The 70,980-nt window shown below is 40.5% G+C and overlaps 4 protein-coding genes and 1 non-coding gene across 5 annotated transcripts; all 5 read right to left on the reverse strand.

Annotated features, from left to right (window-relative positions):
- Positions 1–6,361: 6,361 nt before the first annotated feature.
- LOC122217110 (growth-regulated alpha protein-like) lies at positions 6,362–8,500 on the reverse strand. Its single transcript, XM_042934003.1, has 4 exons — positions 8,329–8,500; positions 8,082–8,205; positions 7,891–7,974; positions 6,362–7,056 (listed from the first exon to the last, which is right to left on the reverse strand). The coding sequence occupies exons 1-4, from the start codon at positions 8,414–8,416 to the stop codon at positions 7,047–7,049; spliced, it is 306 nt and encodes a 101-aa protein (XP_042789937.1). The 5' UTR covers positions 8,417–8,500; the 3' UTR covers positions 6,362–7,046.
- Positions 8,501–25,251: 16,751 nt separating this feature from the next.
- On the reverse strand, positions 25,252–26,292 carry LOC122217111 (platelet factor 4-like). The gene is made up of 3 exons (XM_042934004.1): positions 26,026–26,292; positions 25,598–25,721; positions 25,252–25,478 (listed from the first exon to the last, which is right to left on the reverse strand). Exons 1-3 carry the CDS (start codon positions 26,126–26,128, stop codon positions 25,391–25,393), a joined length of 315 nt encoding a protein of 104 aa, XP_042789938.1. The 5' UTR covers positions 26,129–26,292; the 3' UTR covers positions 25,252–25,390.
- Positions 26,293–30,800: 4,508 nt separating this feature from the next.
- LOC122217112 (platelet basic protein-like) lies at positions 30,801–32,635 on the reverse strand. The gene is made up of 3 exons (XM_042934005.1): positions 32,379–32,635; positions 31,902–32,037; positions 30,801–31,749 (listed from the first exon to the last, which is right to left on the reverse strand). The coding sequence occupies exons 1-3, from the start codon at positions 32,569–32,571 to the stop codon at positions 31,647–31,649; spliced, it is 432 nt and encodes a 143-aa protein (XP_042789939.1). The 5' UTR covers positions 32,572–32,635; the 3' UTR covers positions 30,801–31,646.
- Positions 32,636–41,563: 8,928 nt separating this feature from the next.
- On the reverse strand, positions 41,564–43,826 carry CXCL6 (C-X-C motif chemokine ligand 6). Its single transcript, XM_042936200.1, has 4 exons — positions 43,536–43,826; positions 43,240–43,372; positions 43,037–43,120; positions 41,564–42,665 (listed from the first exon to the last, which is right to left on the reverse strand). The coding sequence occupies exons 1-4, from the start codon at positions 43,741–43,743 to the stop codon at positions 42,647–42,649; spliced, it is 444 nt and encodes a 147-aa protein (XP_042792134.1). The 5' UTR covers positions 43,744–43,826; the 3' UTR covers positions 41,564–42,646.
- A 22,958-nt stretch (positions 43,827–66,784) lies between these two features.
- Positions 66,785–66,892, reverse strand: LOC122218774. The gene has a single exon (XR_006202105.1). It is a non-coding gene; the product is annotated as a U6 spliceosomal RNA (small nuclear RNA).
- Between the last annotated feature and the right edge of the window lie 4,088 nt (positions 66,893–70,980).

Here is a 70,980-nt window from a genome sequence, read left to right on the forward strand (position 1 = left end):
GTGAAATACATAAAGGGGATTAAGAGTACGCTTACTGTGATGAGCACTAAGGATTGTATGGAATTGTTGAATCACTATATTGTATACCTGAAACTAATATAACGTTCTATGTAATTTACACTTGAATAAATAAATAGGAAAAAAAATGTTTCCACTTCTGCAATCTTGAAATGCTGCTGCCACCATAAGAACAGGGCAGAGCTCCTCTGCTGGAGACATGAAGCCCAGCCAACAGCCAGCACCAAGCACCATACTAGTGAGCAAGGCAGACCCGCTCAAGCCACAGATGACTGTAGCCACATGAGTGACCCAGGAGAGACCATCAGAAGAACCACCCAGCTGAGCCCAGTCCAGCTGTGGCATCACTTAGCCCAATCTGATGACCTACAGGCTCATGAGCCAAGATAAAACGGTTGGTGCTTTCAGCCACTACATTTTGGGGAGGTGATAGATAACTGAGAGAGTAACTCAGCAGATCACCCAATGTAGCTGACCCCATTTTTTACCTCAAATTGGCCATAATAATCATCATATTTCCTTTAGAATACCCTACAAAAACTTGTGGTGTGAATGGGCTCTTAGTTATTAATTAGTGCCCTGATACTGATTCTACAAATTTTAGAAAGCCAACCCTAGAACCACAACTAAATAAATTTAATAATAATCTAGTTAATGAAATAGTCCTATACTAAATATCAGAAAGCTGAGTCCTAACTCATTTTGAAATAGGACTGTTCTGTGACATTTGGTAATTCCTTGGGGGTCTCTGAGCCTCCACAGTCCCATCTATAAAATGAGAGAACTGATTTTTTTGTGTGATCTCCAAGGTTTTGAACTAAACTCTTATCTGCCTGCTAAAAGACCAGTTCCTGGTTTTAATTTGTGACTTGTTTATTCCTCTTCAAACTATGTGTTTTTTTTTTTTTTCAGGGAACCCCTGAGAGCTAAGGAAATACTTCTGACTACTTCTCACTTAAAAGAGAAAATATTTATCATTTTAATTTTGAGGACAAAATGTCAGTAGGTGTACTATCCTTTTCACAGGAGAAGATAAGGTGCTGGATGTGGGGTTGGTAGATTCTACCCCCCCCCCCCCCGCCCACACACACACACACATCCATTTCAAGGCCTTATGGACCAAACTTCTAGGTTTTTACTTTTTCCCTGCCCACTTCACATTTTCCTTCCTCCTGATTCTCTGGTATTATACTCCTTACTAAAATAATTGTACATGAGTCAACACTGGGATCTAACTTCTGGGGAATCCAAGTGACCAAGTTTCGCTGAAAGCAGATTCTGATACAATCCCTTGAGTGCAGTAGTTTACCTTTGAAAGAACCATACAAAGAGCAAGTGAGGGAATGAGGGAGTGTAGGGTAGGGAAGAGAAAAATACCGATACAGTCTATGTAATAAATGAGCTGTCACTGTTAAGTAAGTAGAGACTAATCTTGCTAGGGAGCCGCTGAGGAATTTTGTAAAATGTTCCTCAGAATTGTGCCACCAAGACTTTCCAGCCATATAAAAGGGAACAGTCCTAACTTCCTGCCATGAACAACTAGAAAACTCAACAGAACACATTGAACAACTGCTTTTAGACACTAGAAAATAAGCAACAGAAGACTAGGCTCCCTGAGAAAAGGAAATAAAGAAGGTCAGGTTCATGATCACCCTGGCTTTTTTGCTGGAGCAATTCTGGACCATGGTTTGGCAGGGGGTGGGGGTGGGGGGATCCCAAGCAGAGCACAGTGGTTTTGCTGACTTGAGGAGACACAGATTTGAATTAAGGGAAACTGAGGTGACTACAAGTTATGGAGTAGGGTTGCAGGAAGGAGAGCTGCATGCATGAAAACAGAGCTCTGGAAATCTATACTGAGGTTCCATTGGGTCTCTCTGATCAATGCTAAGTCACACATGCATATGATGAAACTCCACTGGGTCAAGCAGAGAGGGGCCAGAGATCTATAAGCTGAGCAATTCTTAGACTGCATGGGGTGGGGAGATATTTGAGTTCAGACTTGTTAGAGTGGAGGGAGCTTGTGAGCATTCAGGGCATTTGGCAGAGGCACAGGAAGGGCATGACTTAGCAGTACAGTTAAACAAGCCTTGGGGCAAAGAACTCTCTGTAGACCACCCTAATGAAGCTTAAAAACAAGCCTCAAAAATATCAAGCTGGTTCTCTAGTAACTTAACTGCCCGTCATAGCAGAGGCCAAGATCGGAAAGTAAGAAAACAAAATCTTAACACTTAACAACATAGGATTCAAAATTTCCCTCATCCAATCAAAAATTACTAAACATGCCAGGAAGAAAAGCATGATCCATAATGGGAGGGGGGTGGTGGAGATCAGTCAATAGAAATAAAAATGACACAATGATAGAATTAGTAGACAAGGTTTTGGGGCACCTGGGTGGCTCAGTCAGTTAAGCTTCCAACTCTTGGCTTCAGCTCAGGTCATGATCTCACAGTTCATGAGTTTGAGTCCCATATCAGGCTCTGCACTGACAGTATGGAGCCTGCTTGGGATTCTCTCTCTCCCTCTCTCTCTGCCCCTCCCGCTCTCATGCTGTCTCTCTCAAAAATAGATAAACTTAAAAAAATTTTTTAATAAAAATTAAAATGAATTAATAGACAAGGATTTTAAACTAGCTATTACAAATATGCTCAAGGGTTTAAGAGAAAATGTGAACATAATGAGGAGAGAAGTGGAAAGTTTATATATATAATAAATATATTTATAAATAAATCATTTAGCAAAGCAATGAAATGAGAGTCCTTGCTAAGGTAGCTATAAGAATGTAAATGTTTTTGAGGAGATAGAGTATCAAGGTAGACAGGAACTCCTTCATATTTATATAGTGTATTTTCCAGAATTGTCCAACCAAAGGACAGGAAAATAGATTTTCATCTACTAAGTCCTGCCCCTGAATGAGTGTGGCCTCTTAGGGCATTAAATCACAGGCCATCCTGCCTCTGAGCTGAGCAAACTCTCTCTGCCATGCTCTCCTCCCCACACCAAATGGAGATAGCCCTCAGGAAGAGGATCAGAAGGACAGGGGGCTTGAGTTGGGAAGCTGTCACCAAGTATATATGGTGCCCATTGTAACGGTGCAACTCATTGGTAAGTAAAGGAAATATGAACGGGGGCATCAATGGTGAAGATAGGATTATTTGTGTGGGTAGTCAGGAAGAAAAGAGAAACGGTATCATCTGTTATTCTGGACTGTCTCCATTATGCTATTTCAGGTTTGCCACTTCCACCATTCCCCAGTGTCCTTCCAGTTACTTCTTGAAATCCTGAGAGGACATCTCCATTGCATTCACAAAGAAGGACTCATAATGACATAATGACTCCTTTCTGGGTTTAGCTCCTTTGGTAACATTGCTCAAGAAACTTTAGTCAATGTTGCCATAGTTATTTCCTGCTGATGATCTTTCAAAGTTGTGATGTGTCACCCAGTATTCTTTTCCTACTTAAACTCATGACCACCACCTTACACCCCTTGTGTCCCATTTCCTGCCATATCACTCTTAATGGGAGACTGCCTTGTACTTGCAAAGTCTCAGGTTGATTTGGTGGGAAAAGTATAGTACATATCCACTTGATTGAGGACAGGCACTGAAACGATGTCCATAGAATTGGCCTAAGGACCAATGGCAGATTTCTGGAGCCACTGATAATGCTTAATCCCTGCAAAAACTTGAGAAAGTGTGTTCTTTTATTCCCTTCATTCTGTAGCAAGGGACATGAGGCTGAGTGAAGTCAAGAAACATGCCCAAGATCGCACAGTCAACAAATGATAGAGCTGGAATTTATCCAAAGTTTACCCAATTCTTTGAAACCTATGTCCTTAACCACCATATGAACAGAACATCTCCTTTCTCCTTTCTATGTTGTGTGTTCCATACTGACAAAAGCTCAGTGGCCAGTACAGCAGGCTCAAGCCAGTGTTTGAATGTAAGAACTGGTCTTAGGTGTGAGGGTGTTATTGAGCCCTCGGGGTCCCTCTTATAAATAGTTTCCAATGTCCCGTACCTTGGGGTGAGGGAGTAAATGTTAGCATTTGTGGAGCTTCAATAATGGTTTGCATTTACAGTAAAACTTTGGTTTGCGAGCATAATTCGTTCTGGAAACATGCGTGTAATCCAAAGCACTTGTAGATCAAAGCGAATTTCCCCATAAGAAAAAATGGAAACGCAGATGATTCATCCCAAACCCAAAAATATTCATCTAAAAATGATTACAATACTGTAATATGATACAAAATAATAAAGAAAATACAAAATATGAAGAAAAATAAATTAACCTACACTTACCTTTGAAAACCTTTGTGACTAGTGTGAGGGAGACAAGAGGGAGGAGGGTTATTAAGTAGGATGATTTTCACTATCACTAACAGGTGTTGACTACAGTACAGTATGAATCAACTCTTGTCCTATCTGTATTTAATGTGACTGGTGATACGACTGCTGAGGAAAGGGTCTCTATCTGGAAGCAGCCTGACCTAGAATGAAGCAGAGCATTCCTAAGCTTACTCTTATATGGAAAAGCAAAGGACTGTCCATAGGTGCTTTGAAGCGACAAAAAACACACTAGTGACAGTTGTGGGCACCTTCCAACGTTCCGAAAAATCACTGATTTCTGCCAAACACCACAGCCTGAGACCGAGCATCCGAGCATGGAAGACGATCACCTACAATCCCACAGTGTGTGTGTGTGTGTGTGTGTGTGTGTGACAGAGAAAGAGAGAAGGAACCATTGTCTCAATTGTGATCATGTGACATTTGGCATCACGTACTACTCGTATTTCAAGACATGGCTCATTTATCAGGTTAATGTTTGCTCCTTTTGCGGAACACTCGCAGAACAAGTTACTCGCAATGCAACGTTTTACCTTATTTACTTCTGTACCATTCACAAATTTTCTTCCTTCTTATCTCAGTGATAACTAATAACACTGCAGTTACAAAGAGGTTCCCATTTTTAACTTTATGAAAAAAAAGCTCACACAGGTTGTTTCTTGCTACTTAGAATCCTTATTTACCCAGCTACTTGGGCAAAGCAGAATCTGATCTTAGGTATGGAGGCTGCCGGCCCTGCCTTCTGGCCTCTGCTGAAGACTTTTACCTAGGGCTCAGGATTTCCTGAATGAGTCCTGAGTCAGAGACAAGCACACCCCACACATTCACGAACATTCTTCCTTTCCTGGTTTGGAGTGTGGTTTCAGATCATAGGCATCTTTCCTCTCTTTACGTACAAATCTTGTTTGTCTTGGAAACATCAAGTGCTTGGTGTCATCCTGGGGCAGTTGGATACCAACTTCCAGAGGGCTTTCTCAGGCTAAACAATCTATCAGGTTCCATAAAATTTGCACTAGGAAGGATGGGAACGAATATACTCAAACCTTAAAACTATTTGATAAATTGATATAAAGAATTGGAGTAACATTAAACTCAGTGGCAGATATATATATATATATATATATATATATATATATATATATATATTTATTTATTTATTTTTCTATTGAGATAGAGAACACCTGGGTGGGGGAGAGGGGGAAAGAGAGGGAGAGGGAGAGAGAGAGAGAGAGAGAGAGAGAGAGGGAGAGAGAGACTTAAGCAGGCTTCACGCTCAGGGTCAAACCCCATCCCGCCACCCTGGGTTCATGACCTGAGCACAATCAAGAGTTGGGATCTCAACCGACTGACCCACCCAGGCACCCCAGTGTCAGTTACTTATAAATGAAGGTTAGAAAATTGAACACAAATGTCAATTATATCTTTTTGTACACAAAGTACTCAGCTATTCACTTTTTGTGCTTCTACTGGTGACCCAACTTATTTGAGGTTTGAAGAAAAAATTCACTTTACCGCCATTTCCCTGCCAGCTTCATTAAATTGTCAATAATTGTTTGAAGACTCATTTAGCAAAAGCAATTAAATGAGACTCCTTGTTAAGATTGCTCTAAGAATGTAAATGCTTTTGAGGAGAGAAAATTGAGTAGTAGGGTAGAGAGGAGCTCTTTGTAACAAATGGCAATAAATATCAGTGACTCTTACACTGAGGGACAGAGGGAAACCCATACTTGGGAAAAGCATATTCCTGGGTAAATGAAACCCAAGCATATTCCTGGGTAAATGAAATGACAGCTATCATCAGGTAAAGTCAAGCATAAATTATAGTTTGACTTATCTGTGTAGCAAATTGAATGCCCAGGAGGAAAAACAATTTTTAAAAAGGCCAAGAAATATTCCTATAAATCATCAGATGATCCAGTAAAGATAGACTTTTTGCCCCTAAATGAAACAAACATTTTTTTTTTATTTTGAAATACTTTATTTTCAAGTTCTTTTCAAAAACAGCCATAAATATGTGAGCCTCTCTGTTATAAGACATAGAGAAACACTGCATATTTAACAATAAATAAGGCATTATGCCTTACAGGAAAGACATAAAATGTCCACAGGATATGTAGAACATTGTAGTTCCTAAAGCTTCAACATGAGAAATGTTGACCACATACTGTGACATCATTTCAATAAATAACAGCCATTCTTTTAAACAATTACAAAAATAGTTGTGCACATACATTCCCCCAGCCTGATAACAACCTCACTCTCTACTTGGATGCCCCAGCCACTGTCGCAGTGGCTGGTATGCTATGGGTTCCTCAGAAGTATTAATTTAATGACTGGGTATATGTGCAAACCTTTACCTTCAAAGTAAATAAAAATCAGGGTTGAACTAAGCTGGGTTTAACATAAAATAAACAATAAAAATAACGGCACAGTGCCGCAAAGAGATTCAATCGCAGCCTATAATTACGTTGCATGTAAAATAGTGGCAGAGAATCTCTGAAAACCAGCCCACCAACAAATAAATAAATAAATAAATCGGAGGCTTCTCCTAAGAGACGCTCAAAACGTATGAGACCCAATTCTGGTGGCACTGGGCGCTGACGATTCCACTTTTTCCTCTTTGATTCCTGTAAGGGCAAGGCCGGATTCAGGTGCAGCCACCAGTCTGCTTCCGCCTTCCTCTGGTCAGTTGGAGCTGCCCGATAATGAGAAAAATGTCATCCTTAGTACTGCTCAGGAAAGCTGGCTGGCACAGCACCCCTCTCCTGTCCCAACCGTGACGTTCCAGAGTTTTCTGAAGCTAGTTTCCCCAGCCTGGCATCTAAAGGCTACTGCCTACACTGTGTGGCAGAGACCTCTAAGCTCGTGGATGCTTTCATTTGGGAATGTAGGTGGAGCCTGTGGTCTCGGCTCAATTATTGGCTACAAACAGCCACAACGTGTTTCTCTCTGTCACACTGGGCCTCCCTTCAGCCTCATAGCAACCCCATATGGTAGTTACTACGGTTTACTCTTTTCCTGGGCATACAGAAGCTTTAGATTCATCATCATCATCGTCATCGTCATCATCCTTGGGTCACATGTCTGATAGGTGAAAGAATCCAGATTTGCTCCTAGTACAGTGTCACTACGAGGTGCCTGCTCTTCACCTCTAAGCTTTAGAGCCTATGTTGCACAACACCAAGGATTTTGCTTTGCAGACGTGAAGCCCAGAAGGAATGGGGGGGGGGGGGGCATGCCTATGTTTCTTAACAGGTGGAAAGCTTTTTAATGTAACTGACCAACACCAATAACTGTAATAAAAGCAGGTTTACCCACATTCGTTTGAATGGGGAGAAAGGGCACTAGAAATATTCTTCCCGCAACAAAGCGGATGAATAACCTGAACAGCAAATTTAGTGTGAAACAGATTTTTCAGTCCTTCAGCAAAGGACTGATCAAGTTTTCTTGATCAAACTTCCCGGACGCATTTGCCAGGATCCGTGACCAAGGACTCTAGCAGCACGCGTCAACAGAAAGCATAACTCACTTGCTTAGCATCTTTTCGATGATTCTCTTGACCATGGGGGCTTCGGGGTTGAGACAGGCTTGGTGTCCGTTCTTGAGAGTGGCTCTGCGGAGACAAGGCAGAGTCCCCGTTGGCGGGAGGCCGGGCCGCGGGTGGGGGGCACGGGGGCGGGGGGAACGGCCAGGACGGCGGCAGCGCGGGGCGTCACTTACATGACTTCGGTGTGGGCGCAGTGGGGGCCCGACGGCGTCACCTTGACGCTCTGGATGTTCTTGAGGTGAATGCCCTGCACGGTCTGCAGGCACTGGCAGCGCAGCTCGGTGACGACGGGCGCCCCTGCGGGGAGAGCAGGCCGGGTGAGCGGGCGGCCCCGGGGCGCGCACCCCTCCCCCACCCGCACCCCCACCCGCACCCGCACCCCCACCCGCACCCCGTCCCCCCGCGGGCTCCGGGCCTCACCTGCGGCGCGCCGGGCGGCGGGGACCAGGAGCAGGAGCAGCAGCGCGGCGCCGAGGAGCCGGGGAACGCGGGTCGCGGTGCGGGCCATGGGGCTCAGCTCGGGGAGTCGCGGCGGCGGTGGCTGGAGCTGGACGGCTAGCGGGAGGGCTGGCGGAGCGGACTCTGTGGCTCCCCGAGCCGGGAGAACCGCTTTTATCCCCTGTCGACTCGGTGCGGCGCGGCGCAGGGCGCAGTGGGGGGGCAGGGAAATTCCCGGCGCCCCGGGTCATTCCCGGGTGCGGAAGGTTCGCGCGGCCCCGCCCCCGGGGTGGAGGGGGACCCGCCCGCGGGTGCCGGCGACTCAGAGACCGTTGTCCGCCCCAATGCGCAAAGGGGGCGTGAGTGGCCGCCCGGCGGCGGCTGCCACCGCGGGGGAGGGTGCGGCGACCGTGGGCGCCCAGGGATCCCCGGGCGCTGGGAGAGGAGCTGGGGGCGGATCTGTGAGCCCGGGACAGGGGTGGCGCGGCAGTTTTGGAGGGAGAGTTCTGCCTCGTTAGTGATCAGATTTGGGGGAATTAAGGATAGCGAGGGGGTAAATTTTGCTTAGCTCTCTACCTTCCGTCTCTGTATATTCTGTCTCTGAATTCCGTCTTGCACAGGTCCTACGCCTGAAAGGAATGCTGTCAAAAATACAGCCAGCGTCTCGGATTCCAGAGAAAAATGTTCAAACTGTTTCTCTTGTATATTCTCAAACCACACTTAGATTACCTTGGTTATGTTTTCCATTTGGTGGGAATAAGAATCAGTGTCTAGAGTCGATTCCAGTGTGGATTTCAGTGAAAGGAGAGGGCTGTAACATGACCTTTTTGTTCTTCTTTTGTATACTGCTGAACTTCCTTGTACTCCAAAATGTTGGAATGCCCTAAATCCCGGAAAATCTCTTTTTCCATGCATGAGAGGTTCAAATTTGAGCTATGGAATACGGGACCGGCCATCAGTCTCAAGCTGGAGAGGGGCAAGTTGGCCAGGCTCCCGGAATTCACGAGTTCTGGTCTTTCCGGGAACAAAGCAGCACAAGGTCCCCAGTGAGCGGGTACCTGCTGTGTGGCACCCTCACATGAACCGCCACATCACCCTCAAAAATCCGTTACCACACAACCCTCAGGGCTGGTCTCCCTTTCTCTAGCAACAGTGACTTGTCTGTTTTCGTACTAGGAATTTCAGTCTCTGAAGCTGACACCTTTGCTATTTTTTCACCAGAAGTTTTAGAGAAATCTGACGAATTCAATATTAGGTAGAGAGGGTTTAAGTGTAATTCTCCAGGTTGGATTCAGACCTCTTGGACACGTGGAATCCCATGCGGGAAGGGGGGAACAAACAAGAATGACCTCTGGCCCAGAGATGGGTATGTAGGAACAGGGCTCCCAGACTGCCCAGCTTAGTGGGTAAGAGCCTGCTCCCGGCAGCTGGCCACTGAGCCCTTAGCGAAACCACCTATCACCTGCAAGTTGTTAAACATTTCTCTGTCCACACCAAGATAGTTATGAGAAATGAGTCAACATTTGTGAGAGGTGGTGCAGATTAAACACTTTATAAATGTTCATTAAGTGAGTGGAATAACTTTTCCCAGCATTGCCCAAACAGAAACTCAACCCGTTGTAAATCCTTCCATAAAGAAAAAAAAAACAATTGTAATGGAAAGGTTCACTCCCCAATTTTTCTTTTCACATTTAAAATGTTCTGTATTAGTGGGAATGCAAGCTGGTGCAGCCACTCTGGAAAACAGTATGGAGGTTCCTCAAAAAACTAAAAATAGAACTACCCTAGACCCAGCAATTGCACTGCTAGGCATTTATCCAAGGGATACAGGTGTGCTGTTTTGAAGAGGCACATGCACCCCCATGTTTATAGCAGCACTATCAACAATAGCCAAAGTATGGAAAGAGCCCAAATGTCCGTTGATGGATGAATGGATAAAGAAGAGGTGATATATATATATATATATATATATATATATATATATATATATACACAATGGCATATTACTCGGCAATCAAAAAGAATGAAATCTTGCCATTTGCAACTACATGAGTATTATGCTAAGTGAAATTAGTCAGAGAAAGACAAATATCACATGACTTCACTCATATGAGGACTTTAGGAGACAAAACAGATGAACATAAGGGAAGAAAAACAAAAATAATATAAAAACAGGGAGGGGGGCAAAACAGAAGAGACTCATAAATATGGAGAACAAACTGAGGGTTACTGGAGGGATTGTGGGGGGGGGGGGGATGGGCTAAATGGTTAAGGGGCCCTAAGGAATCTACTCCTGAAATCATTGTTGCACTATATGTTAACTAATTTGGATGTAAATTTAAAATTTGTAATGTAAATTTGGATGTAAAAAAATTAAAAAATAAAATTAAAAAAATAATAAAATAATAAACAGCAAAACACAGGACAAAGGCAAAAAAATAAAAAAAAGACGAAGTAATTTCAATTCATGTGTAAAAAGGAAAATGAGCATATTCACCTTAAAAGACTAAAACAGAGATACCTGGCTACCTCAGTTGGAAGAGTATTGGACTCTTGATCTCAGAGCCTGAGCTCGAGCCCCAAGTTGAGGGTAGAGTTTACTTTTAAAAAATAAAAAGGAAAACCAACTACCACAAGAATAGACAAAGACAAGAACAAAAATTTCTTTCTCCCTTTTCTCTTCCTTTTCTTCTTTTCCTTCTCTTCCTTTTCTTCCTCTCCTTTTTCTTCTTTTTAAATACTTACTTGTTGAATCTCTCCCTCTTGGGGAGAAATAGTTACTCTAACATGGCAATGAAAACGAAATCCATCAGATGTTGTAAACCAATTGTTTCCTACACACTCAAAACTCAAAGCTACACAGTTCTCCAAGTAATTGTGAACATTTTTCCTCACTAATTTTGCTTTAGTTTTTAAAAAAAGTCATGAAAGTGTGAAATAGGGACAAAATTCTGGAAAACAGAAGGTGTTGAGTGAATATAGGGTAAAACGAAGTTATATGCAGGGATCCTGTGCTATCATGAGAACTAAGACTTTCAGGAACTTTTGAAGGGGGAGCAATAGCCTATGGATGTTGCTTAGTTAATTACATACTGTATTTCATTTGCTGTGAAGTACTACTAGTGAATGTAAAATTATCTGTACCCTTATAAATGAAAATATCTTGTCTATTGCAGATCAAAATATTTTAGCCCCCCCCCCCCCCAAAAAAAATGTTCTGTATTAGGCTTCCTGAAAGGAAGGCACAACTGTACTCTACCAGGAGATACACTTACCCGGGAGTTTTCAATTTTCCAATTTTACTGTTGAGCTCTACCACTGATTTAGTTTGTGGTCCTAGTTCCAATCACTTCATCTATAAAAAGGAGTTTGACTTAAAGACTCTTCATCGCATTTGTTGGAAAAGATGACTATCTTTAAAGACATTCTAGCCTTTGTCAGTATGTTCCTGACAGGAAAAACTAGGGAAATTGAAAGATCAAAATTTGTGTTAAGCAGTAAGAAGGGAGAACAAAAAATCCTGAAAGTTGTAAATATGAGACTAGCTTATGAGTAATTGAGTCTGTGTGGGTCTCCCCTTGTTATATATAAATTGTGCTCTGGGATTTGATGGGAAACTGGCCAGTAATCCAAAAGCATTCTTTAAAACTTGAAAGGTGCATTGCTTTGTTTTCTACTTGTAAATGTAAGACAGCCTCATTTTATGAAGTTTATAAAATCAGAAAGTCATGAAGAGACTATTTTTTCTATAATCTCTTAACTTTTGTTTGTTCTGCAGAATAAACTTTAACAAAGTCGCTGAAAATTTGAGTTTTTATTCAACAAACATAGTAGCTAATGAATAAGAGTCTACAGGATTCTGAGTAAATACGAAACAGACCACTTCCTTTATTTAGTTGCCACATACTATGGGTTAGTTACTAAGCCTCTGCACCTACTCCAAGGTGCAGCACATTTATTTTGTGCTTAATTGCAGGTGCTTTTCTAAGGGTTTTTACAAATATTGACTCATTCAATCTTCCAAACAACCCTGTGAAATAGATATTATTATGGGACTTTAAGGTTATGTTTATGGGGCTTTAAGTTTACAAATATAAAAACTAAAGCGAAGAGAGGTTAAGTAACTTTCCCAAAGTCACAGGATATTGAGTCCAGCACTCACACTCAGAGAGAATGGCTTTTAACCATAATGCTATGATAAAGATGCTCTGTGATACACAGTTAAGAATTCCTAGAGAGGAGTGATTTAACAAAATCAAAAACAAAAACAAAAAAAACACTGTTATCCTCCTAGCCGAGTGGTTCAAATTTAATATTTTAAACTGTGAGCACAGCAAAATGATCATACATCTTGCATGGTTTTGTTTCACTAATAGCATAATTCTCTCCTGTTATAACCTGTTCATATACGTTGATGCATTTTCTTAAATTGTCCAATTCCGAAAACCAAGTAATTTGAACGTGGAGAAATCTGGTAAACCTCCCCTTAACTAAAGGATAAAGGTTAATGGTGTCACTCGGTATTAAGTGGATATCATGTACCTCCTGATATGATATGATGAAAAGGGCACTTCAGCTCTTTGGTACTTTCCCCCAGAGTTTGTAACTCTATCTAGCCATGAGAAAACATCCTTTAAACCTAAATTGAGGAATATTAAATAGCTGACTAGAACTCTTCAAAAACGTCAAAGTCATGACAAATAAGGAAAGACTCAGAGACTGTCACAGTTCAGAGGGAAGTGGGGGACATAACTCACTGAGGGTGGCATCCTGGGTTGGGTCCTGGAGCAGAAAGTGGACAATAAGTGGAAAATCTGGTGAAGTCCAATCAAGTCTGGAGTTTTCATTAATAATAGTAATAATGTGCCATGTGGCTCTGTCGGTTAAGTGTCCAACTTCGGCTCAGGTCATGATGTGCAAGTTCGTGGGTTCGAGCCCCTCGAAGGGCTCTGTGCTGACAGCTCAGAGCTGGAGCCTGCTTTGGATTCTATGTCTCCCTCTCTGCCCCTCTCCCACTCACGCTCTGTCTCTCTCTTTCTCTCTCTCTCTCTCTCACAAATGAATAAACTTAAAATAATAATAATAATGTGCCAATTTTGGTTTCTTAAGCTTTGGCAAATGTTCCCTGTTAATGTCAAGTGTTTGCAACCCGGGAAACTGAGTGAAGGGTGCACAGAAACTGTACTATTTTTACAAATTTTGTGAACTTAAAATTACTTCAAAATAAAAAGATCATTTTTTAAAAAAGTTTGTTCTCTGTATCAATTTCGAACACCACCAAAATGAAATCAGTGGACATGCATGCTTTACTGGTAGCTTCTTAAAGAAAAGTGAATGTTTGTTGAGTTCGTATTTGCTCAGGTATGAAAATCTGAAATATCTGCTACCCCGGTTTGAACATTTCATCATGTTTTATAGGCTCAAATAGTTGGGCTTCAGCACAAGTCATACTGTACAAATCTCTCAACTTCATGTAAATAAAAAAAAAAAAAACAACAAAGGGGGTGCCTGGGTGGCTCAGTCAGTTGGGCGTCCGTCCAAATTGAGCTCAGCTCATGATTTCAAGTCTCGTGAGTTCGAGCACGCATTGGGCTCTGTGCTGACAGCTTAGAGCCTGGAGCCTACTTCAGATTCTGTGTCTTCCTCTTTCTCTGATCCTCACCAGCTCACACTCTGTCTCTGTCTGTCTCTCTCTCTCTCTCAAAAATAAACACTTTAAAAAAATTTTTTAAAAACAGAAAAAGAAAAACAGAAAGTGTTTTTGCTGTAATGATCTCCAGACTGACCTAAAACTGACGTAAACGAGGGTGTTCAGGGACATCAGAAACTCCAATTTATCTACAGAAGCTGCCAAAACAAACAAACAAAAAAAAGTAGAAGTAAATGGAGCATGTCAAGAAGCAGCAAACACTTGTGGCGTGTGCAGAATTAAACTTCCAGGAACGATTTAATGCCGCTTGTTCTTGAAAATGAGGTAAAAAGGAAAAGGTTCCTTTTTGGTTGTTATTTTTTCTGTAATATGCCACTTAAATCCATGAAATCTTTCTCAACCAAAATGCAGAAATATTTATAAGCACAGGACTGCTACGGCCTACTACAACGAACAAATCCATTCTCTTGTTTGACTGTGTGCTTCTCTGAGTCAATTACTTCCGCAAGAGTTAAACATCAAGGTTTTATGCACATTCGTTTTTTTTAAGTTTATTTTGAGAGAGACAGACAGAGTGAGTGGGGGAGGGGCAGGGAGAGATGGGGAGAGAGAATCTCAAGCAGGCAGGGAGGAGGGGGGGCGGTTGGTGGGTTCTGGAACTCATGAACCTTGAGATGATGACCTGAGCTGAAACCAAGAGCCGGATGCTTAACCAACTGAGCCACTCAGGTGCCCCTTTGTGCACATTGCTTTAAACCAATACAAGCAAGACTCTTAAGAAATGGAAGAGTCTTTTTTCAAAAATTAATGCTTTGGTGGTTAAATTCCATTTGCCCCCAGTACTTCTTACCAATCTTTCGGAATCAACAATTAGTAAAATCTAGGATGTTACATCATCTAGGCCCACTGTTTTACCCTGGTAAACGCACGCAACCAGCTGCGTGCAGGTATACATTTACAAGTCCTCGCCATAGCTGCGCCAGACGCCTTTTTGCCGCAAAGTTTCTCTGTCACTGCTGTGGAAAATCTCTTGCCAATTTGGGACAGGAGGCAACGATAAATATTTCCTCCTCTTTCATGTTTTAGGCAGATACTGTACATGACTTCTCACAAGATCCACAGGAGGACTGAACCCAGATGCCTACGCTCTGTTTCACTCTTCCCAGTTCTCCCGTCCCAGCCTTGGGAACATTTCCTCGAATAAATCTGCCTGTATGGCGAGCTGATGACTCAGGTTCTGCTTTGGGGGCGGGGGGGGGGGGGGGAGGGCAGGTGGGCACCCAGGCTGAGACACTGCTGCCCATGCTGATTGGCAAGCAGGAAAGGGCATAGCTTGCCTAAAATGATCTCTTCTGATGTAATAATTCTGGCTCTGAGGGGAGAAGAGTGACCATGTCTGAACATGGTATTAAATTCCTGGATCCATTCACCGTACAGGCCAAAGGCATTAGTGTGTACCAGGAATCGGGCCAACCTCTCTATTCAGTCTCCTCAGATACGGTGTGTTGGGCTCCTCTTTCTCTTTTCCCTGGTAACACACCCTAGTTTCACCTGCTCTCAATCCATGAAGTTCAGGGGATGACCCATTTCTCAGTTCCTTCCTGTTGGGGCCCACCCTCAAGCCCTGCTGATTGACTCAGAGATGGGCAAGTCACCTAAGCCCTTTCAAATGAGAAGCAATCCTTAGAATTTTTGTTGAAATAATTGAAAAAGAAGTCCTTAATTCTTCCTAGGGCTGCTAAACTGGCAACATGGGACCCAGAGGTGAGCCAGTGCTTGGGGAGAGTCTGTCTGAGAATGAAACTGGCCCGGAGGAAGGCACATGACATGGGAGAAAATTACAAAGGACGTTGTTTGGGCACCCATGGCCTCTAGGTGGCTCTGATTTATTTGTGGATGCTATCTATGTAAGCCAACATTCCCTTCCTGCCTACCTGATTCCTTCCTTCCTTCCTTCCTTCCTTCCTTCCTTCCTTCCTCTCTCTTTCTCTCTTTCTTTCACACAATTTAAATTAGGTATCTGTCTCTTGCTAGTCTGGCTTAACACCATTCATCTGTCATATTTCTGCTACAGATAACTTGCCAACACAAGTAGTTCTATTTACTCTATTTTTAACCCACTTATCCATTTATTCCTTCAACATTTACCTACCACTTACAAGCTAAGGAATAAATTAGGCTTCATAGAGGGAAAAAGATATTCTCTGTCACTACCAAACTCACAGTCTATAGAAGGAAGACAAAAAGATAAGGAGTTGCCTGGAAGTCCACGATACATGGCGATGCACAGAACTTTATAGACACTCAGAGGAGGCGGGGGGCTCTGATTCCCTTTCTTGGAAGGGTGGGAGCTGTCAGAGAAAACATTCTGGAGGAGGGTGCTACCTAAGGTGAGTGGGTAGGGGACCCATTCCAGAAACAGAGGACCAAATAAGCAAAGACATGGAAGCTGGAAGCAGTGTGGTATGACATGACTACAAAAATAAGCAGTTTATTTTTTTACGTTGGAGTTTAACATTGAAGCAGGAAGTGCAGAGAGAACAGGAATTTAGGCCCGGCCCAGAGGTGTCTGCTTGTCACTCAGGAACCATTTCAAATGTCACTTCCATCAGAAAGTTCATAACGCTGTCCAAGGGATTATCTTGGCCCTTGGATACAGATCATGTTGTTGGGAACCACTGGTTTACCTACTCCTATGTTGGATTATGTATTCTGCAAAGAAGCTATCATATCTCATTTCTCTTTGCATCCCATCTCCAGTATGAGTGTGGTTCATATAAAGTATTTGACTAATGTTTTTGAAACAATGCATGAATAAATGGTTTCAGGCCACTGTTTCATGTAACCAATGTGTCCTGACGTTGGGACATCAGGGAACCATCTTTGAAGGATTGCCAACAGCTTAGATTTCCTTACTTTTGCCTCTTTTGACACTCAGCATCTGAGTAAAACCTTTCTGGGGACATGGGTGAACCCAGATGAGCCAGAATTTAAATTACAGTGTAAGAATTGAAGAGTATCTTATCTGGGGGAGCCAGAGAAATGAGTCTGAACCAAATTCTCTAGAAAATTCTGAGGCCATGGTCTGCCAACATGTCCAAAAAACACAAGTAGGACCCACAAATATATTCAAAGCCAGAGCACCGGAACCATGTCAGGAATTAAGCAAAGGAGGTCCAGGTTGACTGCCACATATGGAGTTGGAATGTGTTTGACCTTTATAGACCATCTGCTTCATGATAGATGGGCAGGTCCATTTAATTAAAGGTACAAGATCTGGGCAGAAAGTGAATGGATAATTGCTATTTACCTCATGTATTTTTTTTTTTTTTTGATCCATCTATGTGTGCTAGGCACAGTGATAGTTATACTAGGAGATATGACATTGGATGAAGTCAGTTTCTAACATAAATTTATTTATCCTGTCTGCTTTCTTCTGCAATGTAAGATCACTCATTTTTCTGTTGCTGACATGATCATCTGATGGTATGATCAGTCTACAAATACTTAAAATCATTCAGTAAACACTGAGAACCATTTGATACATTAGTTTTTGTCAGATTTTTTGAGGTTTATTGGTTCTTAAAATGTTTTTATAAATTGCTTTTTGTCTCCATTTTCTTAAAATTGTTTCCTGAACTTTCCAGAAGCGGTGCTCAGTAAATGAATGACATCATGATCATATAGAGTAACAGGAAGAAATACAGGCTTGCCAAAATTGCAAAAGAATAAGGAAGTGAAAAAAGTTTTCTTAGAAATAATCACACAAGGAATTTGTTTGGGAGATGAAAACACCATCATGACATTATGGTATTATGAAAACAAAATTTAGGAAGTCAAAAGATGAATGTATAAAGCATAAAAAACAAAACTGCACGCATGGCATAAAGATACAGATTTCAACTTAGGAAATGTATGAATCATCATAAAAACTAGATATTGAGCACGCTGTCCACAGTATTTTCCAATATTCACTAGCTACAATATTCCAGTATTCATTACCTAACATTTTTTGGCCCGAAATATTTTGTTTTTATCTTTTCCTTCTAGGCTCTGTCCATATACTCGGGTAATCTGGGAGACAGAGGATTCTGAATAATAGTTATTTCAAAGGGGTCGTTCGGCTGATGTGTGACTGTGCTAGTTCATTGATTGATACTCCCGAAGTAGTTGAGGATGTTAAAGAAATATGAGATACAGTTAAATATGGTGGGAATTATGGTAGAAGTGGAGAAAGGGTGGCTTGGTTGTGTGTACTTTAATTATGTGTAGTTACACATCGGCTGTGAATATCTGCAGTCAAATCATGTGTAATGAGTATGATTTATAGCATCTCTGTGTGATGGAAGGGTGCGGTTGGACAGATGAAGGGGGCAGATTTCCTGATAGCTATAGATGTGGCTCTAACTAAAAAATCATACCAAGGCGTCTGGGTGGCTCAGTAAGTTAAGCGTCTGACTTCGGCCCAGGTCTTGTTGGTTGAGCGTGAGTTCGAGCCCCCTGTTGGGCTCTGTGCTGACAGCTCAGAGCCTGGAGCCTGCTTCAGATTCTACGTCTCCCTGTCTCTGCCCCCGCCCTGCTCATGCTCTGTCTCTCTCTATCTCAAAAATAAATAAACATTAAAAATTTTTTAAAAATCATGCAAATCATCAATAGGGTAAATGGCATGAAGGTGTTGTAATGTCTATGAATGACTGGGCGAAATCTCTGGGCCTCACAAAGTCAGGTGAGGGAAAACAGAGTCTTTAATGTTGAACCCACTTTCTCTTGGCAAGATGCCTTATCCAGCACCCCACTGCACCTCTGTGTCGTAGCACTAACTGCATTCCTGTTTCCATGTAGTTAATAAATATAAACCAACATTTCTTTAGCATCTACTCTGCTAGGCATTTTTCTGGAAGAGAGAATGAAGAGAAGGCAAGATCCTTATTCCCTGATCTAAAAGAAGGAGCAGATAAATAATTGCAATGGAGTCTAATCATTTTTCTATTGGTGAGATGGATAAACTGCTTTATTGCCTTTTTTCCCCACTGATCCCATCTTCATCCTTAGAATTACTGCAACAAGAAAACTGATTCTCCCACACAGCTGATAAGAGCTGATTCCTCCAACTCTGCTTTCAAGTTTTACTATCTCTTATGGCAACCCTGGCTAATAAGAGCCTAATGCCCACGTGTCTGCTTCAGCAAAGAGATAAACATTTCACAAGGTTACAGCCAAAGTTCCTTTCTTCTCCTTGTTTTCTTTACTGAGTAAACAGTTTCGCCAGGCTCCCAATCACCAAATCTCCTGAATGTTTTATAATCTTATACTTTTATAATTTTAGAATCTTATATGCTGGTTGATAAGCATTGTGGTTTTGTTATTTGATTTTCTTTTAGCTGTTACCATGAATGGAAAATACAACTTGTATCTGTCATGTTAAACTTTTTAATTTATTTTTTTTTTTTAATATTTACTTATTTTTGAGAGACACAAACAGGACACAAGTGGAAGAGGGACAGAGAGAGATGGGGACATAGAATCTGAAGCAGCCTTCAGGCTCTGAGCTGTCAGCACAGAGCCCAACGTAGGGCTCGAACCCATGAGCCGTGAGATCATGACCTGAGCCGAAGTTGGACGCTTAACCGACAGAGCCACCCTGGTACCCCTGTCATGTTAAACTTTTTTCTAATCTACAGTCGTCCCCGTTTATCCACAGGGGGTACATTCTAAGCCCCCCAGTGGCTGTCTGAAACCATGGAGGGTACTGAACCCTATATATGCCATTTTCTCCTATACATACATAACTATGATAAAGTTTAACTTACAAATCTGGCACAGTAAGAGATTAACAACAATAATGAAATAGAACAATCACTAACAATATATTGCAAGAAAAGTTATCTGAATGTGGTCTCTCGAAATATTGCATTGTATTCATCCTACTTCTTGTGATGATGTGAGATGATAAAATGCCTGCATAATGAGATGAAGTGAGGTGAATGACATAGGCATTGTGATATAGCATTGGGCTACTATTGGCCTTCTGCCCATAAGTCAGGAGAACCATCTGCTTTCACAGTTTTCAGACCACGGGTGACAGTGGGTAATTGAAACCAAGGAACACAAAACCACAGAAAGGGATGACTGCTCTGGTTATCTGCACCCAAACTTTGAGTTGTGGTTCTGTGCAGGGAAAGTTCTGGCTTGTTGGACATGTTCTTAATGGTTCCTTGTACAAGTCAAGGATGTGGCCACTACTGCTTGGAAATGATATGTGCTTTGAAAGCAAAACTCCAAGAAAAAGGGAAGAGTAACTTTAACTCATTAGATCCCAATTCTGAGTCAGACCCCTGATGGCTCCCCCTTGTAAGTGACACTTACCTTTCCCAGTTCCCTGTGAGGTGGATATTACTGCCTTTGTTTTTCAGACGAGAAAACTGAGAGACCCAGGTCACACAGAGTCAAAACTCTGTAGTCAAGATTGTCTTATACAAAACCCCACTGGGCTAAATAAAGCCAGCGACTTCAAGGATAAGGAAAAGAACTGTAGGCAAAGGAGAAATAGGTATCAAACCACCAATTAAATTTACAAAATGTGTTTACTTTTCCCCAGCCCCCCTAGGAAGTAAGGTATTTTCTGCTCTCAGTTTATTTTACATTAGGGACCAAACCAGGATAGCAAGGCTGACGCTCAATGGGGAGTGAGTATAAGGAAGAGCCCCAAGCTGAAAAAGACAGAAAATCTCAACAATCCAGACAGTTGCCTCTCTGGCCTTACATCTTCCCCTCGAAATCTGATCCTCATGGGGTTCCCAGAGACACCAGCCCCAGGTCAGCCCTCGAGAATGAGAGCAAAAGCAGACCACAGGCAAGGAGAGTTAACTATCCAGCTGGCCCTGAGCTTCCCATCCCTCTCCAAGTATCTTGAGAAGCATTAATTAGCGTATGGACTCCAACACGAAATGGTAAAACTTGAGTCTTTAACCAAAGAACTAGAGCAATATTTTATTCATTCATTTATTCATTCATTCATTTTATAACAATGTTTTAAAACGACAAGTTATGATACATTAATGGGTTGTGAAATACTTCACAAGCTTGTCACCAAATGTCTCAAAAATGGATAAAGGAGGATAGTATAGAAAACGAAATATCAAACACATTGTACAAAGGAAATGTAAGTATTGTATTGTGAACTTGTGTTAGGGGTATGTGTATGTGTGTAAATACATAAACACACACACAGTGGATACATGCACACACAATATTTATAAATATGTAAGTGAATGCTTAATCTCCTGAGTTTGACACCTTTCTGTGACCAAGGAAAAATTTATTACCCCAGGACTTGGTTTCTTCCATGTAAGATTGAGATAGGAACCCTCCCTAACAATAAAGTAATTCCCATTTCCTTATAATTGTGTGCAGTGAGAATTTATTGAAAATTAGCAGTTCACCTTGCAACCAATATCCAATAACTAATATTTTGGAAAAAAAAAAAACAGGGTAGTTTTGAGTGGCAAAATTACAGTTGTTTAAAAATTTTTCCTTATAGTTTCCACTATGTTTTCTACGTTATCCGTAACGAGCATGTGTTCATTGTTTTTTATAATAAGAAAAAATATGGATGTATCTTTTAAAACAACTAAACCCTCAGTGCTCCATGTACTGAAAAGGAAACTGTGGTGGTTTTTTTTTTTTTTTTTCTTACCACAAAGGCCTTCAAAGGGAAAAAAAAAAACAATACATTTAAAACTGCAGAGCAACTTTCAAGAGCAAAATATCTTTTGGTGGTTTTGGTTTGGTTTTGTTGATAAGGTCCATGACTGTGCAGTAAGTGTATAGTTTGTATATTTTCTGCAGGAAAAAAAAAAAAAAAGTTTGAGTGCATTGAATCCTTATCATTCCGTAAATATTTCAACAGCGGGAGCTACAGCAAACAAATTGCTGCCTGAATAGGAAAGTTTTTTCCCAACACCATTGCTGATAAAGGCGGCCACTTGAAAGTGTTCTCTGGCAATTTCGAAGGAAGGATTTGCAAGGCCTCTGCATGGGTTGACTTTGCAAAATTTGTTTTAGTCCTTTGAGTCCCACTTAACTGACTCTAACTAAGTATATTGTTGGAGGCAAGCCATAAAAGGAAAAGAAGCAAAAAACAAAACAAAACAGGATCTTACCTCCCATACCTCCCATACTCCATTTACAGTATTTTCTCTCTCAAAGTTCATTTGACTTAAGGAACTTTGATTTATATTGCAATGATATCTTGCTGCTTACCACCAAGAATCAGTCTGTTAAATGCCTCAGTCTACACTCTGGACTGACTAGGGTGGTACACTGAAAGCAATATTCAGAGCAACAATAATCATTATAGTTGCTGATTTTTTTTAATGTTTATTTATTTTTGAGAGAGAGCAAGCGAGTTGGGGAGGGGCAGAGACAGAGGGCAACAGAGGATCCAAAGTGGACTCTGCACGTACAGCAGAGAGCCTGACGATGTGGGGCTTGAACTCACAAACCGCAGATCGTGACCTAAGCAGAAGTCAGACGCTCAACCAACTGAGCCATGCAGGCATCCTGATATAGTTGCTAATTTGTTTTTAAATTTTTTAAAATGTTTATTCATTTTTGAGAGACAGAGAGAGACAGAGCACGAGTGGGGAAGGGGCAGAGAGAGGGAGACACAGAATCTGAAACAGGCTCCGGGCTCTGAGCTGTCAGCACAGAGCCCGTCGCAGGGCTCGAACTCATCAACTGCGAGATCTGGACCTGAGCCGAAGTCGGACGCTCAACCGACTGAGCCACCCAGGCGCCCCTATAGTTGCTAATTTTTAAGTACAGCCTTAGCAGGAGGAACTGCATTGGGTGTTTTGCCCACATCATCTGTTTGGTCCCCACGGTCATCTGTGAGGTAGACACTCATACTATTCTCACTCCACAGATGAGGAAACTCAGGCAAAGCTCTGGCAAAGCATTGGGTGCCAGGCTGAGACTTTACACCTTGAAGGTTATGCAAAAAAGTATCTGTATTTTGGAAAGCTAATCCAGGTGGCTTGAGTGAGTTGGGCTGAAGGTAAAAACACCAGATGGGTGAAAACTAGTTGGAAGACCATCGTTCGTTCCCCATAGACACCTCGGCTCTGCAGAATCATAGACTGCCCTCCGGTCGTGCTGAGGAGTTAATGGTCTTACGTCTTTCTACTTATTTTTCATCTTGTGGCAATTCCATTCTTCCCTTTGCCTCCAGCAAATTCCTACTCCACCTCCAAGCGCTATGCGTGGACAGTCCCTCCAGAGAGACGTAGTTAAGAGGTCAATGGCCTGTGTGAATGGCAGCGTAGAGGGATTTGGGCGCCAGAAGCATCTGCTCAGCCTCTAACAAGCTGTGGCTTTGGGACATTTCTTAGGTTTCCGAGACTTACCTCAATTCTGCAGTGGGAATAATACTACATAACACGAGAAGGGGGTGCGGAAATTTAGATGACACTCTGAAACTTCGAAAACCTCTATAAATAGAGTTTACTTAAGTAGTTTGTCATCTCAGAGGCCCTCCCCACACCCAAGGAGAATGAATTGTACCAGTCTCCTTTTGCTGTTAGCCATCCAATCCTACCTCTACATATTGTTGTATTAGGTTGAAATGACATTAAGTCACAAGCAAGGGTCTGTAGTTTTCTCCTGCTTCCACTAGATTCTACTTCCTTGCCCATGAATGGTTGGCTGAACAGCACTATTCTTTCCCAGAGATTTCCATGCCTTAATCCCTGGAATGTGTGAAAATGTTACCTTATATGGAAAAAAAAAAGAGTTTGCAGATGTGTTAAGGGTCTTGAGAGGAGATTATCCTGGACTATCCGAATGGGCCCAATGTAATCACAGGTGTTTTGTTTTGTTTTGTTTTGTTTAGAGAGACAAGCAGGGTATAAGAAGTGTCATAGAGGAAATGTGACAACAGAAACAGAGGTTGGAGGGATGTAGTTTGGAGATGAAGGAAGAGATCATCCAGCACAGCACTACAGGTGGCCTCTAGAAGCTAAGAAAGGCAAGGGAACGGATTATGCCCTAGAGACTGTAGAAGGAAAGCAGCTCTGAGGACACCCTGAGTTTAGCCTGTGAGCCCCAAATCGGGCTTCTGACTTCCAGGACCGTAAGATAATAAATGTGTATTGTTTAAGCCATTGTGTTCATGGTACTTTGGTACAGAAGCAATAGGTAACTAACACGCCTATCTGGAAGCACCCTCCTTCCTCCCCAAGGTATAGTGGTGTCTTCCCGAAACATGAAACATGTACAATTGTGCACCTCTCTATTTTCCACAGCTGTTTAACATACATTCGTGATTTCTCCAATGTCAAGGGATTCATGGAACAGTGGTAGGCTGCAAAGAAAGGTTTACCGAACGTGAGAATACCAAGGAGAACATCTGTTCAAGACATTTGCAGGCTTACAGGAACATTCACAGCATATTAATGGGGTGTAGCAAAACCCAATTCTGTAGGTTTGACAAATGTGGGATTCACTAAGGTAGTTATGTGGGTATCAGAACTATTTTTAACATTTCGCCTTGGTGACATGTCCATATTATCAAAGCACCAATAAAGAGTGAAATAGTTTAATGTAATTCTCTGGAAAGTATAAATATATTTCCACTAAGTAGTAGAGAATCCTAGTTTCATTTGTATTATTTTTTCTAATACTTAGGTTGAATATAAATCTTTAAAAATTTTTTTTAGTGTGTATTTATTTCTGAGACAGAGAGAGACAGAGCATGAGAAGGGGAGGGGCAGAGAGAGAGACAGACACAGAATCCAAAACAGGCTCCAGGCTCTGAGCTGTCAGCACAGAGCCTGACGCGGGGCTCAAACTCACAAACCGTTTGATTATGACCTGAGCCGAAGTCAGTCGCTCAACCGACTGAGCCACCCAGGCACCCCGGTTGAGTATAAATCTTAAGGGCATAAAAGAGAGCCTGACTTATTTATTTATTTATTTATTTATTTATTTATTTATTTATTTAAAAAAGCCTGTGACGTTTCAGTGTGATTAATATTTACTGGCAAAGCTAATTATAACATTAATATGTAAATAAAGTAATGCAATCACGTAAATATGCAAATATATATCAGTGAACGTGTCACACTAAATGAACCAGTCCTTATTAAAGCCAACTTCCCTTCAAATATATTTTTTGCTTAAAATTCTGGAGATTTTCTTTTAAATGAAATTGAGTCAACACTATTTCTTTGCTCTATTAAGAAATACACGACACGTCGATTTATTTTATTTATTTAGAACTTGGAGGACAATAAAGAAAAAAAAACATCAGGAGATTTTTCCACCATTAGCTTGAAAATGAATAAAACAGAAAACATGCTGCATTGCAACTGTACAGAGCGAGGCAGCTGGTAGCTAGCTCTCCAAAAGCTTCCGCAGTATTTTCTTATACAGGGGGGCGTTCGGGTCCAGGCATATTTTCCTACCATTCTTCAGAGAAGCTCTGCCAGAGAAAAGATTTGAACGTGGGGTTAGACCCGTAGTGAAGCGGGGTGTGGAGGAGCGCAGGCTAAGGCAAAGGAGGCAGAGGGTAGGGGGCCCGAAGCCAGTGCAGGGACTCACATCATCTGGGGAACGGGGCAGTGGACTGTCGCACCCATCACCTCCAGGCTGCGGATATACTTGGGACGGACTTCGGAGGTGGTCTTCAGGCACACGCAGCGCAGGTGCTCATCTTCTGGGTCCTCTGAGGGTTGGTGGGGGGGCGGGGAGGTGGCGGAGGAGAGAGCGCTGAGTCAGTGAACCTTCGAACTTACCTTAGGGATCATTTTTCATTGCGTTTGGCTTTCATTTCCTCACCCATAAATCATACCTCCCTCAGAGAGAAGTGTTACTGACAAGATGGTAAAGTGCACCGGGCAGCTCATGGCACAGCGCCCGCACACCTAGGCAGAGCTCAGAAGATTATAAAAATTCCACCCCAGCCCTGGGGGTTCCCCGACTGCCTGTTGTCTGCCCCCGTCCCCTCCATGCCTTCCTTTAGCTCTTACCTCTGGGGAGGGAGACCACAGCTGGCAAGAGCAGCAGTCCCAGGAGCAGGAGCCCCGAGCTGGGCAGGGGACTGGGGGCGCGGGCACCCACTCGAAGCCTCATGTCCAGCAGGTGCCAGTAGGAGCCGAGAGTGCAAGGGCAGTTGGGGCAGAGGCTTTGCAGGCCAGTGGCTCCCAAGACTCTCCAGGCCGGTTTTATCCCCACTGTCAGTCCTGTCCTGTCCGGAAAACTGGGGCGGATGGTGGGGGAAGTGGAGACACTTCTGGGAAGGGTTAGGCTCTGGCCAGCCAAGATTAGGAGGGAAAAAAAAAAAAAGAAGAAGAAAAAGACTGGGGTCAGCGGTTTTGGCTGGGAGCTGGGAGCAGGAGCAACACCCTCAATCTAAATTCATGTACGTGCACATGGGTGCAGTTAGAGCCAGTATTTGAACCTGTCTGTTGCCTTTGTTATGTGTTATTGTAGAGTTCTCTGTGATCACTATGTTGCCATTTATACAGGTGGTGCCTTCAGACCCTAGACAGTTTCTGTTTCTTTCCCAACTGGCAACAAACTGCCTTTTCAAGAACTGCTTATTTCTGCCAGCGTGTCCTGATTACCACAGAGTTGAGCTTTGTGGCTGTGTGTGTTAAAGGTGTGTCTTCGTAATTGTTTTCTTGCTGGTAAAAACTTGAATTGGTCTTTGGGATGACTCAGCTCTGAATTTCACCCGAATGTGAAGTTTCCTTGGTCTCTTGAACAGGATCTACCCTGCCCTACCAGCCACCCTCTAGCAAGCAAAGTCTGTTACCCCAGTCTATCCTCTTACCCTGAGAAAAATTATGAAAGTAATATTGGAATGCATTCATTCTGTAAAAACTTGGTGCCCATGTTACTGCGTTGGGCTTGCCCCAGAAATGAGGTCAAGCAGGAGAGTTTCCAGGCCACATTTCCCAGAGCCTGCTGTGACCTGGACAAGTGCCAGTTTAAGTCAGGCTGCACTGTGGCTGGATCAGTGATGTTCTAAAGAGGGCACAGAGCTTCTGGGAGTGGAGTGTAGAAAGATGTGGAAGAGGGGTGGAGGGTAGGTAACAAAATCCGCAAAGTAAAGGTCAAGAAATCGATATGGACCATCTTCCCTTCCCTGAAAAAAGGATGACTTGGGCTCTTTTTTTTTTTTTTTTTTTTTTTTTAGTTTTTTTAAGTTTATTTTTCTTGAGAGAGAGAGAGAAGAGAAAGAGAGCAGGGGAGGGACACACAGAGAGAGAGGGAATCCCAAGCAGGCTCTGTGCTGTCAGCGCAGAGCCTGATTTAGGGCTCAAACTCATAAACTGTGAGATCATGACCTGAATCGAAATCAAGAGTCAGGTGCTTAACCGACTGAGCCATCCAGGTGCCTTTACTTGGGCTCTTAAATAGGGCAAAGTATGTCCTCATCTCAAAGCCAGAGGTTTTCTGTTGCACTGATTAACAGTGGTGAAGGGCATCAGTGGTCCACGGCAGGAAACTAGCTGACTTCTGAATGCTCAGGAGGACCAGGCTTCTGCAGGGCTATGCAATGTCCCTCCTCCACCTACAATGTTCTTTCTCTTAGTATCCCACCACTTGCCTTTCGGCTAAGTCCCTTCAAATTTCTGGTGTCTACCTAACATCACTTCCTCAGGGAGGCCTTTCCTGACAGCTACAGCTAATTGTGTTCCCTGTTGTGTCTTGTAGCATCACTGCATTTGAGATCTCTCACTGATATAGATATTATACATGTAGATACATATGCATGTGCGCGAGTGTGTGTGTGTGTGTGTGTGTGTGTGTGTTTGAAAGTGTTTAAAATGTTTTCTGGGGTGCCTGGGTGGCTCAGTCGGTTAAGTGTCCAACTTCAGCTCAGGTCATGATCTCATGGTTTGTGGGTTCAAGCCCCAAGTCGGGCTCTGTGTCTCAGATTCTGTGTCTCCTTCTCTCTCTGTCCCTCCCCTGCTCGCACTCTGTCTGTCTCTCTCTCAAAAATAAACATTAAAAAAATTTTTTTAATGTTTTATCTCCCCACATGCAAAGCTGTATGAGGTGAGCGGTCATAATGTATATCACTGTTCTAGAACATGGGTAAGGACTCAATATAAAGTACTATATTCATGAAGATAATGTTGAAAATGATGATGCTGAGGCTTTGGCTTGCTCCTCTGTCAGTTTCTTCACACAGTTAGAGCAGACCTCTATATCTGCAGGTGTCCCATCAGGTTGTGATTATTTGTCAACCTGTCAGCCCCTCCAACCAGACAGTGATCTCTTCAAGGACAATTCTCTGGGACTTACATATGTTGAACATCCAGCATCCAATGCAAATGGATGATCCAGAAGGTGCTGTAACTTACACAAGTGTATTGCACTAAAACTTGAGATCCCAAATAGGGTTAGTGGCAGAGGGGATGGATAGGAGAGATGGTTTGGGATATGAATGGGTGGCATATTGGATTTTACAACCTTACCCCCAGATGTCAATATTTACAGGAAGTAGTAAGTGTCATTAAATGATTCTTTCTCTGCATTACATGAAATAGTTTAACGCACACAAAAACGAAAGACATGTGCATCTTAGGAGGTATCGCATAGTGGAAAAAACCTGTGTCATGTTTCAGGAGCTGACCCTGTTGGTAGCAGGAGGAAACCACTAGAGAAATGAATGAAATGTCTGAGCTCTTGTGAATTGTTGGAGAAAAACTAATGAAAACGATTGCAATCCCCACTTACTGCTTTATTATATGTTTATATATATGTGTGTATATATTAACTATCATTTAATAAATGCATTTATTTTGTAGACAAAACATTTTAAGGCACTGAGCCTATACTGATGAGGAGATAATAAAAGTAGATCTTCATATACAAAATTTGTGAACTAAATGCTTAATACGTGAGTGTTCCCCCAAAGTCCATCTACAGATTGGGGTTGGTGAACTTGTTTCTCCTTCAACCATCAAAGTATGCTGCTTGTGATCAGGTTCCTATTTTTGTGTGCCAATAACATCGCGATATAGAATATAATCTCTTCATTAGAGAAAGAAGAATCGCGGAACGTGGTGTGGTGGTTAAGAGCAGAGCTTCAATTACTCACTCTGTCACCTACTTATTTATCTGATCTTGCGGCAAATTTCCTAATCTCTTTGAATTTCAGTATTCTTCTGTAGAACACTGGGAATGCTAATAGTACAACAAATAAAATAATAGCTAACATTTATATAGGGGTTCTTGTGGGGCTTCTAGCCCTTTGAATCTGTTAACTCTTAATTTTCACATCGATTGTCAGACAGGCAATATTATTATCCCATTTTAGAGATGAAGAAACTAAGGCACAGAGTGGTTATGCAACCTGTCCAAAGTTACACAGCTAGTAAGGGGTAGAGCTAATTCACCCAATTATTCTCTTTACAGAGGATGAACTCTTAACCAGATCATATCTATCTTGTAAGAATCATTTAATTCATCCATACAAAACACTTAGTATGCCAGGCATATTAAAATGTATCCAAAAATTTTCACTATTATAATAAATTAAGAATGACACACATCAGTGGCATGTGGGTGGCTCAGTAGGTTAAGCGTCCGACTCTTGATTTCAGCTCGGGTCATGATCTCACAGTTGAGGAGATTAAACCCCGCATCGGACTCTGTCTGTGCTGATAGCATGGAGACTGCTTGGGATTCTCTCTCTCCCTCTCTCTCTGCCCCTCTCCTGCTTGCACGTACATGCTATTTTTTGCTCTCTCTCAAAAATAAACAAATAAACTTAAAAAATAATAATAATGGGGGCGTCTGGGTGGCTCAGTCGGTTAAGCGTCCAACTTTAGCTCAGGTCATAATCTCACAACTTGTGAGTTCGAGCCCTGCATCAGGCTCTATGCTGACAGCTAAGAGCCTGGATCCTGCTTCAGATTCTGTGTCTTCCTCTCTTTATGGCCTTACCCCACTGGTGCTCTCTCTCTCTCTCAGAAATGAATAAATGTTTAAAAAATTTTTTTAAATAATAATAATATATTAAAAAATCTAAAATTGACACAGATCATCAACTAGTGATTTTGTGTGCTGTATTGAGAAATAAATGAAGTGTAAAAAAAAGGGGGATGGGTTAGTAAGGCTTTTTCCCCTCAACAATTCTGTTAAAATTAATAATATATGACTGCAAAGCAACAACAAGTTTTGATTTCATGTTAATACTTCTGTGAGGATAGTGTGGGTATAAATTTAAGGGATTAAGAAATAAATGACCAGGGGTGCCTGGGTGGCTCAGTCAGTTAAGCGTCCGACTTCGGCTCAGGTCATGATCTCATGGTCTGTGAGTTCGAGCCCCGTGTCAGGCTCTGTGCTGACAGCTCAGAGCCTGGAGCCCGTTTCAGATTCTCCTGTTCATGCTCTGTCTCTGTCTCAAAAATAAATAAACGTTGAAAGAAAGAAAGAAAGAAAGAAAGAAAGAAAGAAAGAAAGAAAGAACAAACCAGAGGGAGCGGGGAGAGAATGGGCAAAATGGGTGAAGGGGAATAGGAAGTCCAGGCTTCCAGTTATGGAATGACTAGGCCACAGGGATAAAAAGCACAGTGTGGGGAATGTAGTCGATGGTGTTGTAATGATGTTGTACGGTGTCAGGGGGGTAGCAGCACTTGGGGAGCACACAGCACAAGGGAGAGAGATGGTCAGTCACTCTGCCGAAATGAATGCAACTTTGGCTATCAGCTATATTCAAATAAAAAAAATGTAAAAAAAAAAAATGAAAGCTCTGTTTCTTATAAAACAATGATTAGAAGTCTGCCAAAGTGTGAATTTTTTATTTTCGTATTCGCAAGGTTGATTCCACCACAAAAATTGTAAGCAGACAGGATGTGAATGCAAATATATACGAACATTCCAGGTTAAAACATTTAACACCATAGAGAACCTATGTTATTATTAGGATTATTATTGAAAATACTGGAGTGTTTTTAATAGAGAGAATGTTAATGCTGTTCATCATATATTTTTTTATTCTATAGTATTAAATATATTCACTTTAAAGTAAGTAACCACAGCTTACAAGACTCACATTCTACAACTTTATTATTTTTTAGGGTTTGAAGGCTGAAATAAACACTAGAAAAACCTTTCAAAAATGCTTGGAGGCAAAGTATCCTAAGACGAAGACAATGAAAAACTCTATTAAGTCCCTAAATAAATCAACAAACATTTATTGAGCAAGTGCTCTATTCTGGGCTCTGTGTGATTCCTAATAACAATGGCCATTATGGAATCTATTAATCATCATGAGTATAGCTAGTCTCACAGTCAAGTAGAGCAAGAGAGGTTAACACACATGTGAGTATTTGGAAAGAAAATTTTAAATAAAGGAATGCAAAGCATAGTGCCACATTTAGCCAAGAGTTAAGGAACAAACCATATATTATATTTTGGCAGTAAGTTTGCTTACTGTTATCTTCTTTCTGTCATCTATGAACCAGCCTTCTCAGAATGTCATGCGACTTTTCGAGGCAGAATTGAACACATATCCAAAGTTTAATACAATATGAATAGGTATTTTGGATAAATAAGAACTCCAGAAAGTCAAACCTTCAAACTCCTACTCTTCTTGGGAGATAGAAAGATTTGACAGAAAGCGAACAGATTAAGCCATTGACCCACTACTTTCCAAAATTTTCTGGACTATTTTCTTGATTTTGGGAGCTTCTGGGTCCAGGCAGACTTTGTTCCCGTTCTTCAGCGTGGCTCTGCAAGAGGGAATGGAATGATCTGTGAGTGCCCTGGCCTGACCCTCAGAAGCCATTCACCGGGCTGGATGGATAAAACTGCGTTGGTGGGGACAGAAGCGGAGAGTTTCCCTAATGCCCAATGAGGCAATGGTACAAAAACAGGGACTTACATCACTTCGACCTTGGCACAGTGGGGTCCTGCCCTGAGCACCTCCAAATTCTGGATGTTACTTGGGTGAATGCCAGAGACGGTTTTCATACACAGGCAGCGAAGTTCAATGAACGGCTCCACGTCTGCACTTTTAGCTAGGGTAGAAAGCGTGACTCTGTTAGTGGTCCCGATTCTTGCGGAGATCTTATCTAGTGGGTTGTTTCCTTAGCCCCTTATTTGTTAACTGTGCCGCTCTCCTAAAGTCGCTGCGTCTATGACCTTCCGATCTTTAGTAAAGTACCCTGGCAGAATGCCTTGGCACACGTGAAGTGCCCACTAAGCATACCCTCTCCTCCCGGAGGTACTGGTATAACGGCCTCTCCAGCCCCAGGAGCGACAGTGCAGACTTTCCCCCAGGCCCTGCTGCAGCAGAAGCAGCCACAGCTGCAGAGGCAGGGACTCCACTCTCAGCGCTCCCTCCCGCAGTTTCTCTTACTTAACCCAGAGGGAACCAGCGTGCTCAGGAACAGCGACAGCAGTAGCAAGCCCTGTAGGACGGGAAGCCGGCTGGTGCTGGAGCAGGAGGAGGTAGGACTGAGGCCCATGGTGGAGACTAAGCTGGAGTCGGTCCTGGAGGCCTCGGTGTGAGGGCGAATTGCTGCCTCCAGTCTGCGGTCATGGTGTCTCATGCTCTCCCGATGCCTTTTATACAAGCCCCTCGAGGCCAGCAAGGAGAAAAAAGATAGGGAAGAAGGGATGGTGTGTGGAAATACATGTGGGAAGATGGGCAAGTTGTGCTCAACCCAGATAAACACCAGGCAGGTCGGGGTTCCTGCTCAATTTTATTTATACTTCCCTTCACACTGTGCTCTCCGCAGCCCCCTTCCCCCATTCTTAGTACCCATATCCTTTACACGAATATAACCTTCCACGTAGGGAGGTAAGAACTAAACTGAAGTCTTACACAAATTTTCTTTGTATATCTACATGATAACACTCTGCTTTTCCTATAAGGCAATTTATGGGCTTAACAGACACTTTATGACTATCTGAGAGCATACATATATGGCCCTTTCCAGTAGCCAAAGAAAGCAGATATTCCTAACTTGGTTGTTGATAAATGTTAGGATTTGTTTGTAGTATGTGCATAAAGTAGGAGCCAATTACCGCCAAAGGCCCACTTTGCATATTAGTTTGTGGGTTGCTTTCTGTTTTCAGAATGTATTATTTTTTTCTAATGTCATCCAGAAACTAGAAGAAAAGCGCCTCCTCCCTCGTGTTGTAAAATAAACTGCTTGTTGCGTCTACTCTAAAAAGCAACACCCAGCATATTTCCTTTTTCTTTTATTTTTAATATTTCAGGGAAGTAGGTAATATAATTCACTGTGAAAGGTTCATACACTGCAGATGTATGTGGAATAAAACATGTAAATTTCTCTTCATCATTATTCTGTATCCTCGCTCTCCAGTGGAAACCTTAGATAACAATTTGATATTAGTTTTCTGTTCTGTCTACATTTATATACACACATATGTGTATATAGACAGACACACGTCACTCGTAGAGAAACACATATATCGACAGAGGTAGACATAGATTTCTTAATATAAATGGGATCATTAGATGGTTTGCTTTTGCCCTTCAGAAATACGCCTTCAGCCTCCTTTCATGCTACCCCAAGGTCATCTTTCCCCATCCTTTTTAATGGCTGCGTGACATTGTATGGCATGGGCAATCCTCAACCAACCTCTGTCTTATTGGTGACCTTGAGGGTGTTTCCAGGTTTGCAGTATTACAAACTGCAACAAAATCTCTGTTCCTCAATTCTCAGAGCGCAATCAAGAGTCTTGATCTCAAACCCTAGGTGATATAGAGAAAGCACCTGCACATCACAGGCTGGCTTGTGTGTGTTATTGTCTGCATCTCGCTTTCTTCTATGAGCCTTGCTTCCTCAACTGGACCATACACTTTTGAAGGTAGAGGCATGTCCTAGGTTTCTTTGAATGCTTTAGGGATTTTTTGGTGTGTAGGATAATACATTACACAGTGGGTCTTAAACAGTGTTGGGGAGTAGATCAATGAGTATCGTATGAAGGAAAGTTTTTAATCAGACAATCCTCAGACCAAACTCCATCTGGTCCCAAGTACCTATAGTATAAAGAGGTGATTTGGAAGCCGGGGAATAACGGACAAAGTTCTAGCCACAAGCTGTCTTCCTATTACAACTATGTACAAATCTTACACAATATGATTTAAACTTCTCATTATTTGCTTATGTTTTATACCTTTAACATTTTGGAAGAAACTCAAAATATTCAAATGTACAAAATTACATTTTCTATCAAAAGAATGCATACAGTCAATTATTGTTTCCAGTTGTTTTTTTCTTTCAACTTTAAAGCCAATTCTCCCTCTTGTTTAAGTTAGACGACACCTACTTAAGTTCATCTGCCCTGTTTTGTAAATGTATTTCTCTTTCTCACCCCTTTAGCTTTCCCCATGTATCTTACAGTCTGGCAGTAGAACATATTAAATTGCTTTTCTACCTCTTCCAACTCAGAAATTCATAGTCTAAGAAGCAAAGTCAAGAAAAAGGTTAAGCTGAAAATGCCTATCCTTCTTAGAGCTGAGATGTGGAGTGAATAAAGAGAGATTCTCAGCAGGAAACAGAGTAAGGAGAGTGAACGCCTTTCTAGTTCTTCCTGAGCGATGACTTTATAGTCTTTCCTCATTATTGTGATTGAAATGTTATTCATTCTCTGGTCAGATATATTTTATTCAAATGTAAACTCAAAAGCATTTTCAGATCAAGATATAAAGTGTTGTGGGTTTTTTTTTTTTTTTTAAGTATTATAGTGTCTTTTTTTTTTTTTTTCCCCATCCATCACAGCCCCAACACATATTGTTTGCTGTATTTATTAGTTTCACTGGACACTTTTCCCTCTATACACACACTATCCAAATTTCTTTCCTGGTTCATTTAGTACCAGGAAAGCGGTAGGCATGTCGCAGAGTATCATTAAGCCATTGTCTTAATCAACATATTTGTCACAAAAGATACAACGTCAGCAAGGTTCATGAGGAAGCATTAACAAATTTCTTGAGTCACTGAAATTTCACAAGCCTATTAGTTGGCACTTGAGGTAAATAATGTTTTGCTAGCTTTTGCTGATTCAGTAAATATTAAGTATCTAGTATGTGCCAGATGTTTAAAAGTTCTCCGCATTGGGTGACTTGGTCATTGTGCTATTTCTTTTTTTTAAAAATGAGACCTCAGGGCGCCCGGAGGCGGCTCAGTCGGTGAAGTGTCCAACTTCGTCTCAGGTCATGACCTCGCGGTTTGTGGGTTCAAGCCCCACGTCGGGCTCTGTGCTGACAGCTCTGAGCCTGGAGATTCTGAGCCTTGGGATTCTGTCTCCTGCTCTCTCTGCCCCTCCCTCGCTCATGCTCAGTCTCTGTCTCTCTCTTTCAAAAATAAATACACATAATTTTTTTTTTTTTACAGTGAGACCTCAAATACTGGTGCAAAGCAATGGGTCACCAATACCAATGTGCTGTCGTTACCACTATACTGCTAACTGTGCTAACTGTATTACTGTCATTTGCACCCGGTAGGTTGTTTCTGTTTTTGTTTTTGTTTCCATGAAGAGAAACACAATACAAACTCTGAAAAACTGGCTTACTAAGTGGATAAAAGATACTTTGAAGTCAGTTATTCAATGAAAAGAAGCTAATACAAAATAGTATGTTTAACCAAATGCTAGAAAGTTAGTGTCAAAGTTTTTGGGTTTTAAAATAACTGGGCAGCCTTTTTATGGATCCAACATTGTCACGCTGTTTATTAGTTTAATTCTTCTGGTGTGGTAAGTTACTTTATCTCTTTTTCCTTTAAGTCATTGTATAAATAGCAGAGTCCCAGTCATTTAGGAAACTAGCAAGGTTTCAAAGACTCAAACAACTTATCTGTTAGCTCTTTTGAAAGAAAATATCTAAACATTGGAGGAGCATTACCCACTAAAATAAAGCATAGATTAACTGTCATACGTAAAAGATTTTGAACTGACATCTCCCAAGTATGAAGGAAATAAGCTGTCATTTGCAAATTAGTCATAAAAGCAATTAGTACAGAAGATCTTGGGGATAATGCAATTTGGGGTCTTGCTGTCAAAGCACCTTAAGTAATCAATTGAAATACTAGAGGATAAAAGATTTCCTCTATGTGCTGAAACCAAATATGTTTTCTGTATAATTCTCAGTTGACAAGAAGAACCCAGACCTTAGTTACTCTGGCACTCGGCACCCAGAGGTGAAGCCTGGGGTGGGGTGGGGTCAGGGAAGGAGTAGGGAGGGCGGAAGAATTGAGGGGGAGTGTCTTCCTGGGTGCTGTTGGACAGAAGCTCCACAAAGGTTCGAGGAGCTGGGAATTTTCACTTTAATTTAATGCCAATTAATATTAGCCATTGAGTGTCAAATGCATAACGACCCTCTCGTGTAACAAGTCAAGCCCAAATTTAGTGGCTTACGACAATATATTATTTCTGATGGTTCCATATGTTAATGAGTGGTACTTGGACCTCACTTAAGTGGGTGTCATCAGAGCACAACTGGAAACGCTGAGAAGTCCCCCACATGGAAGGGCCTTGTGCCGGCTGCTGGGGTAACTTCATCCCCCTGCTCCTCCTTCTCTTTCAAGTAGCATTATTGTACTTCTCAGGAGAACAGAAAGAGTGGAAAGAAGGAAGGAAGGGAGAAAACGATAGAAGGAAGGAGGGAGGAGAAAGGAGATCTGGGAAGGGAAAAGAAGGAAGGAAGAAAAGTAAAAAGAAAAGGTAAGACAAAGGCCCTCCACTCTCCCCCACTTCCTTCCCCTACTGTCCTCTCCTCCTTGCCCCCTCTGTTCCCCCCAATCTTTTCCATCTCCTCTCATCCCCTCCCGGCCTCTCCCCTTCTCTGACCTTTCCTCCCCCACCTCTTCTCTTCTCCTTTTTTCTCCCCTCCCCTGTCCCTGAAACCCAGATGCACCGCCCACACTCCTTCCCTTTCAGGATCCTCTGGATGGTGCACCACAGCTGTCTCCAGTTGCCGGAAATGATGGCTGCAGTCAGCTCACAACTGAGACCTTCTCTGGGCACAGCCCAGGGCCCCAGGGAAATGTCTCACCCAAAGTTGTCCCCACTCCCCAGAGGTAGCCCACATCTAATGACCTGTCAGTGGGAGAGTTTGGAGGTCTGCTCCCTTGCCACAATTCAGAATAACTCTGGAAGGCTACCCCAGCCCCAAAGCGTCTCATAGGATCGCCTGGTCTTCTATTGTAACAACAGCTCTCCTTCTCTCCGGTTCTTTACTTCCTGACAGATGTTAATCTTTAGAGCACTCCTCAGTAAACTTCCTGCACACAAAGGTCCTCTCAGGGTTTGATTCTGGGGAATCCCACCCAAGAGACTCTTTCTCTCTCTTTTAAAAAAATCTAGTCCCTTATCATTCAGCTTTCGAGTAAAGCTTTGTCAGAGAGAATTCAGTATATTGGCCGCCATAAGACCTTAACTTAGGCTGAAAGCTTCTCATTTTTGTAATCTCCGTATCTCAAGAATCCTGTACTGGGTCTATTCTGTAACAAGATTATCAATAAATGGGTATTGATGGATGAATATTTATAAGAAGAAAAATATACCGTATATGTTGGTAATACTAACACATGAATGACAGAAAAAAAATACAGAGAATATGAATACATTGTTCCCAGAAGCTTCTTAAAAATGAGTTGTGGAAACAAATCCTGCGCTAAAACTTAAGGATCCATGCATAGATAGAAAGAATACAGATACACTTGAACAAAAAGATGGCACTTAAGCTACAGAGCTCTCAGTTTTCTGACTTTAAATTAGGGAATAGGAACTAATATTTGTCAAGTACCTACTCTGTTCCAGGATCAGCCCTTAGTGCCTGTGAGACAGATATTATTACTGTACTGATTTTACAGATGAGAAACCCAAGGGATGGAGATGTTAAATAAATTGCCAAGGTCAAATAGCTGGAAGTACTCAAAACCAGATTTGAAACATAATTACCCTGACTTTGTATTGTACCACAAACTGTAAAGAATTACAATTACTGACCTCTCCAGCTGGAAACCAGTTAGCGATTTTTCTCTTTGTTCAGCCTAGAGGTGGGTCAGAAACAATCATCCCACATTTATGTGGCAGTGGAATCACATCTTTTAAGAATGTGGTTTTTGGGGCGCCTGGGTGGCTCAGTCGGTTAAGCGTCCAACTTCGGCTCAGGTCATGGTCCGTGAGTTCAAGCCCCGCGTGGGGCTCTGTGCTGACACCTCAGAGCCTAGAGCCCGTTTCAGATTCTGTGTCTCCCTCTCTCTCTGCCCCTCCCCTGTTCATGCTCTCTCTCTCTCTGTCTCAAAAATAAATAAACGTTTAAAAAAAATTAAGAAAAAAAGAATGTGGTTTTTACAGAGGAGGTACGGGTTCTTGCAATTTCTCAATATTTACGAAATAGGACTCTAGACTTCATAGAAAGAAACTTTTGCATGTAAACTCTAAGTCTCCCTATGTCATTATTTCACTGTACATATTTGAAGTATGAACAATCCTTTTCGGGAATATAATATTAATTTTGCTGACTAAAAGCAAACCAGGACGGTCAGCCAAAATTACAATCATGTGCATTCTCTCTGTCTTCTGTGATTCAGTCAGGGAGGCAAATCAAAATCCCCAGGTACTCATTCTGTCTGGTAAATTTCTCAATTTGTAACATCCAGTAAAGACTTTTGAAGTTAAATACAATATGAGAGCTACCCGCAGTGATTTTCCTTATGCAAGAATTACAAGTATGATAGAAAAACAAAGCCACTAGTCAGATTTATCATAGATCTTGTCATACCTTCAAGAATTGAAGGATTATGTGAATGTGTCACACCCAGAGGCAAGCAGGAAAATGTGGTAAAATGAAGGGCATTAATTAAACATTGGAAATTGTCTGGAGGGGGGCAGTAACAGATATTTTAGCTGGCCTCTTGTTCAAGTCCTAGTGCTTTCATAACTGAGAGTGAGTTTCAGATAGACAGTAGAGTGAATGTGATATTTAGGAGTTTGTGTGAGGAAAATGTATCTCTAGAAGACTTACAGTGGGTTAATTTCCCCCAGATATATTAGTCGTTGAATTTGCTAGTGGTAAGATAAATGGTAATGCTATTATTAGTGAGTAGTAACTGCCAATGAGGGTCTTGTATAGGTTATACTTCCGTAATATCATCTCTTTTCTTTTTTTTTTTTTTTTTATTTTTTTTTTTTATTTTTTTTTTTTATTTTTTTTTTTTCAACGTTTATTTATTTTTGGGACAGAGAGAGACAGAGCATGAACGGGGGAGGGACAGAGAGAGAGGGAGACACAGAATCGGAAACAGGCTCCAGGCTCTGAGCCATCAGCCCAGAGCCTGACGCGGGGCTCGAACTCACGGACCGTGAGATCGTGACCTGGCTGAAGTCGGACGCTTAACCGACTGCGCCACCCAGGCGCCCCTCATCTCTTTTCTTTATAGAACAACCAATTATAGCATGAGCATGACAAACAGAATTGCAAGAATACTACAAATGAGGTCTTACTCTATGGTCTATAAAGAAACCAAACTTTTAAGTCTTGTTTCTGGGTAAAACAAAGATCTTGAATGATGGCAAAGAAAAAAGTAATCAGTAATGTTTATTTCTTCCAGAACGTACATTTCACCTCTTGAAAGGACATTTAATATGCTTTCATTTATTATTGTCAGGCACTGACTCAATGAGTATTTTGGGGCTGGTATGACAAATAGGAGATTATTTAAAACACTGAAATTTATAGTTCACACATCTATGGTAATTTGATTTGCTTTCTCAATGTTTCCCTAATATTAGTATATGATTCATAGGTTCAAAGGGAAAAAAGTACTACTTGGGAGAGTAAAAAGATCATGAAAGTTTAAAAATTTTTGAGGTATTTTGTTTTTTTTCAATATTGCTAAAAAATTGGTCAGTAAATCATCTCTTTAAAATTTTCCATACCTTTGTATCTTCCTGTCTTTCTCCCTCTTCTGTGTTACGTACAGCTATATTAATACATAATAATGATGTATTACTATAATTACTGTAATAATACATTAATAATATGTTAATAACATATACTAATCTAATAGGTGTTTTATGTATAAGGAGAGAGATGAAAAGATGTAGAATAATTTAGCTTAGATACAGATGTGTTAATAATATAGTAGCATGTACTAATAAATACATATGCACCAATATAAGCATATATATTGATCCAGTTGGTGTATGTGTATATGCATATCAATTGGATTAGTCTCCTTCCTTTCATTTTCCTGCTTTTCCTAAGGATGAGTTATTTACATGAAATTGCTATTTTGATACTGAGAGACAGTGGGACTCCTTCAGTCCGGACCAGTCTTCTGCTTAAGCACCTACTATGGGCTAGGCAATGGCCTAAAAACAGCAACGAATGTGACAAAGGTATTCTGGCCCTCATGGAGCTCACTGTGAAGCTGGAATAGACCCTAAATAAATGACCACAGGGATCTAGTCTCTGTGGATTCTACAGTCATGTCAGTGGCAAAATGTTATGAAGGAAAAGAACAAAGTGCTATGAGAGGATGTAAAAGAGGCCTTCATCTGGGGAGGGCAAGGATCAGTGAGGTCCTCAGTGACAGGTCAACTGACCTCAAAGGGAGAATGGAGTTAGCCACGTGAAAGTGAGGAGTAGATGTTACAGGTTGAGGGGACTACCTACCCCAGGGCTCTTGTTAGATTACTTGCAGACAAGCTGAAGAAAAGAGAGTAAAGGAATTACCATTTATGCAACATCACATTGAGCAGGTTACTGATGTTAGGGCACTGTCTAATAACCTGAGGTTCGGGATAATTTATTAATTCCTTAAGTCAATCTGTGGCAGGTATTGGGGATGCAGAGATGCATATGGTTGACAATCGAGGAGAACTCTTACGTATAAAGAATAAAGAAATTCACAAACAAACAAAAAACCCCACGATACAATATTTGCTATTCAAAAACACTGAAATATTTAGAAGATCCTTAGGAGAACAACAAAATGGAAACCACAAATTCTTCTGGGAGTGCCAAGGAAGACTCCCTGAGGGAAGCATTGTTTGAGCTGAGTTCTAAAGGATGAATAAGCTTCCTCCTACAGGCAGAAAGTGGTGAGGCCCTTCCAGGTAGAGGCCCTACCAAATGCAAAGGTGTGGACCCAGGAAAGAACACTCCCAATTAGGGAACTAATAAGCTCTTGATTGCAAGGGTGCAAAGGACCCGTGAAGTTAAAGTAGTCATCAGGAGTCAGTCAGATGAGACAGAACCGAATATGCCATGTTTCACAATTTTTATTTCCCATCTAGGAAATAGGGAACCAGTTAAGGATTTACGGCAAGGAAGCCTTACCTTAAATTTGTGTTTTCTAAACAGCCCAAAGGCTGATGGTACTGTGAAGGAGTAACTGGAAGGGGACTGATCTTGGAGAAAGGTTGAACTTATACAGTGGGCCCCAGGGGAAATGAGGGTCCTCTCTGCTAGCCAGAGAGCAGCATAGTTATTTCTCAGATAATGTAGAATTAAAGATAAAGCAAAGTTTTTGCAACAGTATCAGAAGGAAGAAACAACATAAGTAAATTTTATATATCTTTTATTTTTTCCAAAGAACAGAAGAAGTACCATAAACCAGTAAGACATATGATGAAAAGTAATTTTGACATTGCAGGTGTGATGCATAGGTAATTCTTTATAACAAAATGGTCAAAACCTCAACCTGCGTATATTTCTTGAAAACCAAATGTGAATCTATATTTAAATGGCGCAAATACACTTTCAAAACTGCCGGAGTACAGGTCATGGTTAAGTTTGCCTTTGTTGCTAAAAAATGCAAACAATGCATTTCTATAAAAACTGGAAGTAGGGAATTTACCTATTTCCTAGCTTCTTCATTTATCCAAAACATCTTTAGTGACTAGAATAAAAGTACTCCTAGCAAAATGGTTAATATATACCATAAAATCAAAGTTTAACAAGTAAGTCATGACATTATGCCATACTAAGAAGACATCAAATGTCTAAAGTTATAGGAAAAGAATATATTAGTCCTTATAGAACTTAAACATTTAAAAATTCTAAATAAGGAAATATATTTTATACAGATAACTGCACGATACACTCAGCTTTCTAAGGCAATACAACTCAGCATTTCAGGTCTAAGAGCAAGGAGTTCTCCTGACATATTCCCCAAGAAACAATACTAAAACATTTCCTATTTCATGAGGAGTAAAGATAGCAATATATCTTCACATACAGCATTCTAATGAAATACCATTCACACATGAAATCCCCAGCCTCCTCAGTAACAGTATCAGGAATATATTCTAAAATGACAAAAGTCACCTTGAACGATTAACAACCAGTGATTTTTGACTCACAGTTCAGTCAATTGCCAAAGGTTTCAATAGCACAGCAGGCAAAATAACAGCAAATAAATAGCAGGGAATACTATGTGAAGTACTTCAGGACCGGGGCATTAAGCTGGAAGGACAAAAATAAATCTTCGCTCAGCCCTTCTCTCACAAGTAGGGAGTTCATGAAGAAGCCTAACTCCCTGGAGAAAACCAGCCCTTGCTTTTGTCTTCACTGGGTCCTGAGACACGCAGAAAACGGCTTGGCCAAGGAACTGGGCAATTTTTTCCAACGCATGGTCCTTTCTCTTAATCAGCCTTTTTCCCACTGTTGAGAAAAGAATTGTATCAGTTGAACTGAATTTCCACTCTCTCTACTCCAACCTGTTTTCAGAACACAGAGCTTAAGCCCAATGAAAAGCCAAGGGTGGACTCAAGGACTATACTCACAACAGAATACATTTCAGCCACGATCTCTATGGAACCCTCTATGACAATTAGATTGGTGATAAAAAAGTTTCCCCAGGACTTTGCTGAACAGTCCCCCCCCCCCCCCCCCGCCCCCTCTTCAAGGATCTTTTATCCCAAGCGTGGTCTCCAACGGGTAGGCAAAGACAGCCGTTGCAGAGAATAAGGAACTTGAGAAGTCTACGCTCTCAAAAGAGATTACAAAGCACAAAGATCAAAGGGACAGTGTACCTGTCTAAGATTTTCTGGATGGCTTTCTTCATCACAGGGGTTTCTGGGTCCAGACAGACTTCCTTCTTGTTCTTCAGGGTGGCTCTGCAGACACACACACACACAAAAGGATGAGCCCTCGAGCCACGGGAGCTGAAGACTCGGGCTGAGGGACTTCTCTCCTGTCAAGGTCACAGTGGACACCGCGGCGCACGAGGACTTACATGACTTCCACCTTGGGACACTGTGGCCCGGCCGCGATCACCTGCATTTTAGCGATCATTTTGGGATGAATCCCCGGTGTGGTGGTTAAACACACGCAACGCAGCTCCCTCACTATGACCGCGACGGGACCGGCTGGGGCACAGAGACAGAGGGAGAGAGACACCGTTATAGGGCAGGTGGGAGGAGAGCTCTCCCCGCGCCCGCCGGCCCGGGGCACCTCCCCGCTCCCGGGGCGGCCGCGGAGGCTGGGCGCGCCGCCCTGCCCGGGTGCGTGCCGCGTGCCGTGCGCTCTCACCGCTGGCGAGGGGCCCCGGCGGCGTCAGCAGCAGCAGCAGCAGGAGCAGCGCGCACAGCGAGCCCGAAAGGCGGGGGGCGCGGGCGGCGCGGCTCGGCGGGAGGCTCATGGCGGCCACGAGTGCGGCGAGGGGTGCGGGTTCCAGAGGCGGGAGAGGAGCCCGGATTTGAAGCTCCCTCGCACTGTGGCTTCCCCAAGTTCTCCGCATCCCTTTTATCGGCACGGGCCCCTTCCCCCCTCCGCAGGAAGCTCAAGCCTTGGGATGCTTGGGAAACTCCCTGGAGGAGGGGTGCGGGGAGGGGGCTGGGTGGAGGGGGGCTGAGCAGAAGGAGTTGAGGAGGAGGGCGGCTGGGAGGAGCTCCCTGCACCGGTGGCGCGGTGGGTGGACTTGGTAGCCGCGCCCCGTGGAGGATGGAGCTGCTGCTCCCGCCGGCGGTGGGGAGCGATCCTGCAGGGATTTCATCCCGTAGGCCAGCCGGGGCAAGCGCAGGCCAGCTTCTCCTGGGGACAGAGCCCTTTGCGGGTTGTCCCTGGTTTCCGGCTGAAGAGGAAGACCGGAACCAAACTGGCAGGTTTGACTTCAGACAAATTTCTGAACCTTCTTGCTTATTTATCATCATCATCACCACCACCACCACCATTCAGGAAATGTCAGCGGTGGTGGAAACTGCGCTGAACTGAAAGGCACTCCTCTCCTGCTTTCAGGCGGGTCATTCTAGGTTCTTCGAATCAACTTACCATCCTTTGGACTTCGGCTAGCCTCAGAGGCCAAGATACTTCGATGGAGGTGTCTCTACTCCAGCTTGGAGTCAGTGGCAGGAAGGGACTCCCAAAGCAATTCTAACTGGAAATGCCACCCTTGTAGTTTGCAGCAAGCATATGCGCGTCCGGGTGGTCTTTAAAAATCTTCAAAAATCACTCAGCTCACTCAGCAAACTGGCCTGGAAGATAGTGACTTGCTTTCCACTGTTCAGTACGCTAGTGAAGCCGAGGAGGTACGGTCTTTGGGGATGTGATGGGGTTGGGTGAGCGCAGACTTAAGCGGTGACAGAGAGCTGAGCCTCGTCCAGCTCCAGACTCTAGCCAGGTGTGTAACTGACCCAATTTGGCCAAGCTGTGGCAGGCTGCCAAGTCTGAGGGATTCTTCTGGGCGTTTGGTCTGGGCATTTGAATCAATTTCGTAGCAAGACAGCACCCACTCTGGCCTCACTCAACTTCACAGAAGGAAAGGGGGATCAAAGACATTGGCTTCTGGAATGATTTAGCTTCATGGTTAGTGGCTGCTTTAATGCACAGGCCTGCTGTAATCCAAGTGAGCTCGGAGCTGCCCCCTGAAGTTAAGAGGTGAAGTGCCTTCCTCACCCTCTCTCATAACTGTGGAAACGGTTAGAACACTCAAGTATTAATGGCCAGGCCTTTCACGCGTCTACCTCCGTGCAAGGCATGAGTATGATATTGGAATGACACCTAGATTTTCTTTCATGGCAATCTAACTAGATCCTCTTCGGGATTGTTCTCGGTACCCTTGTCCTCACGGTAGGCCAGCAAAGGCGATGGGTAAACATGATGGCAGTTGGAAGCTACTACTTTCCTTGTCCCTCAAGACCCTGGGGAGTTGCATTGACTCCTCCATGTACCTTCCTGGGCAGAACATCACCACCACCTTGGCGGGCAAGGGGGAAGTCTCATAAACCTTTAGAACTTTTGGTCTGGAAGGAAACTTGAAAAATTCTCTAGTGGAGGGAGGCTGGGAGGCTTGGCCTCACTTTGTGGGGAAGCTAGATGGGAAGTTCGCTATCCTGCACAGCTTCCTGATACCATCAGCATCAGACCTGACTCAGCTGATACAACCCTTCGTCCTTCTAGGGAGTGGTAATCTGGGGAAAACAGCCTGCAGATTTTTTAGATTGGCTTTTTAGAGATTAGACTGCATATAAAGACCAAAGGTAAACCTCACTGATACGGAGAAAATAAAAGTTCAAAAATGTGACTAAAAATCGTGGGCAATTAAATTCAACTTGACCGAAGCGGGGAAACCACAATATGATAAGACTCTGGGGGAAAAAACCCACCATAATGACATAGGTTATTGAGGGGTGTGTGTGTGTGTGTGTGTGTGTGTGTGTGTGTGTGTATTTAGGTTAGTTCCAAATAATCTATTTTAAATATAAATGAACATATGAGTTATTTTGGCATGAAATGGTGAGTTTGGAGAACGGTCATGAGACGTGATTTCCAGTTCCTCCTGATACTCTTATAGCTTTTCTTGCTTCACTTGGTTTGTACTCTGAATCAACTTGCCGTGGATTATTTGTGAAATATAAGGCAAAAAAAATTTTTTTTTGCAGCTGGCAAGCAGATAATAGAAAGTCCCCGCTAGAAGTGGGTTGTTGGGTTGCCCAACCTAACCAGGAAACAGTGTGCAACTTAACCTGGGTTCTCACTGAAATCATGCTGGCCCTTTGCCCATGTGTAACTCTTGTCTAGGCAATGCTGGTGTGGGCCTTCTGCAAAGACAGATAAGCATGGGGATGATCCAAAGACTCCCTGCAGTTGGGAATGAAAGCACCAAGTACCATAGGAGGCAGAGTTCTTTAAAAGCAGTTGTTTCTTCTTTCTTATGGCCAAGCCATTTGCAGCAACGTGGATGGAACTGCAGGGTATTATGCTAAGTGAAATAAATCAGTCAGAGAAAGATAGATATCAGATGTTTTCACTCATATGTGGATCTTGAGAAGCTTAACAGAAGACCATGCAGGAGGGGAAGGGGAAAAAAAAGTTACAAACAGAGAGGGAGGGAGGCAAACCATAAGAGACTGTTAATTTTTTTTTTTTTTACATTTATTTTTGAGAGACAGAGAGAGAGAGAGACAGAGCACAAGTGGGGCAGGGGCGGAGAGCGAATGAGACCCAGAATCCGAAGCAGTTTCCAGGCTCTGAGCTGTCAGCCCAGAGCCTGATGCGGGGCTCGAACTCACAAACCATGAGATCATGACCCAACTGAGCCACCCAGGTGCCCCAAGGAGACTTAAATACAGAGAACAAACTGAGGGTTGATGGGGGGCGGAGGACAGGGGAAAGTGGGTGATGCGCATTGAGGAGGGCCCTTGTTGGGACGAGCACTGGGTGTTGTATGGAAACCAACTTGACAATAAATTATTTAAAAAAAAAATAAAAGCAGTTGTTTCTTTATTCCCCTTTTAAAGGGAAGCCATTTGCCTTTCCGGCACTCTGTCTAGGTAGTGGAGAAAGGCAACATGATATTTTTGTCCCAAACTATAATAAAACAATCTGCAAAATGACATTGATATCTTGATAGCCTGAAAGATTTATTTGTTTGACAGAAGCAATAGATTTTTGGGGACACCTGGGTGGCTCAGTCAGTGAAGCGTCTGACTTCGGCTCAGGTCATGATCTCACAGTTTGGGAGAACTTGAACCCACAAACCACAAGATCATGACCTGAGACGAAGTTGGACACTGTTGTCTATCTGCATGTCCTCTTTGGAAAACTGTCTATTTAGATCCTCTTTCCATTTTTTAAATTGGATTTTTTTCTTTGTTTTTGAACTGTATGAGGTCTTTATATATTTTGGATATTAATTCCTTATGTAACGGATAAGGAGTTGCAAAAATCTTCGTATGATTTGCAAAAATCTTTTCCTATGCAATAGGTTGATGATGATTTCTTTTGCTGTGCAGGAGCTCTTTGTTTTAACGTAATCCCATTTGTTTATTTTTTCTTTTCACAAAAAAATGTTAATGTTTTTCAGATTACAAACCATGTTCTACACAGTCACTAGCAAATACCCCATGGCTGTCCACATCTGGTTAGCCACTTGTATTGCCCAACAACCATATTTTAATCTGTTGAAATCCTCAGTCTGTGTATTCCTAGCCTTTGAAGCAACAATGATGTCAAACATCTGAGAGATTTCCAGGTTCTCCAGCCTGAAACCATCACCTGCTTTCCAAATTCCTCTCTTCCTTCAAGACCTGTGTGAAGTCCCATCTTCTTTGAGAAAGGTTTATCCTGACAAAGCCAATTAATATGTATTTTCTTTTCATCTTCAGCCTTTGAACATCTAATGTACTTGCAATAACTATCTGATTAACAGAGTTTACTTATTCCTTAATTGTGCTTTTGTCTCTTTCCAGTCAACTATAAATCAGGGACAATGGAAGTGTTGAATCACTACATTGTACACCTGAAACCAATACATTGTATATTAACTAACTGGAATTTGTTTTTTTTTAAAGTTTATTTACTTATTTTGAGAGAGAGAGAGCGAGCAAGCGCACAAGCAGGGGAGGAGCAGAGGGAGACGGGGAGAGAGAGAGAGAATCTTAAGCAGACTCCATACTGGAGCCTGAAACAGTGCTCGATCCTGTGACCCTGGGATCATGATCTGAGCCAAAATCAAGAGTCACTGAACGGACTGAGCCACCCAGGTGCCCCTTAACTAACTTGAATTTAAATAAAAACTTAAAAAAATAAGATCAGTGGTAATGTCTTACATCTTTCACCTAATCTCTGTAAGTTCCAGGTTCAGTAACAGTCTAAGAACATTTAATGACAGATGATGATAACCTTTTATTTTGCAGTGTTCTTTGAATTACAAATGGCTGTTAAAGTCAAGGAGAAAAGAATAGGGTGGTTTGCTGCCATTAGTCATTTGAACTCCTCAATTTTGAATTAGCTTTGCCTGTGTTGGAAATTGTTTCTTGATTATTATTAGGGACAATTCAGATGATATTTTCAGTCTTTGGAACTTGAACTAGTCAAAAGAATGTTCAGAAACCAGCAGGATATTCGATATTGAAAGAAAACAGTATCAACAGTACAGATACAACTACAGTATCAACCAAATTACGTATTTTCTGGGACTTAGAGATTGTTGGAGATAAATGATAAGGGAAATTTCTGGTTGAGTTATGCTGTATTGGATGTTCACAGTGGGACTATTATTCTAAATTGATCTCTTCCAACATAATCAAAGAGAGCTTTAATTGTATGATCATGCCTTAGGCCTTGTAAAATATTTTTCTAAGTTTCTATTGTTCTTTATTTGTACTACTCTTCATATTACTTTTAAGAAATGCTATATGCCTTACAGTAATTAAAGATGTAGACATATAATTGTCAGGTTAGGTGCATCAAGGATATCGGTATAAGAATTTCTCAATCACTAAGAGTTTAAGTAGAGGATAGAGTTACTTGCTTGCACGCAAAAAAAAAAAAAAAAAAAAAAAAAAGGAAGAAGCCAGCTACATCTTGGGTTAACTTTGCAATATCCATGCATTCTGTCTGCTTCCACACTGGCTTGGCAGTCCCATGAAGAAACAGTATTATGTAGGGAACAGCATTGCTTCAAAGTTGCCCCGATTGCACTGTGAAATGTCAGGAATGTTTTCCCTTCTATTGTCCATTATCTAATTTGCCTTGCTGCCCATTTCAGATGAAATCTGCTTGAGAAAGGAGTAAATCAACGAACCTTAATTGAATCCAAACTCAGCAGGACTCCAGAGAACCCTAAGGGAACATTTTCTTGAAATTTCCTGGTTGGATGGGGTAGCTAGTAATTTTTGTTCCTCTGTGCAAAGATGCAAAATGTTTTGTTGACAAGAGAAGATACAAAGATGAGGATTAAAAACATAAATGTTTTGAAAAACCCTGGATTTCTCAGAAATAGGAAGCATTCATTACTTTCTTCAGAAATTTGTTTTGGGCTCAGCAAAACAACAAAAGTCTTTTAGGGGTTTAGCTATTTTAAATAACTTCTTTGAGATGTCATTTATCTGATACTGACTGCGGAGTCCTTTATGAAAAATTAGGCTTCTAATGCTTGCATAATAATGGTCATTTACTATACTGTGTTTTGACTACCATTTACCTTCCTACCTTTTCTTTTTTAATTTAGGAGAATATCCATTTCTTCATGAACTCACAATATCTTTCATTCTCATTTAACATGTATTAGAATCTCCTTGATAGCTGATTTAGTAGGAATAATTGTGATGTATTTGCCTGTCTGTGGCTTATATACTCTGTAGATAATCAAAACCCTCTCTGTTGTCTTCCTTTGTCATCACTTGAATAGATGATGTCCATGAACTTAAAAGTCACACACACACACATACACACACACACACACACACACACCGCCACCATCAACGGCAACAATACTCCAGTCTAAATGTTTGTGCTTCCCTCCCCAAATTCGTATATTGAAATTCCTAACATTGTAGGATTGTAATAGGAGGCTAGACCTTTAGGAAGTAATTAAGTCATGCAGGCAGATCCCTCATGAATGCGATTAGCGTCCTTATAAGAGAGTCCCCACAGAGCTCCTGCACCCCTTCCTACCAAGTGAAGGCACGAGTGAGGTGCCATCTATGAACCAGGAAGCAGGCTCTCACCAGACACTGAACCTGCCAGCACCTTGATCTTGAACTTCCCAGTGTCCAGAACTGTGAGAAATAAATTTCTGTTGTTTATAAGATCAAGGGAAAAATAGGAACAGAGCATATCTTATAGTTGATTTCTTGCCACAAATTTTTTCGTAAATCTGATTATGAATTCTTAGTGAATAACTACTTTTATGCATTTTTGAAACATTGCCAAAAAGGAGGGAGTGGGGGTTAAGCAAAATGGGTGAAGGAAATGGGAGCTTCCAGTTGTGGAATGAAGAAATCATAGGGATGAAAGGTACAGCATAGGGAATATAGTCAATGATATTGTAATAGCGTTGTACGGTGACATATAGTAGCTACATTTGTGGTGAGCATAGCATAATGTATACAGTTGTCCAATCAATATGTTGTGCACTTGAAACTAATATAATGTTGTATGCCAACTATACTTCAATTTAAAAACATTTGATTAATTAAAAATTTACCAAAAAAAAAAAAAAAAAAAGAAAGAAAGAAAGAAAGAAAGAAAAAAACCCCTTTTTCCCTGGCCACAGTTAATGGGTCAGAATGGACACATAACTAAAACAAAATTGTTAAGAATTAGGAAATTGATCCCATTGACATAGAAGTGTTGCAATGCCAAAGCAAGTCACAAAATCCTAGAAATTCTGGCTACTGCTGAACTATGAGTATCTTATTAACAAGTTGAGATTTTAAAACATGGCTTCTTGCTGGAGAGTAAATCGACGAAACCACTTCACCAGAATGCTTTGCTTTGAATCATTTTGGTTTCCCAAAAATTCAGTATTAGTAAATCAGATGGGAGGTAATTTTCTTTGGAACAGGATGTCCTTTTGGAAACAATTTAATTTTCCCTGTTTTAAATTTGAGAACCAGAATGATAAATGCTATGACCAAGGACTATGTCATAGAAAAGATGAAAATAGTATCTCTAATGTACTTGAAGAAGACCAACACTGGTTTCTTTTATAATGTCATTATGTGAAAGTTAGTTTTTTGTAATAAATGAAAGTTATGAAAGTTGTATATGAAGTATACCCAATTAGCTTTCTATGATGGTTTGAAAATGAAATCATAATGTAAATTGAGGCAGTACAATTGGTGAAGGAAAAACTTGGCAAGCTGAACTTTAGTAACATTAAAATTTTCTGTTCTGTAGAGACACTACCAAGAAAATGAAAAGTTGAGCCACAGACTGGGATTAAATACTTGCAAAAGACATGTCTGATAAACGACTGTTGTCCAAAATAGGCAAAGAATGCTTAAAACTCAACAATAAGAAAACAAATGGTATGATTGAAAAATCTCACAAATACCTTAATAGGCGCCACACTGAAAATATATATACAGATGGCAAATGAGCATATGAAAAGATGGTCCACATCATATATCATCAGGGAAATGCAAATTAAAAAAACAATGAAATATCACCACACACCTATTTGAATGGTCAAATCCAGAATATCAGTAACCAACAGCTGGTGAAGTCATGGAACAACAGAAACTCTTATACATTGCTGTTGAGAATGTAAAATGGCAGTTTCTTACAAAACTAAACAGGACTCTCCAGCAATCATGTTCCTTGGTATTTACCCAAAGGAGGTGAAAACTATGTCTGCATTTAAATCTGCAAATGGGTATTTATAGGAGCTTTATTCATAATTGCCAAAAGTTGGAAACAAGCAAGATTCATTAGATTAACAAATAAACTGTGGTACATTCAGACAGTGGAGTGTTATTCAGGGCTGAGAAGAAAAGACATGGAGAAAGCTTAAATGAGTATTAATGAGCGAAAGAAGCCAATGTGAAAAGCCATACGATTCCCACTATATGACATTCTAGAAAAGGCCAAACTGTGGAGACAGTAAAAGGATCAATGGTTGCCAGGGGGTTAGGTGTTAGAGAGAAGGAGCACAGAGGATATTTAGAGCAGTGAAACTACTCCGTGTGATACTGTAATGGTTGATACCTGCCATTATATATTTGTGCAAATCCATAGAATATACAACACCAAGAGTAAACACTAATGTTAACTGTGGACTCCAGATGTAGGTCATCAGTTGTAACAAATGCACCACTCTGATGGGGGAGGGTGTTGAAAACAGAGGTGGCTAAGCATATGTCAAGGAAGGGAATACATAGGCAATCTCTGTACCTTCTTCTTAATTTTGCTGTGAACCTAAAACTGCTCTAAAAAAATAAAGCCTATTTTAAAAATTTAAAAATTAAATTCTGAAAAGAAAAAAGACATTTCTTCAGTCATTAATTATTGCCTTATTTGGATTCTATCTATTTTCTTTCTTTTTTTTTTTAATTTCTTTTATTTTTTTTATTTTTTATTTTTTATTTTTTATTTATTTATTTTTTTTGGATTCTATCTATTTTCTATGCCACTAACTTTATGTGTAATCTTACAAAAATGTATCACTTCTTTAAATGAAACTACCAATACCTTTTATTTTTTTCACAAGGCTATATTGAAAGGAACAAACAGGATAGCTATGATAACTTTTGAAAATATTTTCTTAATTTTTATGTTTTCAACTGAGATAAAATTTGCACAGTGAAATGCATACACCTTGAGTATAAATATATAGATCGCTGAATTTTGAAAAATGAAAACAATTACTTAAAATATAGAATGTTTTCATTGTCTCAGACAACCTCTACTTTTTAATTCAATCTATCATTTCCAAAGAAAACTACTATTCTGATTTTTAGTTTGGTCTACACCTGACTTTGCATAAATGGAACTATCCAATATGTATTCTTTTATGTTTGGTTCCTTTTGCTAAACTTTGTGAGATAAATCCATGTTACCGTGAATAATAGTAACATATTCCTTTTTATTACGTTGAATATGCCTTGAATAATTGAAGTGAAGTATTCAATTATTCAACTATATGAAAATGTGTTTATCCATTCATTTGTGGATGGACATTTGGACCATTTCCAGTTTTTGGTTAACAATTTGGCTATTATGAATAAAGCAGCTAAAAACATTATAAAATATTTTTGTGTATTGTTGACTAAAGATAGCCATAAATCTGTTGCCTTTCTTCTCATTGAAATGTGGCATCTATTTTTTATACTCATCATGTGAACTGTGTCTCTGACTCATTTTGATCAATATACTTTTGCAGGAGCAATGCCGTGTAATTTACAAAAGTATATCTTCAGCTTTCACCTTGGTCTTTTGGTGGAATGTTCCTTCTTGGAACCCCACGGCTATGCCGTGAGAGTTCTGAGCTGTGTGCAGAGACCATATGGAAGAGAACCCAGGCACACTACCTGATATATTCAGAGACCATATAGAAGACACCCAGGCACTCCAGCTGATATCCATTGATATCAGCTGAGCTCACATCCATTGATATCAGCTGAGCTCACAGCTAAAAGCACAAATTGACAATCATGTGAGTGATCATCTTGTACATGGCAGCCCAGCCAAGTTTCAGACGGCTGCAATTTTCATTTTCTTTCAAGTTTATTTATTTATTTTGAGAGAGAGGAGAGGGAGAGGGGCAGGGAGAAAGAGAGAGAGAGAGAGAGAGAGAGAGAGGGAGAGAGAGAGAGAGGGAGAGAATGAGTAGGGAAAGGGCAGAGAAAGAAGGAGAAAGAGAATCCCAAGCAGGCTCTGGACTGTCAGCACGGAGCCTGATGCAGGGCTCAATCCTCAAACCGTGAGATCATGACCTGAGCTGAAATTAAGACTGGGATGTTTATGGACCGAGCCACCCAGGCATCCCAAATTTTCATTTTCTTAAGAAAGTTTTTGAGAAGTTTTAAATTCTGATGAAGTCCAATTTACCAAATTTTTCTTTTATGATTAATTTTTTTATGTCCCCTCTAAGAAATTACTGTCTACTCCAAGGTTGAAATATGTTCTCTCGTGTTTAATTCTAGAAGCTTTACACTTTTAGCTTTTATGTTTAGGGATATGGACTGTGACAAATTAAATTCTTATGACTCATTCAAAGTAGTGGGTGAGTTTCATTGCTTTATTTTTGTTTCCATATAGATATCCAGCTATTCCAGGAAAATTTTCTGAAATCTTTTTCTATTGAGTTTCGTAGAAGCCATTATCAAAACTCAGTTCATGGTATACATGTGTGTCTATTGATGTACTTTTTTTGGTTTCATGGACCTATTTGCCTATTCTCATGTCAATACCACAAGTGCTCATTAATGTGGCTTTATAAGTGTTGAAATCAGATGGTGTGATTCCTCCAACTTTGTTCTTCCTTTTTAAAATTATATGGGCTGTGATAATTCCTTTGCTTATCTATATAAATGTTGTAAGGCATGTACCAGTTTCTCAAGAAAAATGCTTGCTGGAATTTTTGTTTGATATTGCACTGAATATACATATCAATTTGGAGAGAATTTTCATTTCCACAATATTGCATCTTCTAATCTATGAACACGGCATAAATAGCTATCCATTTATTTAGACCTTTTTTGTGTATGCTCTGTTTTATAATTTACAGTGTAGATTTTTTATATCTTTTGTTAAATTTATTCTTCAGTAGTTTATAATTTTGTTGAATTATAAGTGATATTTTATTTCCAATTATTTGCTGTTAGGATACAAAAGTAAACTAGAGTTTAATATATTGACTTTATATCCTGAAATCTTACTATATTCACTTATTAGTTCTAACAAATCTGTCTCCCCCCCACTCTTTATATTAGATCCCCCAGTCATATTTATCTCATAACTGGAAGGTTGTACACTTTGGCCAACAACCTCCACTAGTTCTACCCCTCAGCCCCTGGCAAACACCACCATTCTACCATTCTATTCCCTGTTTCTATGAGTTTGGTTTTTTGTAGATTACACATATAAATGATATCATACAGGGACACCTGGGTGGCTCAGTCAGTTGGGTGTCCAACTTCAGCTCAGGTCATGATCTCATGGCTTGTGAGTCAGAGCCCCACGTCAGGCTCTGTGTTGACAGCTCAGAGACTGGAGCCTGCTTCAGATTCTGTCTCAGTCTCTCTCTCTTTCTCTCTCTCTCTCTCTCTCTGTCTCTGTCCCTTGACTGCTCACCTATTCTCTCTCTCTCTCAAATAAACATTAAAAGAGAAATTTTAAAAATGATATCATGAAATGTTTGTCTTTGGTTGATTTCACTTAGCATAATGTTCTCAAGATTCATCCATGTGGTTGCAAACGTTAGGGTTTGCTTCCTTTTTGTGGTTAAATAGCATCCCACTGGATATATACATATATAACACATTTTCTTTACCCATTCATTTGTCAGTGAGCACTTAGGTTGTTTTCACGTCTTGGTTAGTGTGAATAATGCTGCAGTGAGCATGGGTTATACAAATATCTCTTTGAGACAGTGATTTTGTTTCTTTTGATGGAAGTGGGATTGCTAGATCATATAGTAGTTGTATTTTTAATTTTTTGAGGAAATTCCATATTGCTTTCCTTAGTGGTTGCACCAATTTTCATGCCCTTTAACAGTGAAAAAAAGTTTCATTTTCTCCAGATGCTTGCTAACACTTGTTATTTCTTGTCTTTATGAAACTAGCCATTCTAACAGGTGTGAGGTGATAATCTCACTGAGGTTTTGATTTGCATTTCCCTGAAGATTAGTTATGTTGAATAGCTTTTCATGTACCTGTTGGTCATTTGTATGTCTTCTTTGGAAAAATGTTTATTCAAGTCTTCTGCCTATCTTTAAATTAGATTATTTGGTTTTTGTTTGTTTGCTATTGAGTTGCATGAGTTCCTTATATATTCTAGATATTTATTCCTTATCTGATACACAGTTTGCTAACATTTTCTTCCATTCCATATGTTGTACCTTCATTTTGTTGATTGTTTTATTAGAGTTTTCCACACAAAAGATTATTTAATCTGTAAATAAAGACAGTTTTACTTCTTCTTTTCCAATCTTTTATGCCTTTATTTCTTTTCCTTGCATTATTGCAGTCTATTAACTGATATTTTTGTCTGCTCCTGTCAATTATTAAGTGGTACTAAAATCTCTTAACTGTGATTGAAGATAAGTTTTGTTTCATGTAATTTAAAGCTTTGTATTAGGACCATACATATTTAGGATTGTTATATTTTCTTGATGAATTGTCTCTTTATCATTATAAAAATGTCCTTTTTTAAATCTCTGGTATTCTAGGGTGAAAAACTCCTTTAATTGAAGTATATTTTGGCTAATTTTAGTAAGACCATTCTAGGCTTTGTATGATTACTTATTACATGGTATGGCTTTTTCGATCCAATAACTTTCAATGTATATGTGCCGTTATATTTAAAGTGCATTTCTTCTGGATAATTTGTAATTTTGTCCTGTTGTGTTTATCTAGTCTAATAACCTCTGCCTCCCTCCTTCCCAAGTTTTAATTTAATTTCCAGTTAGTGCACTTACAGTGAAATATTAGTTCCAGGTGCAGAATTTAATGATTCATCACTTATATACAAAACACAGTGCTCATCACAAACTCTGCCTTTTTACTGGGATTTTTTAAAAAGTAATCTCTACACCCAATGTGGGGCTTGAACTCACAACCCCAAGAACAAGAGTCGCATGTACCACAGACGAGCCAGGCAGGTGCCCCTACATACTTGCAATCTTAGCACACAAATATCAAGGAGGGAATAAGCCATACCCAGTCATGGAAGGATGGCAGTTTTCTCTAGCTTACGTGCAACTTCTACAGAATTGTCCTTAAAATATTGTAAGTTTCAGTTGATTTCCATTAATGTAATTATTGATGTGGCTAATTTTAAGCCTATCGTATTGTTTTTGGTTTACTAATTATATTTTAAGGGCTTTTTTTGATGTCTGTGTCCTACTTCTCATGCTTATTTTGTGATTTCTAATTTTGCACTTTTTAGTTCTAAAATTTCCATGTTTTATAGTTGCCATTTTCTTATTGATATGTCTCCTCTATTCACTAATTATGATATATTTTTTAATTCTTGGAAATATTCATAACTGCTGTTTTAAAATCCTTGTATGCCAATCCCAACATCTGCTTTAGCTTCAGTCTATTTTAAGTTACCTCTTTCCTTTTTGCTTTTGTCATATTTTTCTTCATATGTCTAGTGATATTTGACGATATGCAGAACATTGTACATACAACATTGTCAGGAGTTGGAATAATGTTGTTTCCTTTTAAAGGGTATTGACTTTTGTTCTGAATAGTATTACAGTGTCAGTAGATTATTTTGGTCCTTGCAGGATGGGTTATTTTTCTATTTGGTTTTGTATTTAATCCTGGGATCTGTCCTTGATTTTAGGGCACACATCTTAGGGGCTTTGGCATCTCACTTGAATAATGGAGATATTCAGACAAGGTCTCTACTCTTTCTAGGCCAAAGTTGCAACATTCCTAGCGTTGCTATATTCCAGATATTACTATCCAGCTCATAATCACATAGCAGGCTGTATTCTCTAAGCCTCAGTGCCTCATCCTGTAGCAGCCTTTGGCCAGGGAACTGCAGTATTCCATTTTCCCTAGTTCGCTGCCACACCAATTGCAATTACTTCAGAAATCCACTCTGCCTGAGCTCTATTTGGTTTCCTCCTCCTTGAAGGTTAAAGATCCCTGAACACAGAATGGAAGAATGATTGAGGGGTTCACACAACGTGTTTCCCTTCTTTCAGTGATTACGATTCTTCACTGCCTCTTGTGCAGAGCCTGAAAGCGATTGCCTAATGAATTTGGTTAGATTTTAATTGTCTTTGGCAGAAGGGCAAATTTAGTAGCAGTTTTTCCATCGTGGCCATGAAGGAAAGACCTGGAAAGCTTTTAATAAAGTGTAAGGAGCTGAATAGTGTTAAATATTACGGCAACTATTACTGCGTGTTAGGTAAAGTTAAGTAAGATGATATTTCAGTAAGAGTCTTACAGAGTAACTTCATGGGTTCAAAGTTAATTTCATTCATTCATCTGACCGTGAACCTAAATATTAAATACTCCTTCCTCTTTGCCCACTTTTTAGCTTTTTTGTCTCTCAACTCTGTGCAGAAGCTTCTAGGAAGAATGTCTCATTTTATTGCCTTAAAATTTAACTTCAGTTCCGTCACTAGCAAGAGATTTTCATTATATGTACATTTCTTTTCATTTTTTTCTTCTTGCAATGTACACAGATTATATGCCATACTCTGTCATGACTCAGAAGGGTGAAATTTTCCCATCACCAGCTATTTTATACCTATTTACTACTCCTCAAATTCTATAAATGTTCAGGGGACAGCCAATGAGTTTTACAAAAGGACTAGCTTGCTGCACTTGAATCTATACTCAATTACTGGTGCATTGGTTACAGTCCATAGCATTGACCAATTGGGATGCTTCCTTCCTATTTTTTTAGCTGTTTTAAATCTCTCCCTTCTTTTACCTACATATTTTTTGAGCATCTAGAATCTCCACCGCATATGAAATATCTATAGGCAGCCATAACTCTTAACCAAGTCTCGAAAACAAACATACAAAAACCAGAAACAAAACCAGGAGCAGCATTATTAGGAGCATTACAAGTATAAAAAATTAGTATATACGTGTGTGTAGCAGTGAGTGTCACCAGTCTTGTGACTTGGGAAAGGGGGAGAATTTCAGTTAGTTTCTCTTTAGTTCTGCCCCACTACATATTCAGGCTTTCCTTTCTATACCATCATGAACACTCTAGAAATATTTCACTTTTTATTTTGAGATTATATATAAGTGGGATCCTGAAAACTGGGTTATCTACATGGCATAATTTAGAAAGAAGCTGAACAAAGTTTAGATGGATAGTCATGATGACGTCTTGATGCTCAATGAATGGCATACCAAATGATTCTTTGGGTATGTCTTCAAAAGTGGCCACCAGAAGAAAGTATATATTTCAACAAAGGTCATATATAGTGCTCATTTGAATGGAGATTTTCAGGTTTTAGGTTAGGTTCCAGATGGCTCCCTGGGAGTGACAATTTTGGGTAGAATCTGCTAACTCTGCAATCTGCTGGCAGATATGAGGGGAACACATTAGTTAATATTTCAAAATATTATCCCCTTGCATAAACCTGTTTCAAGACTGCAATAGCTGACTCTAATAATCCCTTAACTTTGACTTAAGTGTATATGAACTACAAGACTGAATTAAATCTCCTTGGTTTTATATTCAACAGGCATGTTTCACATTTGCATTGGATGTCTTCTGCCATTGGGGCCAAAGAATCAACCACGCCAACCTGGACTCATCCCAGTTTTAGATTCTTTTCTCTTCCTAGATTATCACAATTGTAGAGTAATACTATTAGAATAAAAGATAATACTTCTGGGAGCAAAATTAGTTCTGATTTATTTATCTAAAATTTTGCTTGGAATGCCTGTTTCTTTTTAAATCCTTTTTAAAGGATTTTAATCCTATTTTGGTTCAGATTCTTGAATCATTTATTTCTTTAAGAATTTTTTTTTTTTTTTTTACTGAAAAAGTTCTTCAGCCTTCTTTTTGCCATCATCTGACTTTTAGTATATGCTGAGGCTACAATCAGTAGGGTTGCCAAATACCTTTGGCAATCCCTCCATCTACGTTTACCTTTGCTCTGGTAAGGACACAGGTAAGAGAGGAAGTTGTTGTCAGTTCATACTTGACATATTCTATACTGGACATATTCTCCCTGAAAACATTTGTTGTTGCTTTCCTCAGAGGAAGAGATCTTGGCATGTTGGGTCAGTAGCGGATATATTTTTTTGAGGAAAAAATTCATAAACTCTTCTTCCTTTTTATCCTGATATAATAAATTCATAGACCCTCAAAATTAATATTAGAACGTAAACTAAAGGAATTGTTTACAGTCCAGCAATGGCAGCCCAGGGTCCTTTATCAGTTATGCACTAAAACCTTATATGCCTAACCACAAGCAAATCCCAAGACAACAACAACAAACATATCCTTATAAGCAAACAGGCATCCTTTCCTTCTACCCACAGAGACTGAGGAGTTAAAAAGACAGTCTAACTGACAAGTTGCTCTTGAAATTCATACAGAAATGCAGGACAACCAAGAAGAGCCAAAAGCAATCTTGAAAAAGAAGGAAAAGTTGGAGACCTCACATTTCTCAATTTCATAACTTCCTACAAAGCCACAGTAATCAAGGCTATGTGCTACTGGCTTAAAGGTAGACAAACAGACCAGTGCAATAGAAGAGAGAGTCCAGAAATAAATCCATAATAAATGTGTGATCAACTGGTTTTCAACAAAGGTGCCATGCCAATTAAATGGGGGAGAGAAAGCCTTTTCAGCAAATGGTGGTGAACAACTGGATATGCATGCACATGCAAAAGACTAAAGGGACCTCTACTTCACCTCAGACACAAAAATTAATTCTAAATGAATCAAAGACATAAATATAAGTGCTAAAACTACATGACTCTTAGGAGAAAACATAGATACCATAGATGTTAGTCTTCATGACCTTGAATTAAGCAACGGTTTCTCTTTAAAATATTATTTAAAAGAATTTAATTTTTATTTATTTTTGAGAGAGAGAGAGATAGAGCGTGAGTGGGGGAGGGGCAGACAGACAGGGAGACACAGAATCCGAAACAGGCTCCAGGTTTTGAGCTGTCAGCACAGAGCCCGATTCGGGGCTTGAACTCACCAGCGGTGGGATCATGACCTGAGCTGAGGTTGGACACTTAACCGACTAAGCCACCCAGGTGCCCAAACAATGGTTTCTTAGATATGACACCAAAAGAACAAAGAAACAAGGAAAAAAATAGATAAATTGCACTTCACCAAAATAAAAGACTTTTATCACAGGATATAATAAAGAAAGTGAAAAGGCAATCCATGTAACAGTAGAAAATATTTGCATATCATACGTATGATAAGCATCTAGTATCAAGAATATATAAAGAACTCTTACAACTCAATACTAAAAAGACAAATGACCCAATTAAAAATGGACAAAAAATTCTAATGTACATTTCTTCAGAGAAAATGTACAAATGACCTTTACTGTTCTCTAATTGACTTATTCTGCTTACCGTAGTACTCCTTATCTCTATCTATGTCATTGCAAATGGCAAGATTTCATTCTTTTTCGTGGCTGAGTAATATTCCATTGTGTATATACCATATCTTCTTTACCCCTTCATTAGTCAATGGACACTTGGGCTGTGTCCATTATTTGGCTATTTTAGATAATGTTGCTATAAACATTGACGTGCACATACCCCTTTGAATTAGTATTTTGGTATTCTTTGGGAAAATACCTAGTAGTGCAATTGCTGGATCATAGGTTAGTTCTACTTTTAACTGTTTGAGGAATCTCTATCCTGTTTTCCAGAGTGGCTGCACCAATTTGGATTCCTACCAACAGTGAAAGACCATATGATTTCACTCATACGTGGAATTTAAGAAACAAAACGAACTTGCAAAGAGAAAAAAGAGAGAGACAGGCAAACCGAACCGTAGAGAACAAACTGATGGTTACCAGAGGAGAGAAGGGTAGGGGGATGGGTGAAATAGGTGACAGGGATGAAGGAGGGCACTTGTGATGAGCACCAGGTGTGGTATGGGACTGTTGAATCACTATATCATACACCTGAAACTAATATAACACTGTATATTATCTAACAGGAATTAAAATAAAAGCTTTTTAAAAAGAGGCCAATGAGAAAATGAAAAAGTATTCAACATCATTATTGTTTTAGGAAAATGCAAGTAAGAAACCACAATGAAATGCTAATTTATACTGACTAGGAACACTGTAATCAAAAAGTCAGTATTGTGACTTTTGTGAGTGTGTGGAGAAAATGGAACATTCCTACTTTGCTGGTAGGAATATAAATAGTGTGGCACCTGCAGAAAATAAGTTAGCAGTTCCTTAAAATGCTAAATATAGAATTACTATGTGAACCAGTAATTCCAATCTTAGGAATCTATTGAATCTATTGAATATATTCAAACATATTGAAACAATATGTCCTCACAAAAACTTGTCCATGAGTGTTCATAGCAGTATTGTTCATAATAACAAAAAAATGGAAACCACCCAAATGTCCATCAACTGACAAACGGATAAACAAAAGGTGGTATATCTATACAGAGGAATATTAGTTAGCCATTGAAATGACTGTTTTATGCTACAATGTGGATGAACTTGGGAAACCTTATGCTAAGTGAAAGAAGCCAGACACAGAAAGCTATATATTGTATGATTCCATTTATATAACATGTCCAGAGTAGATAAATCCATAGTGGTGTCCTGGGGCTAGACAAAGGGAGGAATGAAGAGACACTTTTAATGGGTATGGAGTTTCTTTTGGGAATGATGAAAATGTTCTGGAATTAGTGGTGATAGTTGCAGAACTTTGTGAGCATACTAAAAGGGACTGAATTGCATGCATTAAAAGGGTGAGTTTTCTGGTATATAAATCATATCCCAATAAAAAATTTAAAAAATATTTGGGGGCCTTGCCCTAGCAGTACTATATAAGAATTGGGGTGGTGGAGAGGTTGCTAGGGATTTGTGTTTTAATAAGCTCTCCAGGAGATTTTTGTGTATACTAGGTTTTAGAAGCACTATTTTAAAACATTAAATAATTAGGGGCACCTGGGTGTCTCGGTGTCTGACTTCGGCTCAGGTCATGATCTCACGATTCATGAGTTCGAGCCCTGCATTGAGCTCTGTGCTAACAGCCCAGAGCCTGGAGCCTGCTTCATATTCTGTGTCTTCCTCTCTCTCTGCCCCTCCCCTGCTCTCTCTCTCTCTCTCTCTCTCTCTCTCTCCCTCTCCCTCTCCCTCTCCCTCTCAAAAATAAATATTAAAAAAACATTAAATAATTTAAAAAAAAGACTAGCAAATTAGTGCTTAGAATGCCCTTTTTGGCACCTTTCTCTTATCAAGGGTTCAGAATATGCCCTTATAGATCTTTGTAACAATAAAAAATTTTCATAAGCCTATAGTAATAACAACAATAATGGCTACCACGTGTCAAGCAGATTTGTAAAAATCATATACTCATTCAGATTATAGTACTTCATGTTCTCCAGATTCTTTCTGCTGATGCAATGCCATGTAAAAGCTTTTATTTTCTCTTGGTCAGCTCTTTCTCCTGTTCCCCTCAGCAGTAGTTTAAAATTTTCCTGACCTGTTCTCTTCAAGTGCTCTTTCTCTGGTAGAAAGTTCCTCAACTCACATCTCCCTGTCTTCAGACCCTTCTATATTGGTCCCTAGCTTTGTCTTGTTCTAATTCATTCATTCTTCTGTTGTTGATTTGAGCCATTCTGACAGATGTGAGGTGATATCTCATTGTAGTTTTTATTTGTATTACCCTGATGATCAGTGACTGTGAGCATCCAATTCTTCCTTCCTCCCTTCCTCCCTCCCTCCCCTCCTCCCCTCATTTCTCTTTCTTTCTTTCTTTCTTTCTTTCTTTCTTTCTTTCTTTCTTTCAGCTTTTTAAAAAAATGTTTATGTATTTTGAGAGAAATAGAGAAAGTGCAAACAGGGGAGGGGCAGAGAGAGGGACAGAGAGAATCCCAAGCAGCCTCCACGCTCTTAGCACAGAGTTTGATGTGGCACTCGGTTATCATGAACCATGAGATCATGACCTGGGCCAAATCAAGAGACAGACACTCAACCAACTGAGCCAGTCAGGCGCCCCTAATTCATTCATTCTTATACACAACTTGTATTTATTGAAAAATCTCCATTGTTCATCAGTATACAACGATGAACAGGGTGGTCAATTTATAATCCAGTGAAAGAGGTCAAAATAGAACATCAAGGAAACAAGATAGAAATTGCAATACATGATAGATGCTATTTCATAGCTTGGTAAAAAGGAACAGGGACCGGGAGTGCTTACGTTAGAATAATGGCCACTGAGGAGATGACATTTTAAGCTGACATCAGAAGCATCAAAATGACAGAGCTCTGCAAACAGCCTAGTGAAGAGGGCTTCAGGCAGAAAGAAAAGTAAGGACAGAAGTAGGAAAGCGCTTGTGTTTTAATAAGTAAAAGGAGGCTGGCGATGGCTGGAATTTGGTTAGAAAGAGGAAGAGCAGTGTGAGTTAGGTCAGAAGGATAAGCGAGCCAAGTCATACAGAAACTTCTAGGCCAAGGAACAGAATTCACACTTTATTTTATTTGTAATGAAAAGCCTTTCAAATATTTTATGTTGTAAGAAGATAGGAGTTGTTTTATGTTTCAAAAAACATCTAACTTCTGCATGAAACGGTAGTGTGAAATTTGGACACAGAAACACAAACTAAAAGGCAATTCTAACAGTTTAGGAGAACAGTAGGCAAGCTGTCATTCATGGGTCTGGCACATGTTTTTGTAAATAAAGTTGTATTGAAACACAGCCAATGGTGATTTTCACGCACATTGCCTATGACTGTTTTCGTGCTACAGTGACAATATTGAATAATTTTGACAGGGACCATACAGTCTACAAAGCAAAAATATTTACTGTCTGGTCCTTTACAGAAGTTTGTCCACCCCTGCCTGGATGAGAAGTTTGATGGGAATATCAAATGGAGATGTAGAGATGTTGGAAGATTATGAATATATTTGGAGATACAACCTTCCATACATGCTGATGGATTGGATGCAGGCAAAGAAAATTCAAGAATTATTTCTAGTTGTTTGATGGGAAAAATTGAGTGTAAGGTAACAATATTTACTTAGAGGTAAAAGACTGGAGAAGGAACATGTTTAGATGGTTGTGAAAATGAGAGTTCTCTTTTAGGCATAGAAATATCCAAGTGGAAGCATCAAAAAGGAAGTTGTATGTGAGTGTGAAACTCAGGAAAGAGGTCTGTGCTAGAGCTGTTGTGTGAGTGACATCAGCATAAAAAATTACTCATGGAATCCACCTAGTGGGAGAGCTAGAAAGAGGCCCTGGTCTAGAAAAGTGGCTCGAGGACTCCAATATTTGGTGGTCTCCAGTCTGAGAGTATCTGTCTTCATGTTTCAGTCATTTCCTTCTTTTCTGCATTTCTGATCCCTTCTCATCTCCAGGATTTGGCTCAGTACTTCATATTGATTTCTATCATTCCTAGAACAGCCTACAAAACAAATGCCATTATTCTTTGAATACATGTAAGGAAAACACAGTTCCAGAGAGCTTGATTGTCTTGCTACCTATCTTGTAAATGGCAGTTTCTGATCCTAGGGCCATACTGGTTCCTAGGGAAAGTCTTTATGCCATATTTAGTGGGATACAGCTAGACAGTGCTGTCAGCTGTCACTTCTCGTTGCTGTTCACTCCCTCCTGGAGTGCAATCTGCTTCACATTGTACATAAAAGCTTCACAAAGCTGGCCCTTTTCAGAGATCTGTTCAAAGAGACTTCATGCAGACGCTCATGTGCCTCTAATACCTTGCTAAAGGCAATGGTGTCATTAGTTACAAATAAGAAATAACAATGTAAACAGAAAAGACATGTGTTAAATAGATGCGGCAAGGCCAAAGAGCCAGGCCAAAAGATACATGCCAAGAAAAATGTCTAAAACCACACAGCAGAACCAGGCTGGTGCAGACAACACAAGCTTCCCCGATGATCATGGACGCCACTGTTTGCTTTACTCCTTGCGATGCTGGACCGTGGGCGCTTTCATGAGAACTGCTGAAGCTGGAACAAGAAGTACCCACTATCACTGCCACCGCCCAATGCTGGAGCACCCTACCTTCTCTAGAGAGTCTCGCCACTGATAATTTCTTCAGTAAGTACTGAAACCTATCAGGGGCTTCTGAGAACATCTCCTGAGACATCTGTTTAAATGCATGAGAAACCTCACTGAGGACACAAAGGTGGATTTTCCTCATTTTTCATCCTCTGCTGGCACCCAGTAATAGCATCTTCATTCTAAATACGAATTTTGTAACAAGCCAAAAAATGCATCTTGCTTGGCATGGGGGCCAGCTTTTTGGCCAACTTTAGGTAGACAGTTAACAGTATCCCGCGTCAGGCTCTGGGCTGATGGCTCAGAGCCTGGAGCCTGTTTCAGATTCTGTGTCTCCCTCTCTCTCTGCCCCTCCCCCGTTCATGCTCTGTCTCTCTCTGTCCCAAAAATAAATAAACGTTGAAAAAAAAAATTAAAAAAAAAAAACAGTATCATACTCAACAGTTATTCACGTGATATTTTCCAGAATTATTTTCCAATTGATGAGGCATTTGGGTTGTGGGATCCTATTATAACTCTCTGGCCAATTGTTAGCCAACAGCTCGGTAACAGGTGCCTTCAGGTTACTAATCTTTAATAAAGCAATTATCCCATGTTTATTCTAACACTTTCACAGTCGTTTAACATTTTGATGTCTTATTTGCCTTGTGAATAGCCGATATTCATTTCACATAAAGTACAGTAACCCTGGCCATGAATTCCCCTTTGATACATTCTACTATTCATAGATCATTTAGCTTTCATCAATTAAAAGCTATTTGAACTCAATTCCTGGAGTCTTCTAAAAAGGATCCTCAAAAGAAAAAGAAACAATCAATCATTTTCTTTTCTCCCCACCTCTAGTTTCTAGTAGGTGAGGTGACTGATTTTTACCAGACTACTCTTGTGATAACGTACCAGGACATGAGAGAGGATAAAAATCGTCCTATCAATGTCATTACTACTATAGTCTGTGTTGGACTCCCATGCGATATAGTATTCATATGATCCATTCCTTTCTTGTTACAATATCACGATTTTGAAAATTGAAGTATAATTAACATACAGTTAGCTACACTAGTCGTACTAGGTTCAGGCATACCATATAATGAGTAAACAATTCTATATATTATTCAGTGCTCATCTATATAAGTGTCCTCTTAATCCCCTTTAACCAATGTTGAATGCCTCACAAATTGGCATGCCTTCCTTGCACGGGGGCCATGCTACTCTTCTCTGTATTGTTCCAATTTTAGAAATATGTGCTGCCAAAGTAAGCACTGCGATTTCACAATATAATCAAAGAATTTCAATCTTTCCATAATGTACCCTTGCTTGAAAAATCACCAGGACTCAAACCACAAAGACCCATTTTTCTGAATTAACTTATTAATGCATTCATTCCCTAGACATTATTGATCACCAACTGTAGGAGGGGCGAGGCTATTGTCGTATAACAGTAAGTGATAGGAAGGGCAGATGGTAATCAGAAAAAGGTCCCAAAATTTTTCCTTCCTTCCTTCTACCCTCAGTTTATTCTCTGATAGAGGCTTAGCAGTAAGAGAATAGATTTTAGTACTTCAGAGTCTAGTTTGTCATTAAGAGACTAAATCTCTGTACTATTACTATCCCTATGTCTCTTCTCTGATTCTGAGAGGCCATTTTCTTAGTTCCAAGCAGCGGTCTTCTGGTGGGTAGCTAAGTTGCCTCAGGGTGGTAGCAGAGATGCAAGTATGTCACTAGGATCTTGGTCTTTCAAGGACTGAGGATGTGAAAACTCTACTCAGGGAAGGAACCTTGGCTAGTCACAACCCCCAAAGCTTTCAGTGTGGAAGACATGATTTCAACATGCTGTCATGACCACATCAGTGCCTATAACCAAGGTATGAGTTGAGATCCCATGGATGCCTTTGTAATCTTCTCCTTTTGTCCCTATTTTAAGTCTCAAAATACCACTTCTCTATCTTGCTTCTCCCCAATTCTAGCTACTACCACCAAAAATTAGGGTGATGGGGCAGTCACTCAGCATTCTCAGTTCACCTATGCGTACACAGAAGACCAACTTAGCTTCAGCTAGTATCTTCTCATATTTTCTTTTTAAAATGTTTAAAAAATGTTTATTTATTTTTGAGAGAAAGAGAGAGTGTGAGCAGGGGAGGGGCAGAGAGAGAGGGAGACACAGAATCTGAAGCAGGTTCCAGGCTCTGAGCTATCAGCATAGAGCCTGATGCGGGGCTTGAATTCACGAATGGTGAGATCATGACCTGAGCTGAAGTAGGACGCTTAACTGACTGAGCCATCCAGGTGCCCCTTCATATTTTCTAAGTGAACCTTAATCTTCCAGAATCTGCTCCATTTATCCTCTCTCCACGATCTTCAGAAATAGGTTTTTCAGAGATTTCTGTTTTCTCCTGTCTTTTGGTGGATTTAACATATATATCCTTCTTTTCCATTCATTTCCCTTCCCTTCCCTTTCCTTTTCTCTCTTCTCCATATTCCAAATATCTGCTCAATAATCTTTAACAGTAAGACTACAGTCTCAGAGATATTCATAATCTTTGGTCATTGAACAGCCCTCAGAGGAGGACCTTGTGTTCATTAGTCTTTTTCTCTTTTAGCTGATTATTTCAGCTATATTTTTCCAAGATTATTTAGCTTCCTGCCAGAAAGATGTAGTCCTGTGACTACAAACACAGTTTTTGATACGTCAGAGAGTCTATCATGAACATTAAGACCTATCCAATTACTATAATTCCTGAATTATAGTCCAAACCTCAGAGAAGCGTGCCTGGAAAACTAAGAAAAAACTGGGGCTTCTACTTATGGAAAAATTCCCTCTTTTTACTTTGTTTTTAAACTTGGATAACTATATAGGTTACTTAGAGATTACTGATTTAGAGATTAGTTCCTAAGGGAGTCTCTTTCTTTGCCACCTTGGACAGTTCCCACAAACCCTAGGCCGATGTATTCACGCTTTCTTGTAAAGGTTATGTACTCATCTAAAGGCTCTGATACAGCAAGAAAAGTGGTGAAACAACTGTTCCATCATCTGCAGGTGGTATTGTCAAGATCAGGAGACATAGGAAGGGTCCATATGAACTCTTTAGTTTGTTAGGTTATACAAACCCTTAGTTCACAATTTGGGAAGGATGCCCCCACTAATTCTATCTAGGGATAGTGATGTCTGAGATGGGGAAATGTGTGATTCCTCTCTCTTCCTCTGCGCCTGAGACAGCAAACCTGCCTGAAACACACAATACTTAATGCCTTAAACATAAGTGTCGAGGCTATAACAGGCTAGGTGGGCTTTTGGCATGTAAGATGTTATTAAGTTATGAAGTCTGTTATTCTCTAGAAATGGCTCTTGCATTTATATATTCCCCTCACCCCTAAACCATTTTCAGATGTTAGTTTCCAGGCGTTGAGAAGTTGCCCAGTTATAGTTGATTTATCACGATCCAGAGTAGCACTGGCTAGAGATAATCTGCTGTGACAGCATGTTTCATGCTTGCCTTGTGCCTTGCCTTTCTAGCACCTGTCCATGGCTCAATGACTAGGCCAACATTCTGCCTTTTGTGAGGAATTAAAGAGCACCAGAGACTTTTCCTCCTGATTTATCATCAGTGCAGCCTCATTCACGTCTTTCTTTGTCTTCTTCTTATCACAGAAAGGCCTGGCAGGCAAGTTGATCCACTCAGCTGTAAGCCTGGGTCAGACCTCATCCTGGTATAGCCCTAGTTGGTTGGTTGATGGTTGTTTTGTTTATGCCACAGTTGGCCACCACAATAGGGATTTGTATCAGCCTTCTTTCTGTATGGATGGACACACAGGGAAAGCCTTTCCAAGATCTACTTAATATCTATCTTCAGAGCAGATACTTTTCCTCAGAGTCCCAAAGCAGATGTGATTTAAACCTTGAATTTTACACTAAGACATTTGTTTCACATTCAACAATGAGACTATTTTGCTTCAATGTTTTACTTAAAGATTTATTTATTACTGGTCAACTCATCAAACATTAGGGCTTATGGAAAACCCCTGATACTTAATGACAAAGGTAAGAATGAGCTGTCTGTTGATTTAGCAGTATGAGATGTTAGAGTGCCAAATAGGAGTTTCCCAATAAAAACAATATTAATGCCCAACTGCGCATTTCCGTTTCTGAGATCAGTCATCTCTGAGAGAGGTTTCCGCAATCTGGTTGCCTTAATCATGTTGATACTTGTGATACAATAATCTTAGTATTTAATGTTTTGGCAAATACTAAAATTGTGAATTTATCTGTGTCTATTCAAGCATGTGTATGAATCATAGAAATCTTAAATGCTATGATTGCATGTGAACTAATATTTGGATTTACCAACCTACTAAAGGTGTATATATTGGGGAAACGGGGAGAAAGTAGAAATGACAGAGTAAATATAATAAAACACAAAGCTTTTTATTTATTTATTATTGGATACAAAAATATAATTCTGTATCTACACAATGCTACAATTCATCTATCATTTTTCCACATGCAGGGATTATAAAGAGATCTCTTGTTTGTACTTTTCTTCATCATCTGATGGCCATGTTAACTAAAGCTGGAGTTAGTGGCCTCTGGCAATGGTTACTGGTGTCGAATAAATTAGTCCTAACTCTCATTATGCTGCTAGAACACATGGTAACTAGTTAATGGCTGACAAAAATAACAGGATATGGTATAACATGACGCACTAAATCCTCTGCTGAATCAGGCCTTTTTGTTTTTCTCAACTGTCTTCCTCTTTTTATCTGGCATTTGATCTAATTATGCCTTACCTCTGTTCATGAACTCTAAAGGTCTAACTAGGTCAGTACTAGAAAGATTGTGACTGTTGCCATGCCATTTACTTCTTACTCTAAACAAGCATTCTAACAGGTGAGAAATACCTTGGTTATCTAAATATTTGCTATAGAGAAAGCCCAATGTCTTGGCTCTTCTGATCCTTTTCTCTTTCCTTCATTATTTCACCATTAGCCAGCCCCACTCTATCATGTAATAATAAACAGCAGCTAATATTTAATGACAACTACTTTGTGTCAAGTACATTTTATGAATTATCTTTATTTAATCCTGCTAACAACAAACTCCTTTAGCCCATTTTTAGATAAGCACATAGAAGTTTAGAGAGGCTGAGTGGCTTGGCTAACATCACACGGGAACATGGTGGAACTGTAGTTCAAAACCTGACCTTCTGACAGCAGACCCAATTCAGATAACTGATGCCTGATAGCCTTCCTTGCCTCTCCTAAGGCCCACTTTGCACGTGCACAACTTTATCTGCTGAGGATGGAATTTGACTTATTTCAATGACAAGGCAGGTGTGTCAAAGATGCCATCATGA

Source organism: Panthera leo, chromosome B1, assembly GCF_018350215.1.
Source record: "Panthera leo isolate Ple1 chromosome B1, P.leo_Ple1_pat1.1, whole genome shotgun sequence".
NCBI classification, from domain to species: domain Eukaryota; kingdom Metazoa; phylum Chordata; class Mammalia; order Carnivora; family Felidae; genus Panthera; species Panthera leo.

What these genes read in the sequence shown, in the direction of transcription:
- LOC122217110 (XM_042934003.1), bottom strand. Translation starts at nt 8,416, where the DNA reads ATGGCCCGCACCGCGACCCGCGTTCCCCGGCTCCTCGGCGCCGCGCTG. An exon ending in CGCCGCCCGGCGCGCCGCAG is followed by an intron (nt 8,206 to 8,328) that starts GTGAGGCCCGGA and finishes CTCTCCCCGCAG; the next exon opens with GGGCGCCCGTCGTCACCGAG. An exon ending in TGCGCCCACACCGAAGTCAT is followed by an intron (nt 7,975 to 8,081) that starts GTAAGTGACGCC and finishes TTGTCTCCGCAG; the next exon opens with AGCCACTCTCAAGAACGGAC.
- LOC122217111 (XM_042934004.1), bottom strand. Translation starts at nt 26,128, where the DNA reads ATGAGGCTTCGAGTGGGTGCCCGCGCCCCCAGTCCCCTGCCCAGCTCG. An exon ending in TGTGGTCTCCCTCCCCAGAG is followed by an intron (nt 25,722 to 26,025) that starts GTAAGAGCTAAA and finishes ACCAACCCTCAG; the next exon opens with AGGACCCAGAAGATGAGCAC. An exon ending in TGCCCCGTTCCCCAGATGAT is followed by an intron (nt 25,479 to 25,597) that starts GTGAGTCCCTGC and finishes TTTCTCTGGCAG; the next exon opens with AGCTTCTCTGAAGAATGGTA.
- LOC122217112 (XM_042934005.1), bottom strand. Translation starts at nt 32,571, where the DNA reads ATGAGACACCATGACCGCAGACTGGAGGCAGCAATTCGCCCTCACACC. An exon ending in GCTGGTTCCCTCTGGGTTAA is followed by an intron (nt 32,038 to 32,378) that starts GTAAGAGAAACT and finishes TTTCTACCCTAG; the next exon opens with CTAAAAGTGCAGACGTGGAG. An exon ending in TGTGCCAAGGTCGAAGTGAT is followed by an intron (nt 31,750 to 31,901) that starts GTAAGTCCCTGT and finishes TCCCTCTTGCAG; the next exon opens with AGCCACGCTGAAGAACGGGA.
- CXCL6 (XM_042936200.1), bottom strand. Translation starts at nt 43,743, where the DNA reads ATGCGGAGAACTTGGGGAAGCCACAGTGCGAGGGAGCTTCAAATCCGG. An exon ending in GCCGGGGCCCCTCGCCAGCG is followed by an intron (nt 43,373 to 43,535) that starts GTGAGAGCGCAC and finishes TCTGTGCCCCAG; the next exon opens with CCGGTCCCGTCGCGGTCATA. An exon ending in TGTCCCAAGGTGGAAGTCAT is followed by an intron (nt 43,121 to 43,239) that starts GTAAGTCCTCGT and finishes GTGTGTCTGCAG; the next exon opens with AGCCACCCTGAAGAACAAGA.